Source organism: Lactuca saligna, chromosome 1, assembly GCF_052625555.1.
Source record: "Lactuca saligna cultivar CGN05327 chromosome 1, ASM5262555v1, whole genome shotgun sequence".
Classification (NCBI taxonomy): Eukaryota; Viridiplantae; Streptophyta; class Magnoliopsida; order Asterales; family Asteraceae; genus Lactuca; species Lactuca saligna.
In genome coordinates, this window is record NC_136417.1 from 86,076,340 (window position 1) to 86,148,428 (window position 72,089).

At 35.0% G+C, this 72,089-nt stretch overlaps 1 protein-coding gene and 2 pseudogenes across 1 annotated transcript; all 3 read left to right on the forward strand.

Moving 5' to 3' along the window:
* The first annotated feature begins 701 nt into the window (after positions 1–701).
* LOC145009403 (putative receptor-like protein kinase At5g59700 pseudogene) lies at positions 702–1,364 on the forward strand (annotated as a pseudogene).
* A 21,860-nt stretch (positions 1,365–23,224) lies between these two features.
* Positions 23,225–28,900, forward strand: LOC145009409 (ribonuclease TUDOR 1-like; annotated as a pseudogene).
* Positions 28,901–41,862: 12,962 nt separating this feature from the next.
* Positions 41,863–55,646, forward strand: LOC145040869 (cytochrome P450 Tp9025-like). Its single transcript, XM_078988761.1, has 2 exons — positions 41,863–42,791; positions 54,690–55,646. Exons 1-2 carry the CDS (start codon positions 41,919–41,921, stop codon positions 55,305–55,307), a joined length of 1,491 nt encoding a protein of 496 aa, XP_078844887.1. The 5' UTR covers positions 41,863–41,918; the 3' UTR covers positions 55,308–55,646.
* The last annotated feature ends 16,443 nt before the right edge of the window (positions 55,647–72,089 follow it).

Sequence of the window (72,089 nt, forward strand, 5' to 3'; positions counted from 1 at the left end):
CCGTTGTCCCGAACACGAGTGACCACAAAAACGAGCCACCACGAAACAACGGGGTGGTGTGCACGCCCGTTGTTCGTGGCCAACTCGACCACAAACGTCCTCGTGCTTGGTATACCATTTGGCCTAAGTGTCGATGGAAAAATCACCTCTCTTTTGGTAAATATTTCTAAAAAATAAAATCGTTTGTTATATATTTTTTCTGTTACTAGTATAGTTAAAAACTCATGTTTTGTAAAGTTACTAGTATAGTTAAAAACTCAAGTTTTGTAAATTCAGTGAGAGAATGCATGCAATATAGGCGAATTTGGAAACATGACGATAATTAAATGAAGGACATAATGGTCAATATATTAGTCTCAGTGGACGAAAAAAAAAACTAACGTAATAATCAAAAAAATGTATTAATTATTGTATATAAAAATAAAACACTAATAAAATCAATACAAAGCTAGATACATGGACCTTAGGCGCGGTGATATCTAGTCCACATATAACATATCCATAAAATCAATACGTATACTCGCTCAAAAAGTCAAGCCTTTAACTTCACTGCCCCCTTAAACTTCTTCTTCATAAAACCGACAGCAAGTGACCTTCCGTTAGATATCCTCTAATCTCCTCTGCCCAGAACGGCTACGGTCGGCCAACACCCCGGCTGTTACACTCACATATCCATACCTCATCACCTATATTAAAATAGGATGTCTTCTTCTTGGATAAACCTTGAAAATTATCTAATTCCACTCCATGAGATAAAGCGTGCCACCGAAAGCTTCAGTGAGGAAAGATATATCGGAGGTGGTGGATTTGGTGCTGTCTACAAAGGACAACTCTCTGAACGCTGGCAATGCCGCACAGCTGCTGTCAAGCGGCTAGGTAGGGATAGCTATCAAGGAGAGCGCGAGTTCCACAACGAGCTTGAGATGATATCCAGATTCCACCACGAAAACATCATCTCATTTATTGGTTACTGTGATGAAGGGGTTGAGATGATTATTGTTTATGAATATGCTATGATGGGAAGTCTTGATTATCATCTCCGAGACCCAAATAAGATGAGATGCATAACATGGGTACAACGCCTGAAGATTTGCATAGGGGCGGCAAGAGGACTCGATTACCTTCACTCCGGCCTTGGGGAATATAATAGAGTAATACATAGAGATGTCAAGAGTGCTAACATATTGCTAGATGAAAATATGGTAGCTAAGATTTGTGATTTTGGCTTGTCAAAATTCGGTCCCAGAAATCAGCCAGATACCCAACTCCATACAAAGGTTGCGGGTACCCAGTTTTACTTGGATCCCGCTTACCATGAAAACCGCATCCTCCGGAAAGAAGAGTTTTTTGCAAAAATGGGTTGAAAATAGGAATCTTTTGCAAAAATGGGTTGATTTTTATTTCATTTACAAAAATAGGTTGTTTTTTTTGTATCCTCACTTAAAAATCAACATATTTATATATAATTTTACATTTTGATCCCTTCAACTTTCATAATAACCCTACAACTTATATGTTATATTTATTTTATATCTTTTTTTTGTAAAAGAATTGCTTTTTTTTAGCTTTTTTACAACAAATGTAAATTTTTATATATTAAAAACATATAACCGAAATATGTCCATTATGCTATTGCGATTTACATCATTAGAAAATTTTAATAAACACATTCCAATTGATACCAATATCGAATATATTACATGTTACAAAATTACGAAATTACAAGATAATTAAAGACACAACTACAAAAGAAATTAAACATGAACTAAAAACTAAATTAAACATAAAATTACAAGAATAATAAAAAGTTACATGGTTCACATCACATTGAATCTTGGTTGAGAATTTGAACAATCTCTCCTGTTATGACCAGGTTGATGGCATTGTCCACATTTACGAGGTTCATCACGATGGCGAACATCCATATCGTTACGAAATCAATTTGCATGCCTCCGACCTCGACCGACTACATATTTTGAGTTATCTGCTTGAATACTCCAATCAGCCTCTAACCAATAATCAACATGAGGAAGTGGTGAAAACCCATCATTATATTGTTGCTTATACGTCACAGTTGTGTAAACATGATTGATAATGGAAAAAGGGTTATGCCCTCTAAGACAAAATCGATGGTATCCCAATGGCTTTTTCCATTCCTCTAGATTTGCCATTGCATGAATTATTCCTTGATGTCGGTCTGAAATAACACACAATTGTCTGTCTTGAACAAAAAAAAATTTCTAAACCGATACAAAAACCAACTCCAACTATGTGTATTTTCCTCATCAACAGTGGCATACGAAACTGGTAATATATTATTATTGGCATCTTTTGTAACAACAATAAGCCTTTTACCCTTGTACGAACCTCTCAAATGACAAGCATCAATGGAAATAACAGGTCAACATAGATGAAATGCATTAATTGCAGGTCCAAAAGCCCAAAAAATATACTTAAATGTTGCCACATATGATGAGCCATTTGGATTATGAAACCATTTCACGACGGTATTAGGATTTGAAGTTTGCAAAGTTGCAATGTACTTGGGTAACTCTGCAAAGTTACTTTCCCAAGTTCCATAAATGTTCTCTATGGCTTTTCTCCTACCATGCCATGCCTTCCAATAAGAAACGTCAACATTTAGAATATTTTTAATATCTACTTGTATATGTTTCACTGGATAAGCAATATATTTTTCAATTGAGTGGATGATGTAGAAGGCTATAGTTGCAGAGTTTAGACTTCTGTTGTCATTGCCTCTACAAGATCCAAAACAATTGTGTGCATCCATCCAACGTGTATGATGGTTTTTCTTTTTCATTACACGAACATACCATGCACACTGCAAAGGAGGATTCGTATATGAAGTTACAAACGTAACTGAAAAATTAAAGAAGAAAAGTTGGGATTTCAAATTTGTGAGAACTATGGTTTATGAAAATGATGATGGTAACTAAAATGGTGAATTCAATTTATACATCAGAAAATGAATTAAACGTAAACAAAGTGATAATTATTTTTTTAACTTTACTTACATATTTTCACATGAAAATGATAATTCATACTTTTACTTTTGCATGTGGATAGTGACAATTAATACACCTACTTTTGCATATGGATAGTGACAACTGTGACATCTTCTTTGCAAATAAAAAATGACAATTCAATGGCTTTTGTTTTTTTTCTACAAATAATTTGACATAAAAATTGTATATATATATATATATATATATATATATATATATATATATATATTAGATTAGATTAGAAAGAAATATTTGATATTTAAATAAATTCCGATTATGTAATTTGAATAATAAACTTATATATTATATGTAATAAAGATTAAAATATACACTTTAAAAATTAAAGATATAAAAAGTAAATAATAGATAAGTTACGGGGTTATTATGAGAATTAAAGGGGTCAAAATGTAAAATTATATATTAATACGTTTGATTTGTATGTGGGGCCACAAAAAAAACCATTTTTGCAAATAAAATAAGAATCAACCCATTTTTGCAAAGGGTTCCTATTTTCAACCCATTTTTGCAAAAAACTCCCGGAAAGAATCAGACGTGTACTCGTTTGGTGTGGTACTTTTTTAAATCATGAGTGGAATGCTTGTTTATCGTGAAAGAAGAATTGGAGATGAGCAACAATTTCTAATGAATATGGTCAGACGATACCATCAGAACAACTCAGACATGGTGATTGATCCTCATATAAGAGATCAAATTAAAAGTAGTTCTTTTCATACATTCAAAGAAATCGCATATCAGTGCATTAGTTTCAATTTAATGGAACGACCTACATTTCGCACCGTCATTACGAAGATTGAGGGAGCATTAATTAATCAAGTAAGTCTTTTTATTGTATTATTTAAGTAGGTGTAAAATTAATGTATAAGATGGGTTTATGTAAAAGAAAAAATTAAATATCAAATTTAAACATTTAAAAGTTTGAATTTAAAAGAAAAATTAGAAAAATATTAAATTATTAAAATTAATGTGCTCTTTTTTTTCTTTTTAAAATTAAACACATAATTTAGATAAATAAACAAAAGAAATTAACGCGGTTTTAATTTAAAAATTTTTAAATTAAAAAGAAAATCAATTAATGAAATTTATATTCATTTATTATTATATTTATTATAATTGTTATATTTAAATATTATGTGAAATTTGATAAAAAAAAAAAAAAAAAAAAAAAAAAAAAAAAAAAAAAAAACACACACACAAAAAATAATGTGAAAAAAAATTTAATTGTAAGTAAACACAAAATGATATATGGTCAAATCAATAAGAGTGAGGTGGTAAAAATATTTTTATTTATTAAAATAGATTCTTTTAAGGAAATTTAGTTTTGCTCTGAAGCCAATGTAATTTAGTTAATAAGGCTCTTAAATCTTGAAAATTCAAAAAAAATATATAATTAAAAAAAAATCATCCATTTAAACTCATTATATTTGTAAAAGACAATTTCATTCCAAAAAAAAGAAAAAAAGAAAAAAAAAAAGGTCACTCGCTTTTACATATAAATTGTCAATGTTTTGAAAACTGACTTTTCTTAAAAAATGTTATTTGAACCCAACTTTTCTATAATAAATGTATTAGCATAACACCTCTTTTGTAGTTTTGTCTTTTTCTGCACCTATAGAAATAAAAAAATAAAAGTTTTAAAAAATGAAATATGAAAGAAAGATAGAAAATTAAAAATATGGATGCTGGAATCTAAATCCAAAACCCATAATTTGGTATTTATCGTTATTGTTAAGCACCCTTTTAAAATGAATTTGTAAAAGGAAAAAATGAAAGCCAAGTTGTAAAACATACATATGTATGTAAAAGAATAGTTCGGGGAAAAAAATGTTGGACAAATTTGTATAAAAGAAGTTGCAACCAAATTCTAATGTTGAATTGTTGGGAATGAAATATACATTGTTCAATTAAAAATCGAAGGTGAAGATACGGACGTGACCCAGTGGAACATGCTTTCATTCCAAACAGAAACAACACCTTTCTTCATCAAATGGGGAGCAAATTCACATTTAGAACTTGTAATCAAAGCAGACGATCGTGTTCAAGAACCAAAAAGTGGTGAAATGGTTAGGGTTGTCCCACGACCTTCTGTTCTTAAAAACATGAGCTTGGAGATGATAAAAGAGGTCTTTGCTAAACTTCCAGAAGCTATAAGCCTACTAGCTTTTGGTAGAACAGCAGATGTAATCAGGGTTCGGTATTCTACATTATACAGGAAACTATCCATGAGTGTTCCAGAGCTTAGGAAGCTAATTGATGAGCAGGATAAAAGCAGTGAGTTTCTAGTAGTGTGTATCGGTACAATAACACGAGCAATAACCGAGCGGCTGTAAATACCTTCTTTTTTTCCGGATCATCTCATGCTCCAAAAAATAAGCAATTACCTTGAAATTATATGTGTAATTTATGTTGTTGTTTTTGGTTAAAAATAAAATAAATTGGTATTATGTATTAAAAATAAAAATACGTTATTATTCGGGTTTAAAAATATAAGGATGTTGTTTTGGTTCAAATTAAAGGCACCTTTTTGTTTTTGTTTAACAATACAATACATTACTGTTTAGTTTAACTATAAAATCATTAATGTTTTCGATAAAAAAAAAATATGTATATACTTTGTTTTGGGTTTAAGTTCCTTGGGTTAAAAGTCCAACGAAATTTTCAAACCATTCTTTGGTTTTTTTTAATGGTTTTAGATTGGTTTGAAACTTGAAAGGTTAACTTTGTTGGGCTTTTAAAAATATGTATATATTTCGTTGCGTTTTTTGAATGGTTTGAAAACTTACGTTCTAGACAAAAAGTTAAGTTGGTTGGGCTTTTCATGGAGTTCTTACCATAAAATCAATTCTAAGTTTTCCAAAAAAAAATGTTTCTTTTTCCGCTAAAGTCATTATATATCGGATGAACTTTTAATTTTACTCATTTAGCAGGCTTATAGGTTGGGAATTTATATTTCAACGTCTCTTTTTTGTATAACCAAAGATTTTTAAAAAAGTTGATGATAATGCCGTTCATTTATATTTATTATGAAAACCATTACTCAAAGATATATATGGACCTGCACAATAGTGATTAATTGATGAGCAGGATAAAAGTAGTGAATTTCTAATAGTGTGTATCAGCACAGTAACACAAGAAATAACCGAGTGGCTGTAAATACCTTCTTTTTTTCCGGATCATCTCATGCTCCAAAATATAGGCAATTACCTTGAAATTATATCTGTAATTTATATATTTTGTTTTTGGTTGAAAATAAAATAAATTGCTATTATGTGTTAAAAATAAAAATACGTTATTATTCGGGTTTAAAAATATAAGGATGTTGTTTTGGTTCAAATTAAAGGAATCTTTTTGTTTTTGTTTAAAAATACAATACATTACTGTTTAGTTTAACTATAAAAACATTAATGTTTTCGATAAAAAATATGTATATACTTTGTTTTGGGTTTAAGTTCGTTGGGTTAAACGTCCAACGAAATTTCCAAACCATTCGTTGGGTTTTTTGAATGACTTTAAAATGGTTTGGAAACTTTAAAGGTTAACTTTGTTGGGCTTTTAAAAATATGTATATATTTCGTTGGGTTTTTTTAAATGGTTTGAAAACTTACGTTTTAGATAAAAAGTTAAGTTGGTTGGGCTTTTAATTGAGTTCTTACCATAAAATCCACCAATGTTACAGTCTAATTTTAAGTTTTCCAAAAAAAATGTTTCTTTTTCCACTAAAGTCATTATATATCGGATGACCTTTTAATTTTACTCATTTAGCAGACTTATAGGTTAGGAATTTATATTTTCACGTCTCTTTTTTATATATCCAAAGATTTTTAAAGAAGTTGACGTTAATGCCCTTCATTTATAAATAGTATGAAAACCATTATTCAAAGATATATATAGACCTGCACAATAGTGATTAATTGATAAACATGATAAAAGTAGTGAATTTCTAGTAGTGTCTATCGGCACAATAACACGACCAATAACCGAGTGGCTGTAAATACCTTCTTTTTTTTCCAGATCATCTCATGCTCCAAAAAAATAGGCAATTACCTTGAAATTGTATCTGTAATTTATGTCTTTTGTTTTTGGTTAAAAATAAAATAAATTGTTGTTATGTATTAAAAATAAAAATACGTTATTATTCAGGTTTAAAAATATAAGGATGTTATTTTGGTTCAAATTAAAGGAACCTTTTTGTTTTTGTTTAAAAATAAAATACATTACTCTTTAGTTTAACTATAAAATCATTAATGTTTTCGATAAAAAATACGTATATACTTTGTTTTGCATTTAAGTTCGTTGAGTTAAAAGTCCAACGAAATTTCCAAACCATTCGTTGGGTTTTTTGAATGGCTTTAGACTGGTTTGGAAATTTGAAAGGTTAAGTTTGTTGGGCTTTTAAAAATATGTATATATTTCGTTGGGTTTTTTTAAAGGTTTGAAAACTTACGTTTTAAATAAAAAGTTAAGTTGGTTGGGCTTTTAATGGAGTTCTTTCCATAAAATTCACCAATGTTACAGTCTAATTCTAAGTTTTCCAAAAAAAATGTTTCTTTTTCCGCTGAAGTCATTATATATCGGATGACCTTTTAATTTTACTTATTTAGCAGGGTTATAGGTTGCGAATTTATATTTCCACATCTCTTTTTAATATATCCAAAGATTTTTCAAGAAGTTGACGATAATGCCCTTCATTTATATTTACTATGAAAACCATTATTCAAAGATATATATATGGACCAGCACAATAGTGAGTAATTGATGAGCAGGTTAAAAGTAGTGAATTTCTAGTAGTGTGTATTGGTACAATAACACGAGCAATAACCGAGTGGCTGTAAATACCTTCTTTTTTTCCAGATCATCTCATGCTCCAAACTATAGGCAATTACCTTGAAATTATATCTGTAATTTATATATTTTGTTTTTGGTTGAAAATAAAATAAATTGCTATTATGTATTAAAAATAATAATACGTTATTATTCGGGTTTAAAAATATAAGGATGTTGTTTTGGTTCAAATTAAAGGGACTTTTTTGTTTTTGTTTAAAAATACAATACTTTACTGTTCAGTTTAACTATAAAAGCATTAATGTTTTCAATAAAAAATATGTATATACTTTGTTTTGGGTTTAAGTTCGTTGGGTTAAACGTCCAATGAAATTTCCAAAACATTCGTTGCGTTTTTTGAATAGCTTTAGAATTGTTTGGAAACTTGAAAGGTTAAGTTTGTTGGGCTTTCAAAAATATGTATATATTTCGTAGGGTTTTTTTTGAATGGTTTGAAAACTTACGTTTTAGATAAAAAGTTAAGTTTGTTGGACTTTTAATGGAGTTCTTACCATAAAATTCACCAATGTTACAGTCTAATTCTAAGTTTTCCAAAAAAAAAAGTTTCTTTTTCCGCTAAAGTCATTATATATCTGATCACCTTTTAATTTTACTCATTACCAGGCTTATAGGTTGGGAATTTATATTTCTACGTCTCTTTTTTATATATCCAAAGATTTTTAAAGAAGTTGACGATAATGCCCTTCATTTATATTTAGTATGAAAACCATTATTCAAAGATATATATCGACCTGCACAATAGTGATTAATTGATGAGCAGGATAAAAATAGTGAATTTCTAGTAATGTGTACCGGCACAATAACACGAGCAATAACCGAGTGGCTGTAAATACCTTCTTTTTTTCCAGATCATCTCATGCTCCAAAAAATAGGCAATTACCTTGAAATTATATCTGTAATTTATGTTTTTTGTTTTCGGTTAAAAATAAAATAAATTGTTGTTATGTATTAAAAATAAAAATACGTTATTATTCGGGTTTAAAAATATAAGGTTGTTGTTTTGGTTCAAATTAAAGGCACCTTTTTTATTTTGTTTAAAAACACAATATATTATTGTTTAGTTTAACTATAAAAACATTAATGTTTTCGATAAACAATATGTATATACTTTGTTTTGGGTTTAAGTTTGTTGGGTTAAAAGTCCAACGAAATTTCCAAACCATTCGTTGGGTTTTTTTGAATGGCTTTAGAATGGTTTGGAAACTTGAAAGGTTAAGTTTGTTGGCTTTTAAAAATATGTATATATTTCGTAGGGTTTTTTTGAATGGTTTGAAAACTTACATTTTAGATAAAAAGTTAAGGTGGTTGGGCTTTTAATGGAGTTCTTACCAGAAAACCCACCAATGTTACAGTCTAATTCTAAGTTTTCAAAAAAAAAAAAAATTCTTTTCCCGCGAATGTCATTATATATCAGATGACCTTTTAATTTTACTCATTTAGCAGGCTTATAGGTTGTGAATTTATATTTCCACGTCTCTTTTTTATATATCCAAAGATTTTTAAAGAAGTTGACGTTAATGCCCTTCATTTATATTTAGTATAAAAATCATTATTCAAAGATATATATGGACCTGCACAATAGTGATTAATGGATGAGCAGGATAAAAGTAGTGAATTTCTTATAGTGTGTATCGGCATAATAATGCGAGCAATAACCGAATGGCTGTAAATACGTTCTTTTTTTTTTTTCAGATCATCTCATGCTCCAAAAAATAGGCAATTAAGTTGAAATTATATTTGTAATTTATGTTTTTTGTTTTTGGTTAAAAATAAAATAAATTGTTGTTATGTATTAAAAATAAAAATACGTTATTATTCGGGTTTAAAAATATAAGGATGTTGTTTTGGTTCAAATTAAAGGCACATTTTTGCTTTTGTTTAACAATACAATACATTACTGTTTAGTTTAACTATAAAATCATTAATGTTTTCGATAAAAAAAATATGTATATACTTTGTTTTGGGTTTATGTTTGTTGGGTTAAAAGTCCAACGAAATTTCCAAACCATTCGTTGGGTTTTTTGAATAGCTTTAGAATGGTTTGGAAACTTGAAAGGTTAAGTGTGTTGGCTTTTAAAAATATGTATATATTTCGTTGGGTTTTTTTTGAATGGTTTGAAAACTTACGGTTTAGTTAAAAAGTTAAGTTGGTTGGGTTTTTAATGGACTTCTTACCATAAAATCAACCAATGTTACAGTCTAATTCCAAGTTTTCTAAAAAAAATGTTTCTTTTTCCGCTAAAGTCATTATATATCGGATGACCTTTTAATTTTACTCATTTAGCAGGATTATAGGTTGGGAAATTATATTTCCACGTCTCTTTTTTTATATATCCAAAGATTTTGAAAGAAGTTGACGATAATGCTCTTCATTTATATTTAGTATGAAAACCATTATTCAAAGGTATATATGGACCTGCCCAATAGTGATTAATCGATGAGCAGTATAAAAGTAGTGAATTTCTTGTAGTGTGTGTCGGCACAATAACACCAGCAATAACTGAGTGGCTGTAAATACATTCTTTTTTTTTTCCAAATCATCTCATGCTCCAAAATATAGGCAATTACCTTGAAATTATATCTGTAATTTATGTTTTTTGTTTTTGGTTAAAAATAAGATAAATTGTTGTTATGTATTAAAAATAAAAATACATTATTATTCGGGTTTAAAATTATAAGGATGTTGTTTTGGTTCAAATTAAAGGCACATTTTTGTTTTTATTTAAAAATTCAATACATTATTGTTTAGTTTAACTATAAAATCATTAATGTTTTCGATAAAAAATATGTATATGCTTTGTTTTGGGTTTAAGTTCGTTGGTTTAAAAGTCCAACGAAATTTCCAAACCATTCGTTGGGTTTTTTGAATGTCTTTAGAATGGTTTGCAAACTTGAAAGGATAAGTTTGTTGTGCTTTTAAAAAATATGTATATATTTCGTTGGGTTTTTTGAAAATGATTTCAAAACTTACGTTTTAGATAAAAAGTTAAGTTGGTTGGGCTTTTAATGGAATTGTTACCATAAAATCCACCAATCTTACAGTCTAATTCTAAGTTTTCCAAAAAAAAATGTTTCTTTTTCCGGTAAAGTCATTATATATCGGATTACCTTTTAATTTTACTCATTTAGCTGGCTTATAGGTTGAGAATTTATATTTCCACGTCTCTTTTTAATATATCCAAAGATTTTTAAAGAAGTTGACGATAATGGCCTTCATTTATATTTAGTATGAAAATCATTATTCAAAGATATATATGGACTTGCAAAATAGTGATTAATTGACGAGCAGGATAAAAGTAGTGAATTTTTAGTAGTGTGTATCGGCACAATAACACTAGCAATAACCGAGTGGCTGTAAATATCTTCTCTTTTTTCCTGATCATCTCATGCTCCAAAATATAGCCAATTCCCTTGAAATTATATCTGTAATTTATGTTTTTTGTTTTTGGTTAAAATAAAATAAATTGTTGTTATGTATTAAAAATAAAAATACGTTATTATTCGGGTTTAAAAGTATAAGGATGTTGTTTTGGTTCAAATTAAAGGCACCTTTTTGTTTTTGTTTAAAAATACAATACATTACTGTTTAGTTTAACTATAAAAACATTAATGTTTTCGATAAACAAATATGTATATACTTTGTTTTGGGTTTAAGTTCGTTGGGTTAAAAGTCCAACGAAATTTCCAAACCATTCGTTGGGTTGTTTTGAATGTCTTTAGAATGGTTTGGAAACTTGAAAGGTTAAGTTTGTTGTGCTTTTAAAAAATATGTATATATTTCGTTGGGTTTTTTGAATGATTTGAAAAGCTTACAGTTTAGATAAAAAGTTAAGTTGGTTGGGCTTTTAATGGAGTTCTTGCCATAAAATCCACCAATGTAACAGTCTAATTATAAGTTTTCCAAAAAAAAATGTTTCTTTTTCCGCTAAAGTCATTATATATCGGATCACCTTTTAATTTTACTCATTTAGCAGACTTATAGGTTGGGAATTTATATTTCGACGTCTCTTTTTTGTATAAACAAAGATTTTTAAAAAAGTTGATGATAATGCCGTTCATTTATATTTAGTATGAAAACCATTACTCAAAGATATATGTGGACCTGCACAATAGTGATTAATTGATGAGCAGGATAAAAGTAGTGAATTTCTAATAGTGTGTATCAGCACAGTAACACAAGCAATAACCGAGTGGCTGTAAATACCTTTTTTTTTCCGGATCATCTCATGCTCCAAAATATAGGCAATTACCTTGAAATTATATCTGTAATTTATATATTTTGTTTTTGGTTGAAAATAAAATAAATTGCTATTATGTATTAAAAATAAAAATACGTTATTATTCGGGTTTAAAAATATAAGGATGTTGTTTTGGTTCAAATTAAAGGAACCTTTTTGTTTTTGTTTAAAAATACAATACATTACTGTTTAGTTTAACTATAAAAACATTAATGTTTTCGATAAAAAATATGTATATACTTTGTTTTGGGTTTAAGTTCGTTGGGTTAAACGTCCAACGAAATTTCCAAACCATTCGTTGGGTTTTTTGAATGGCTTCAGAATTGTTTGCAAACTTGAAAGGTTAACTTTGTTGGGCTTTTAAAAATATGTATATATTTCGTAGGGTTTTTTTGAATGGTTTGAAAACTTACGTTTTAGATAAAAAGTTAAGTTTGTTGGGCTTTTAATGGAGTTCATACCATAAAATTCACCAATGTTATAGTCTAATTCTATGTTTTCCAAAAAAAAAATGTTTCTTTTTTGGCTAAAGTAATTATATATCGGATGACAATTTAATTTTACTCATTTAGCAGGCTTATGGGTTGGGAATTTATATTTCCACGTCTCTTTTTTATATATCCAAAGATTTTTAAAGAAGTTGCCGATAATGCCCTTCAATTATATTTAGTATGAAAACCATTATTCAAACATATATATGGACCTGCGCAATAGTGATTAATTGATGAGCAGAATAAAAGTAGTGAGTTTCTAGTAATGTGTATCGGCACAATAACACGAGCAATAACCGAGTGGCTGTAAATACCTTCTTTTTTTCCCGATCATCTCATGCTCCAAAATATAGGCAATTACCTTGAAATTATATCTGTAATTTATGTTTTTTGTTTTTGGTTGAAAATAAAATAAATTGCTGTTATGTATTAAAAATAAAAATAAGTTATTATTCGGGTTTAAAAATAGAAGGATGTTGTTTTGGTTCAAATTAAAGGCACCTTTTTTTTTGTTTAAAAATACAATACATTACTCTTTAGTTTAACTATAAAAACATTAATGTTTTCGATAAACAAATATGTATATACTTTGTTTTGGGTTTAAGTTCGTTGGGTTAAAAGTCCAACGAAATTTCCAAACTATTCGTTGGGTTTTTTTGAATGTCTTTAGAATGGTTTGGAAACTTGAAAGGTTAAGTTTATTGTGCTTTTAAAAAATATGTATATATTTCGTTGGGTTTTTTGAAAATGATTTGAAAACTTACGTTTTAGATAAAAAGTTAAGTTGTTTGGGCTTTTAATGGAATTCTTACCATAAAATCCACCAATGTTACAGCCTAATTCTAAGTTTTCCAAAAAAAAGTTTCTTTTTCCGCTAAAGTCATGATATATCGGATGACCTTTTAATTTTACTCATTTAGCAGGCTTATAGGTTGAGAATTTATATTTGCACGTCTCTTTTTTATATATCCAAAGATTTTTAAAGAAGTTCACGATAATGCCCTTCATTTATATTTAGTATGAAAACCATTATTCAAAGATATATACGGACCTGCACAATAGTGATTAATTGATGAGCAGGATAAAAGTAGTGAATTTCTAATAGTGTGTATCGGCACAGTAACACAAGCAATAACCGAGTGGCTGTAAATACCCTTTTTTTTTTCCGGATCATCTCATGCTCCAAAATATAGGCAATTACCTTGAAATTATATCTGTAATTTATATATTTTGTTTTTGGTTAAAAATAAAATAAATTGCTGTTATGTATTAAAAATAAAAATACGTTATTATTCGGGTTTAAAAATATAAGGATGTTGTTTTGGTTCAAATTAAAGGAACCTTTTTGTTTTTGTTTAAAAATACAATACATTACTGTTTAGTTTAACTATAAAAACATTAATGTTTTCGATAAAAAAATATGTATATACTTTGTTTTGGGTTTAAGTTCGTTGGGTTAAACGTCCAACGAAATTTCCAAACCATTCGTTGGGTTTTTTGAATGGCTTCAGAATTGTTTGCAAACTTGAAAGGTTAACTTTGTTGGGCTTTTAAAAATATGTATATATTTCGTAGGGTTTTTTTGAATGGTTTGAAAACTTACGTTTTAGATAAAAAGTTAAGTTTGTTGGGCTTTTAATGAAGTTCATACCATAAAATTCACCAATGTTATAGTCTAATTCTATGTTTTCCAAAAAAAAATGTTTCTTTTTTGGCTAAAGTAATTATATATCGGATGACAATTTAATTTTACTCATTTAGCAGGCTTATGGGTTGGGAATTTATATTTCCACGTCTCTTTTTTATATATCCAAAGATTTTTAAAGAAGTTGCCGATAATGCCCTTCAATTATATTTAGTATGAAAACCATTATTCAAACATATATATGGACCTGCGCAATAGTGATTAATTGATGAGCAGAATAAAAGTAGTGAGTTTCTAGTAATGTGTATCGGCACAATAACACGAGCAATAACCGAGTGGCTGTAAATACCTTCTTTTTTTCCCGATCATCTCATGCTCCAAAATATAGGCAATTACCTTGAAATTATATCTGTAATTTATGTTTTTTGTTTTTGGTTGAAAATAAAATAAATTGCTGTTATGTATTAAAAATAAAAATAAGTTATTATTCGGGTTTAAAAATAGAAGGATGTTGTTTTGGTTCAAATTAAAGGCACCTTTTTTTTTATTTAAAAATACAATACATTACTCTTTAGTTTAACTATAAAAACATTAATGTTTTCGATAAACAAATATGTATATACTTTGTTTTGGGTTTAAGTTCGTTGGGTTAAAAGTCCAACGAAATTTCCAAACTATTCGTTGGGTTTTTTGAATGTCTTTAGAATGGTTTGGAAACTTGAAAGGTTAAGTTTATTGTGCTTTTAAAAAATATGTATATATTTCGTTGGGTTTTTTGAAAATGATTTGAAAACTTACGTTTTAGATAAAAAGTTAAGTTGTTTGGGCTTTTAATGGAATTCTTACCATAAAATCCACCAATGTTACAGCCTAATTCTAAGTTTTCCAAAAAAAAGTTTCTTTTTCCGCTAAAGTCATGATATATCGGATGACCTTTTAATTTTACTTATTTAGCAGGCTTATAGGTTGAGAATTTATATTTGCACGTCTCTTTTTTATATATCCAAAGATTTTTAAAGAAGTTCACGATAATGCCCTTCATTTATATTTAGTATGAAAACCATTATTCAAAGATATATACGGACCTGCACAATAGTGATTAATTGATGAGCAGGATAAAAGTAGTGAATTTCTAATAGTGTGTATCGGCACAGTAACACAAGCAATAACCGAGTGGCTGTAAATACCCTTTTTTTTTCCGGATCATCTCATGCTCCAAAATATAGGCAATTACCTTGAAATTATATCTGTAATTTATATATTTTGTTTTTGGTTAAAAATAAAATAAATTGCTGTTATGTATTAAAAATAAAAATACGTTATTATTCGGGTTTAAAAATATAAGGACGTTGTTTTGGTTCAAATTAAAGTCACCTTTTTGTTTTTGTTTAAAAATGCAATACGTTACTTTTTAGTTTAACTATAAAAACATTAATGTTTTCGATAAAAAATATGTATATACTTTGTTTTGGGTTTAAGTTCGTTGGGTTAACGTCCAACGAAATTTCCAAACCATTCGTTGCATTTTTTGAATGGCTTTAGAATGGTTTGGAAACTTGAATGGTTAAGTTTGTTGGGCTTTTAAAAATATGTATATATTTCGTAGGGTTTTTTTGAACGGTTTGAAAACTTACATTTTAGATAAAAAGTTAAGTTGGTTGGGCTTTTAATGGAGTTCATACGATAAAATTCACCAATGTTACAGTCTAATTCTAAGTTTTCCAAAACAAAATGTTTCTTTTTCCTCTAAAGTCATTATATATCGGATGACCTCTTAATTTTACTAATTTAGCAGGCTTATAGGTTGGGAATTTATATTTCCACGTCTCTTTTTTATATATCCAAAGATTTTTAAAGAAGTTGACGATAATGCCCTTCAATTATATTTAGTATGAAAACCATTATTCAATATATATATATATATATATATATATATATATATATATATATATATATATATATATATATATATATATATATATAACTGCACAATAGTGATTAATTGATGAGCAGAATAAAAGTAGTGAGTTCCTAGTAATGTGTATCGGCACAATAACACGAGTAATAACCGAGTGGCTGTAAATACCTTCTTTTTTTCCGGATCATCTCGTGCTCCAAAAAATTGGCAATTACCTTGAAATTATATCTGTAATTTATGTTTTTTGTTTTTGGTTAAAAATAAAATAAATTGCTATTATGAATTAAAAATAGCAATACGTTATTATTCGAGTTTAAAAATATAAGGTTGTTGTTTTGGTTCAAATTAAAGACACCTTTTTGTTTTTGTTTAAAAATACAATACATTACAGTTTAGTTTAACTATAAAAACATTAATGTTTTCTATAAAAAATATGTATATACTTTGTTTTGGGTTTAAGTTCATTGGGTTAAAATCCCAACGAAATTTCCTAAACATTCTTTGGGTTTTTTGAATGGCTTTAGAATGGTTTGGAAACCTGAAAGGTTAAGTTTGTTGGGGTTTTAAAAATATGTATCTATTTCGTAGGGTTTTTATTGAATGGTTTGAAAACTTACGTTTTAGATAAAAAGTTAAGTTGGTTGGACTTTTAATGGAGTTCTTACCATAAAATCGACCAATGTTATAGTCTAATTCTAAGTTTTCCAAAAAAAAATGTTTCTTTTTCCGCTAAGGTCATTATATATCGGATGACCTTTTAATTTTACTCATTTAGCAGGCTTATAGGTTGGAAATTTATATTTCCACGTCTCTTTTTTATATATCCAAAGATTTTTAAAGAACTTGACGATAATGCCCTTCATTTATATTTAGTATGAAAACCATTATTCAAAGATATATATGGACCTGCCCAATAGTGATTAACTGATGGGCAGGATAAAAGTAGTGAATTTCTTGTACTGTGTATCGGAACAATAACAAGAGCAATAACCACGTGGCTGTAAATACCTTCTTTTTTTTCCAGATCATCTCATGCTCCAAAAAATAGGCAATTACCTTGAAATTATATCTGTAATTTTTGTTTTTTGTTTTTGGTTAAAAATAAAATAAATTGTTGTTATGTATTAAAAATCAAAATACGTTATTATTCGGGTTTTAAAATATAAGGATGTTGTTTTGGTTCAAATTAAAGGCACCTTTTTGTTTTTGTTTAAAAATACAATATATTACTCTTTAGTTTAACTATAAAATCATTAATGTTTTCGATAATAAAATATATATATACTTTGTTTTGGGTTTAAGTTCGTTTTGTAAAGTCCAACGAAATTTCCAAACCATTCGTTGGGTTTTTTGAGTAGCTTTAGAATGGTTTGGAATCTTGAAAGGTTAAGTTTGTTGGGCTTTTAAAAATATGTATATATTTCGTTGGGTTTTTTATTGAATGGTTTGAAAACTTACGGTTTAGATAAAAAGTTAAGTTGGTTGGGCTTTTAATGGAGTTCTTACCATAAAATCCACCAATGTTACAGTCTAATTCTAAGTTTTCCAAAAAAAATGTATCTTTTTCTGCTAAAGTCATTATATATCGGATGACCTTTTAATTTTACTCATTTAGCAGGATTATAGGTTGGGAATTTATATTTCCACGTCTCTTTTTTATATATCCAAAGATTTTTAATGAAGTTGACGATAATGCCCTTCATTTATATTTAGTATGAAAACCATTATTCAAAGACATATATGGACCTTGCACAATAGTGATTAATTGATGAGCAGGATAAAAGTAGCGAATTTCTAGTAGTGTGTATCGGCACAATAAAACGAGCTATAACCGAGTGGCTGTAAATACCTTCTTCTTTTTTTTTTCAAATTATCTCCTGCTCAAAAATATAGGCAATTACCTTGAAATTATATCTGTAATTTATGTTTTTTGTTTTTGGTTAAAAATAAAATAAATTGTTGTTATGTATTAAAAATAAAAATACGTTAATACTCGGGTTTAAAAATATAAGGATGTTGTTTTTGTTCAAATTAAAGGCACCTTTTTGTTTTTGTTTAAGAATACAATACATTACTATTTAGTTTAACTATAAAAACATTAATGTTTCCCATAAAAAAATATGTATATACTTTGTTTTGGGTTTAAGTTCGTTATGTTAAAAGTCCAACGAAATTTCCAAATCATTCGTTGGGTTTTTTGAATGGCTTTAGAATGGTTTGGAATCTTGAAAGGTTAAGTTTGTTGGGCTTTTAAAAATATGTATATATTTCGTTGGGTTTTTTATTGAATGGTTTGAAAACTTACGGTTTAGATAAAAAGTTAAGTTGGTTGGGCTTTTAATGGAGTTCTTACCGTAAAATCCACCAATGTTACAGTCTAATTCTAAGTTTTCCAAAAAAAATGTATCTTTTTTCGCTAAAGTCATTATATATCGGATGATCTTTTAATTTTACTCATTTAGCAGCTTATAGGTTAGGAATTTATATTTCCACGTCTCTTTTTTATATATCCAAAGATTTTTAATGAAGTTGACGATAATGCCCTCATTTATATTTAGTATGAAAACCATTATTCAAAGATATATATGGACCTGCACAATAGTGATTAATTGATCAGCACGATAAAAGTAGTGAATTTCTAATAGTGTGTATCGGCACAGTAACACGAGCAATAACCGACTGGCTGTAAATACCTTCTTTTCTTTTCCAGATCATCTCATGCTCCAAAAAATAAGCAATTACCTTGAAATTATATTTGTAATTTATGTTTTTTGTTTTGGTTAAAAATAAAATAAATTGTTGTTATGTATTAAAAATAAAAATACAACCACTTGGGTTGTGGTGACTTGGTAAGGCAGGTGGAAGATATGGTGGATAACCTATTGACCGATGTTCAAATCCTGGCAACACTCAGCCCTTGTGGCCATGGAGGTTCGCCTGCAGTGACTCCAGGGCATGAGACAAAGCTTTATGTTTGCAGCGGGGGATTAGTCGGTGCGCGAAAGCTGGCCCGGAAACCTAGTTAGGGAAGTTCCCTTTCCAAAAAAAAAAAAAAAACCGTTATTATTCGGGTTTAAAAATATAAGGATGTTGTTTTGGTTCAAATTAAAGGCACCTTTTTGTTTTTGTTTACAAATACAATACATTACTATTTAGTTTAACTATAAAAACATTAATGTTTTTGATAAAAAATATTATATACTTTGTTTTGGGTTTAAGTTTGTTGGGTTAAAAGTCCAACGAAATTTCCAAAACAATTCGTTGGGTTTTTTGAATGACTTTAGAATGGTTTGGAAACTTGAAAAGTTAAGTTTGTTGGGCTTTTAAAAATATGTATATATTTCGTTGGGTTTTTTGAATGATTTGAAAACTTACGTTTTAGATAAAAAGTTAAGTTGGTTGGGCTTTTAATGGAGTTCTTACCATAAAATCCACCAATATTACAGTCTAATTCTAAGTTTTTCAAAAAAAAAAATGTTTCTTTTTCCGCTAAAGTAATTATATATCGGATGACCTTTTCATTTTACTCATTTAGCAGGCTTATAGGTTGGGAATTGATATTTCCATGTCTCTTTTTTATATATCCCAAGATTTTTAAAGAAGTTAACAATAATGCCCTTCATTTATATCTAGTATGAAAACCATTATTCAAAGATATATATTGACCTTCACAATAGTGATTAATTGACCGCTATCTTCAACGCCAAAATTTGAGAATGAACACCGTCTCACAAAAATGGTGTGACTATTTATGAGTGGCAAACATACTGATTAATATAATAGTGTTAATTTATATACATATAATTTATTTTAAATCAAGATTGAAGGGTTTCAAGACTTCTTCATTGCTGCCATCTCTTCTTATTTCCCATAACTTCAAATGATAATTTTTATATACTTATCCTTTTCTCCGGCGACCTCAACTTTTAATTCTTTTTCTTTTGCGACCCAACTATTAAAGCTTTTACTCTTCTTCTTTTTTAGATGGAAAACTGAAATGGAAACGGGATACTGAAATTTGGATACCGAATCAGCAATTCTAGTCTTCTTATTTCCTTTAAAGACCAATGTAACAACCCGTTATTTCCAATAAAAAAAAAAAAGTTAACCCAAAGTCAATAAAAATCAAACTTGATAAATTAAAAGTCAAAATTATTGAGTTGTTAATTTAATAAGGTTAAATTAACAAAGAAGGTAATAGAAATCCCTTAATATATATTTATAACAGATCACTCAATTCTTTTCCCACCCATTTTGCTCTCGAAATTCATCCAAAAACTCTCTCAATCTTCAAGTGATTTCGCCCAGATCTTCTTATTAACACCTAGAACACCAAGAACATTCATCCAAATCTTTAAACCTTCAAGCAATTATCAACATCCAACCGAAAACTCCATTGTGCAACCGAAAACTCCATTTGTTCAACCAAAAACCCCTTTTCAACACTTCAAATAATTCCAATTAATTTGTATGTATTCCTTAAATAATTAAAGTCTTGTCGAACACTCTAATTATTATTTAATTTAATATTTAACATATTATATAAATTAATATCTCATTAATTTAAATAGGATGTCGAATATAATTGTTTTTAGGATAACGTTATCCGCGCGTATACTAGTCTGAGGATCATTTCTACAGCTCGATATTTAAACAAGAAGGCAAATATGAGGTGAGTTCATACCCTTACATTTTTACTATTTTCAATGTTTTTAGGGGGAGGGGGGAATACAAGTAAAACACAATGACTTTTGTGTTTTTATACAAACGATTTCAAAGAATTTCAAAACCTTTGCAATTGATTCAAAACGAGTATTACATTTCATAGTAAACTATTTATATATTTTAACTCTTTTGTAACATGTCGAGCATAAGGGTATTTTTATGCCATACAATTAAATTGCAAATGTTTTTTAGTACTTATAGAACATTACATTTAAACTATAGTTGGTATAGTTTGTGAGCTACAACACTATTTTACTAAGTACAAGAACATACATTCAAACTATAATAGGTATAGTTCGGGAAACAGTACTCTATTTTACAAATCCAAGAACACTAATCAGAAACAAGTATATAAACTATAGTTGGTATAGTTTATGGAACACTACTCTAATACATTAATTCAATGATACGATATTAAATAATTATTTAAGTATAATTATTTACATTACAAAGTACACCACTACAAGGTAATACATAGAATTTCAAGTACAAAAGGACACTAATACACTACACGTAAACTAGTAAATACATGGTTGTGAGGCTCAACTTCAGTTGTACCCATCGGGGTATAGGTCTAAGTCCTATAAGTTATAGCCTGAGTATCCTGGATAGAGAGTGTGACTTTGTGTATAGATCTATACATGAATGACAATCCCACACCTAAACTGTTAGCTACAGTTAGGCTAGCAGGCCTGGGATAACAGTCGTCATAATATTCCAACGCTTGAAGAACGCCATAGAGGCCACTAGTCAGTTTAGCATGGTTATATGAAACTCACAAAAGTATTAACTAAAACATTTGTTTACGGGATTAACACTACTTCAAGGGTTTTATTTTAAATAATGAAACTACAATACACTACTTACACTACAGTTGGTAGTAATCAGGCAATCATGCAAAGGTTTTCATACCAACACTATTACAGTACACTACTTTACATTACAGCTGGTGTCATCCAGACATTCATACAAAGGTTTTCATACAAATACATTTATATTATACTACTTTCTAGTATTGAGTACACTAATACTGTATTCATTTACAGGGAACCTACATAGCCTATCTATTTACAATACTACATTACATTCACTAACGAAAATATTGGATTTTCTGGAGATACACTATAACATTTTCAAGTTACAAAGACAAGCATTTTCCATCACAAAAACATACTTATGAACTGACCAACTTAAATTTTGATACACCTTCAAAATCACTTGTATTCTTAGGGAATCGGTAATATGGGTAAACCCGCAACTTTTGAGAAGACGGAGCTTTTAGAGTCGCCTCTTTTATAATTTTGTTATACATTTTGATGTCATACAAACTATGTGTCGAACATATGTAAATACTTTACTTACCAATGTAATGGTTGTGCTTGCTTTGATAACTATTATACAATTATTGTGATATTGTACATGACGTCCTCCGCCCCCGAATGTTTCCACCATTCCGGTTTAGGGGTGCGACAGATTGGTATCGGAGCATTGTTTATAGTGAACTAAGTATATAAAACCTTACATGAAATACGACTATAAACACTATGGGGCTGAAACGCTCTGAACTAAAAGTATACTTTTAAAATATAAGTATTTTATAAGAAGTATACAAGTATACATACATACAAAAAACAGTATCACAAGAAGAACAAAACAAAAGTATTTAGAGGTTGGACATTACGATTAAACTTTGATAGTTCTGTAATCATATTTAGGATAAATATAGTCTGGTCAACGATATTTATTTGAGATACGACCAACATGTTTTTGGGAGTGATTGTGGTGTTGCAATAAGTCTAAAACTTCCCAAAGCACTATACAAAGAAAATACTAGAACCGAACATACAAATAAAAAACTATAGGAGTATTTTATAGCACTACAATATTGGAGCCAAACATGTGAAAAAAAAGAACCCTTGCTGAGAGATCTATAATTGCTAAGTGTATACATATAAGTTATATATAAATAAGATTTTATAAACTTGGAATAGGTGATTTAGCTTTACTTCTTGTTACTTTATTGGTTGTGGACTTAGAGTAGGATCAGTTAGTTGAAGGTCTATTAAGTTTTAGTTATATATAATTTATGTATGCCATGTGATTCTAGGGGGATCACGCACAAACCACATTATACAAATTCATTCGAAGTGTTGCTCTAAATTTCATGGCGATTGTTTACTTGTATTAGTAGACTTCCACTATAAATCACTTAATAGAACACTATAACTGTTAGGATAAGATATACCTTGTCCAATATCACTTGACTCATAACTACTATACAGGAATTATCATCATTTTCTCTTAAATCAATATAGAGAAAGATGCCTCGAAAGAAGTCCAACAGAAAGAATATCAATCCACCACCGCCACCACCTCCTCAGTATAACCCTGCTGTGTTCCAAGCAGCAGTAACTGTTGCAATTGCAGCAACCATGACACAAATAAACGCGAGTGGCACTAGCGGGGTCGGTAGTGGCGCCCACCCTTCTAATCAGGAAGATAATCATGGACACCCGACAGAGTCTTCATACAAGGATTTCACCAATGCCAACCCTCGATCCTTTGATGGTACTAGAAGTGTCATAGCCTTAACGCGTTGGTTTGAGAAGTCCGAATCAATATTCGATATCTATGTGTGTCATGAGTCTAGCAAATTGAAGTTTGTTGCTTTCATGTTCACAGACAAAGCTCTTACTTGGTGGAACAACCAAGTCAAGTCCTTACTCTCCGACTAACCAATGCTATGAGTTGGTATGATCTGAAAGAACTAATGTTAGCGGAATACTGGCCGAGTGGCAAGATGAAAAAACTAGAGCAAGAGCTCTGGAGTATGAAGATGAAGGGCTCTGATATCGCCGCTTACATCACTAGATTCAGTGACCTGGCTCTTCGGTGTCCCAGGATGGTTACCATGGAGATCAAGAAGATGGAAAGGAACATATGGGGATTGACGCCCCCGACATAAGGAAATGTCCTAGCTGCCCACCCACTTACTTTTGACAGTGCCAAACATCTGGCACAGATGCTGATAGATCATGGAGATTGCCAAGACTCCGTGACAGTTATTCCTGAACAACCCAAGGAGAGTGGCAGTAAAAAAGAAATTCTAGAACAAACGAAAGGGTCAAAGTTCGCAAGAGCCCTCAAAGAAACAGAAAACTGTGGCGGTCCATACTGCTACCATTCCTGCTACTGTTCCCACTAATCAAGCACTTACCAGCCGATATGCTAGAATTCTCCCGAGGTGCGACAAATGCAATTTCCATCACCACGAAACTTGTCGGGAGTTGCAATGAACTAGTTGCAACATGAAGGGGCATATAGTCCATTTATGTAAGACACCTACACAACCTAATGGTCGGACCCCCGTAGCTAGAATAGGCCAGGCCAGCTATGGGTGTGGTGAAACCGGGAACTAAAAGAGGAATTTACCTAAGGCAAGAGCAGCTGGCAAAACAGGGAGAGTGCAAGCCACGGTCCATGAGGAGGAAGTAGCAGATCCCACCGTAGTCAGACGTACGTTATTCATCGCCAACTCTGTTGCATGCATTCTCTTTGATTGTGGTGCGGAGAGGAGTTTTGTTAGTCATAAATTCAAACATTTACTAAAATGAAATTCCCAACCACTAAACGAAACATTCACTATCCAAATGGCTAACGGGAAGAAAGAGAGCACTAACAGCTTATTCATAGGTTGTACCCTAACTCGAATTGACTATTCCTTTCCAATTTGACCTTATGCCAGTCTCCATAAAAACCTTCGATGTCATCATCAACATGGATTGGTTAAGTCCGCATCGTGTTGAAATCCTTTGTTAAAAAAATCCATACACCTCAATCTACCAAATGGCGAAGCCCTCGTTATCTGTGGCAACAAACTCAGTATGAACCTTCGCATCATTTCGTGCATTAAAGGCCAAGTCGAGAGCTGTCACACATTCCAAGCTCATTTGGTTAATGAAATACAAGAAGTTAAAGACCTCGAGAGCATCCCCAAAATCTGCAACTTTCCTGATATCTTCCCCGAAGATCTTCGAGGAGACCCCCCCCCCCCCCCTAAACGCCAAGTCGAGTTCCGAATCAATTTGATTCCAGGAGCTACCCTTGTAGCCAAATGCTCGTATCGTCTAGCACCAACAGAGATGCAGGAATTACCCAGCCAACTAAACGAACTGCTCAGTAAGGGATTCATCAAACCAAGCTCCTCACCCTGGGGAGCACCGGTCTTGTTCGTGAAGAAACAGGATGGGTCTTTCCGAATGTGCATAAACTACCGTGAACTAAACAAGCTCACCATTAAGAATCGCTACCCTCTATCCAGAATAGACGATTTGTTCGACCAACTCCAAGGAGTGAGCTACTTTTCAAAGATAGACCTGAGATCAAGTCCAAGAGAATGATATTCCCAAGACAGTATTCCGAATTTGTTACGGTCACTACGAGTTTGTAGTGATACCCTTCGGTCTGAAAAATACACCCGCTGTGTTCATGGACTTAATGAATCGGTTGTGTTGTCCTTTTCTAGACAAATTTGTGATAGTATTCATAGATGATATACTTATCTATTCACGAAGCAAGGAAGAACATAGTCGGCAGTTGAGACAAGTTCTAGAAACATTACGGGCAAGGAAGCTGTACTCAAAATCCTCTAAGTGTGATTTTCCTCCAACGACCTTAGGGGTATTTTCCATCGGCGACCTCGGGCTCATGTGACCTCGTCGGAGGCTGCTCAAATTTCCACACCCTAGCCCGGCTAAGATATGCTTTGGTTTTTCTCTCTTCCTAATGTTTTCATTCTTCTATTTCTTTAATTTCTCCTCTATTCATAACTTTGATTTCAATTTTGGATCCTCTCATCTTCTCCCGTGTAAAACCCGAACTGAAAAATTATGCAAGTTTCAATGACGATTTCCTCCTCATTCCACGATCCTCACTTCTACTCTCTAAGGATCTTAGGTATGCTTTGTTCCTTCTCCCTTATTTTAATTCTTCTTGATTTATTTCATAAGTGCGATATCCTTCCCCATACTTTTCTGATTCTCGATCCCATTCTGATACATTGTTAGCAGCCACACATAGCACCTCACACATATACTCACATTTAATATTTTGAGCATAAATTCGAGAATATGTTATGGTCCTATGAATTTTTTGTGTGTTTATCTTATCCAGGGTTTGAACTTTTTGTATTATGCTAAATTACATCTATCTTGATATACTTGACATGAACAGAGTGGAGAGAGGAATACAAATGGCAGATGGTACTCAGTTTTATCAATTGCAACAAGCAGTGGGCTTGCTTCCACAAAGCCTTTGAAATTAGGAAACATGCTTTCAACTGGGAAACGTTATGAATCAACAATATCTTACTTTCAAACACCCGATCCACCTATGGAGAAGTATAAATATCATGAAAGGTGTGTTAAATGGACACCATATGTATTACCTTTTTTTATAACACAAAGTTGAGTATCATCATGAATCATGATGCTCATGTTTATGCTGCATGTATCTCATTCAAGAAAACTTGCACAAAAACTATTTCTACTTGCAAGGATGGTCATCTTGTGGGTCATGAGAGGAGCAAAGAGGTACATACATACCTACATACATACATGCATACATACAATGACTATTATACATATTTAGCATCTTTGCTTTATTATATATTTGAGTACATAAGAAAAGTTCCTAAACGCGTAAGGCCAGTCATGGTAGGTACTGCTCTCACATGATGATGATATTATATGGTAAGCAATCAAATTTATTCTTTAGTAATAAGTGTTTTTATCTTAATAATCTTAAACACTCAATACCAAATTACTCTGCAGGTAATTTACTAAACATATTGATGTAAGGCTCAACAAAGTGCAAAAATATTATATGGTAAGCAATCAAATTCATTCTTTAGTAATAAGTCTTTTTAACCTACTCATCTTAAACACTCATTCTTTAGTAATAATGAAGGTTGATTTTGATGATTACTTCAAACTTTTTTATCCTACGCCTTCAAGAACAAGCCAGATAACAAGGAGTTGGTTTATGGGATAGGGTTAGTTAGTAATTACTGTTCTTCATACATGTTGTTACTTTTTATTAACTTTTCTAATAAATAATAACTAATGCTACAGATGGAGTTTGAATTTCACAGTTGTACCCACGTCTCTTGCAACAGCTCTGGATATCAACTTCAGTAATGCATCCCTTGTTTTCATCTCTGTTACATTTGACACCATGGTTGGTCAACTCTCACCTTTCATATTAGTCAAAGTTACCTTTTTTGTTAAATTTAAATCTTTTTCTTTGTTTGCAGTGGAAATCCGCATCTCCTATATTATTTACTTCAATTTAGGGTTCTCTTATTTTTGAACAAGTTCTTATTTTAGGCATTATTTTAATAGTATCTGTTGTGATTTACTGTGTAGGTTGGAGACTTCAAGTGTCAAACTTTTAGGCATTATTTTAATAATATCTATCGGGGTTTTATTAACAGGTATAATAAATAATAATCCATTGTACAAGTTCGTATTATGTTTTGTAGATTGCTTATATATATATATATATATATATATATATATATATATATATATATATATATATATATATATATATATATATATATATATATATATATATATATATATATATATATACTTTTGCAGTTGCAAAAGAGACTCCATTTGAATTTTGGGGTTTTATATTTATCATGCTTGTTGTTGTTATGTCTGGTTTTCATTGGAGCATGACACAGATCCTTCTTCAGGTATTTTAATTTGCAAAAAAATAGTTTCTGAAATATTTATCTCCTACCTTTTTTCTATAAATTTGTACTAATATTATATTTTGTCTTTCTGGTTTTCGTTGTATTGTTGCATGTTGATGATGTGTCATTTTGTTGTTGGCTTTTACTCACCGGGTGCTGTGGAGGGAGCAATCAGGAACTTTCCTCAATCTGCGATTGGCGATCCCAACAATCTTGATGCCATGGGCCTCTTAGCCATGGAAGCCACTGTAGAAAAAGTTCGTGATGGAAGTTCACTTCGTGTTTATTTGCTTCCAGATTTTCAGATTGTCCAAGTATTTGTTGCTAAAATCTAGGTACCACATGCATCCTTTTCTGCAGATATCTTTTTAAATTATAAATATCTATTTAACGATATATTTGTATTTAATTAAAGTTTATTTTATAAAATTACATATTTTCATTATTAATCAATTTAATTATATATTTAATTCTAATTTATCTAATTGTTTACTAGGCACCATCAATGGGGAGAAGTACAACACGAGAACCTACAATACCAATTGAGGTCCCATCCGAAGAGACAAATGGAGAAAATAATAATTCAGAATCACGTAGGCCCTTAACATCAACCGAAAGAATCTTAGCCTCATCAGGCTTCAATGAAGTGTCCCCTGGTCCTTATGGGAGGGAAGCTAAACATTTTACCGAGATCCGTGTTCAAAACAGAGATGTGAGTAATATCTTATTTTCTCTATTTCTTGCAATTTCCCCTTATTAAGTTGACATAAAAGACATTGAATTTGATTATTTCAATGTTTATTATTGAACATGTATGGATTGTTCTTGAGGGCGTTGACAAGTTTAGCAATCTGATTGGTTCTTTATATTACTCTGATGGAGAATCAGCAAAGGATCTGGCAATGGAGCTTATTAAAATCGTATGTTATGTTTTAAAATGACAACCTACTTTCTTACAACTTTTTTTATAAAATATTGTTTTTTTAATTAGGGATATGCAAAATATGTTGAGTGGAGTGCGTGTATTATGGAAGATGAAGCCAGGAGGAAGTTAAAAGCTGCAAACCTTCTAGCAAAGAAGACTAAGTTGAGGCTTTGGACAAACTATGTTCCTGCAACTACTAATTCCAAGGCCATATCAGATAACTTCACTAGAAAGGTTTGTCTTTAAACTATCTCATTGTTGTTGCTAATGATTCACTACCATTCGGGAGTCCAGCTGCTGAAAGAAGAGTCAATCTCTCAAGTATCAGATGCCCCAAATTGGGAGGTATGTTAGGTTTTATGTTTAGTAAATTTAATTTCTTTTTATATTTTTTCATTTACAATTTCAATTGATTAAAATTTTTTAAATGAATAGACATTTCGTATTCAACATCATTTCTAGAATACTTTCCACATAAACCATAAGTTCTTGTATGTAGCTTGTATATTCATTACAAATTTATAAAAATTCCTTATAAACCTCAAGTTAAAAGAAGATTTATCTTATCCTTTTTTTCAGTTTGGCATTTTTCTAGTGAATGTCGTGTTTGCGTTTCTGGTTCTATACCAGGATATGAGGTATATAACTATATATTTATTAAATGCACACAAGCACTTGGAGCAAAAATAAATGAAGAATATGGAGATACTATTCCATCTAAGCCTGAGACTGGTCACTGAATTGCCTCCCCCAAGAGCAGCCTGAGACTGAAGAATTGAATTGAGTTTGTATTCAATATCTTGAAATGTTTCATTTTCATGAGCATGTGATCTGGGAAGTCAGTCTCTTCTTCATCAAATTCTAGATTTTCAAATGTCTCTCCAAAACCTTCGGACTCATGTTCAGTTTCCATGAAAGAAGAATCTTGAATTGGTGAAGTGGTGGTACATGGATCAGTGGATTGTGAAGAAAAAAGAGATGTGATTGGTTGCTTGATGATGTTTTCAAAGGTAGGAGAATCAATTGTGGATGTAGAAGGAATCACAAGTGTGAGCTGTGGAGGTAAAGAAATAATATTATCTGGGGTAACATCCGAAGGTTTACCTTTGTCTCCAGTGTGCGAAGCATCCTCACCCATTGTGACATTTGCATCCATATCAGATATGTTTACAAAAATGTCAGAAGTTCATGCCTCCACAAAAACTATCTTGGCAACCGAAACTTCGGGTGGTATTACAACAGTTGATGCAATATGAGAAGAATCTTTCTGAAGATCAGTTTCCGGTGTTCTGGAATTATTTCATTTTCATCAGTAGTAGACTATGATGAAATAATCACCCTACTCTTCTTCTTCTTATTCGATATGTGTTTAGCCATATCAGTTGCTCTTCTCTTCTTAGAAGATGGTGAAGCAGGGGCAGGAATATCACGAAAGATAACTCCTTGATGCGAAACTTGTGGTTTGCGAACAACATTCGTTAAAGCTGATCGCCTCTTATGTTTTGACATCATCTTAACTCTTCAAAAAAAAACACCAGTCTTCGAAAGAATGATTTCCTTTTGATTCGATGGTGTATCAACAACAACTTCTGGTTGGATTGGCTCGGCTTCTGTAGTTGGTAATTTCTTCGGACTCTTTGTGGATTTAGATTTTTTCACAGATTTCTCAGAAGATTCAGCAGCAACCTTCTTTGAACATTTAGTCTTCTTTTCTTCTTCTATAGCCAAAAGAACCACGGTTTCAACAGAAGTATCGATGGTTTGTAAGTAAGTGATTAGAACTGTGTTGGTGGGATCAACTCTTTTCAGCATAGCATCAGGAATGCGAGAAACAATTGGAAGTTCATCAGTATCATCAGTTGCATCCTTCAGAGAACTATAAACATGAAAGACATACTTTTCTTCATCTGTCGGAACCAAAATCCCTTCCTTCTCATAAAAATATTTCAAAATCAAACTCTAATATCGAGCACACAAAATGCCATGAAGAGCATTCGTGTTCTCTATACTCTTCAAGAACTCCTTCCATAATTGAGTAGAATAATCAACCTGAAGATCATAGTATAAACCTGCGACCATCGCATAAACTTCCGTCCTCCTCTTGTCCAACCCAACAGTTCTTCCAGTTAAACATCTGAGAAAAATGCCGAATAGAAAATTCCAAACACTCGGAAGTCCTAACTTCATGAAATCACTTATCTTTGCCAACTGGGGTTGATGACCCATTTCATTGAACATGTGAACAATTTTTGGCAATGTAAAAGTGACGTATAGCGGAGAATTTGGTATATCAAAAATTTGAAAGAAAAGTTTCTTTGATAGTATAACCTTCTTATCAGTCACAAGATTAAACAAAACTGCATCCAAAGCTTTAGAATAAGTAGCTGTTGATGCAGCTTGAGACAGCCATGAAAGAGGAACAAAGAATGAGTTGAACATGGATTTTGATAATACAGAGCTTTAGAATAAGTAGCTATCATTTGATGTATGTGTTCACTATATAGATATAGATTGTAGAGAGAATTTTGGGTGGGGATTCTCCCTATCCATGAGTTTTGTTCATGTATCATGTTGTATCTCTCTATCTATCAATTACAATTTACTAACATATTATGTTCTTCATTTATTCATCAGATTATCTTTCTGATATTATTATTCCACACCAATCCAATCAATAAAATGGAAACCTACAACCAAAACATCAAATAAAGCACTAAAATTCAAAAAAAACTCTTAGATCCGAAGACAAAAATACCAAAAAGCAAGGACTTTGCGACTTACAAGGGTCCAGAAGGTGAATGAGGGTTGAGATCTTCTAGAATCAAGCTTCACTGCCATGTGTTTAGAGAATACAACACTCAAAAGCCAAAAAACATAACATAAAAATGGATGAGAGGAGAGAGTAGAAACTCGATCTATGCAAAGGGAGGAGGCTGAAAAATAACCTAAAATATGGAACAATGCCTTTAAATACGAAGCAAAACCCTAATTTTGTGGGTTTGGGTTGCACAGCTCACCACATCGTGGTAACAAGATTCCCATATTCCATTCCAACTTCAAACAATCATAACATCTTCGTTTCAATTCCATTTTTAGTGACATTTATATGCACGCAAATGTATTAAGAAGCACCACAATTCTAACTAATTACTTTTGACTAAATGAATACATAACTTATTCCGTTAATATATGCAAAGAAAATAAAATATCACCTTTTCCCATTGTAACATCCCGAAATTTAGGTACAACCATTTAAACCTTCTTCTTTACCAAGTTGTCAAGTTTAGCCCTTGATAGGAAAATGTTGCAAATGAATACGGTGGGAGTACCGAAGTGTACGTTGCGCGTACTCATGCGCTTAAATTAGATGCAAACTCAATTTGGTACGCGGGGCATACCAAAGTTACGTTGGGCGTAACTGGCTCAGATGCAAAACCCTAAATGAGACTTGAGGGCTATAAAAGGAATGATAAGGCCCTTACCCCAGCCACCATATTGCAGTGAGTGAAACCCTAAGAGAGCAAAAACCCGTTATAAGCTTGTGTATGTGTTCTTAAGCTTGAAAATACCATTTTGTGTTGGTGAATGAGAAGAGAAGGCCATTGTGGGAGCTAGAAATTGGAGGACAATCTTAGATCCGACTTCTATAGAGGTTGGAGCTTCATTTGGAGGTAAAAAGCTCAAAGCTTTCCTTTCCATTGTTGATTTGTGCTTTATGGAACCATTTTTAGGTTTTCTGGTTCCAAGGTGGATACTTTATGAGCAAAGGGTCTCCATAAGCTTAGATTTGCCCTTTTCCGGTGTAATATTTGTTGTAGGTTCATAAAACTCCAATCTTGGACATGAACATTAAGTCATTCATGAGTTATATGCTTAATGAGGAAAGAGGAAAGGTGTATAGAGTGATTGGAGACCTTTACAGCCATGGAAAGGCTTAAAGTTTTCGACTTTGTTGATTAAGCGGCCTTAGAATAGTATGATCTGGAATTTGAGCTTATGTCTTAACCATTTAAGACCAAAAATCAATTAGAGCATGAAACTGGGACTTACGCTCGGCGTAAATCCCAAAACGCACCGCATAAGGGTTTGAGACCCCAATTCTGGATCACCGGAGTACGCCCTGTGTACAAGAGCTGGTACGTGTCGCGTACTGCCCCCTGTTGACTTTCGTTGACTTTTAAGGTTTGGTCAACATTTTGAAATTTGGACTATTGAAGGGGTAAAATGGTCTTTTCCCCCTTCTGAGAGATTATAGAAAGGGTCTAGTCTAGTTTTTGAGAATCATGGTTAATTAGAAGTAAAATACTTTATGTGATTAGGCGGAGGCTTGATCAGAATTTCGAGTTCGAGAGTTTCCGAGATTTCCCGAGGTGAGTCTTCTAAATATACGTTACCTAGAGTGGTAATTAGAGTTATGTGATAGATTATCTTTTATGCTTTTTGTATGATGTGATTTCTATGTGATTTGTGCTATGTATGATTCAGAGTTTACAAAGTTAGGACCGGAAGGTCCACAAACTTAGGACCAGAGGGTCCACAAAGTTATGGGACTGGAGGGTCCCACTGAGACACTTTGACTAGAGGGTCATACAGAGTTACAGCCTCGAGTGGATAATATGTGTTTTATGTGGTATTTTGGGGAACTCACTAAGCATTTATGCTTACAGTGTTATGTGTTATGTGTTTCAGGTACTAGCGAGGATCGCAGGAAGGCGCCGGTATGATCCATACACACTGACAGAGGATTGTATTTTGTGATCTTGGGATATGTTTTATTATGATGACATCATTTGAACATGAGATTTGAGAATATTAAATCAGTTTTCTGTTGTTTGAAAAATGAAAAATTGTTGTAACTTTTCACGTCGTTACAAGTTGATATCAAAGCCTTGGTTTGAGGGATTCGGATGCACTTCCGGGCATGTTTGAACTCAAACTGAAGATTTGAGAATGTTTTTCATAAAAAGGAACAAATTTTCTAAAGATTAAAAGACTTTGAGAAAAGCAGAAAGAAGCAGTGTGTACGATCAGCCAGCTCCCGAACGGTGATTTCCCAAAATACCTTTACATTATGTGCTATGAGATATTATTTGATATGTTATGAATGCTAGAGTAGGCTAGGTATTCATATCTAGGACTAGAGTGGCCTGATTTGCGATGCCTTAGCCTAGGAGGTTATTGCTAATATGAGATACTTTGAGAGCGATTAGGTAGCAGTGAGGAGCCTATGAGTGGCCTAATGGAAATTAGCCTGTGTGTAGCAAGATATAGAGTACGTGTGATCCGGGATCCTAGGAGGAGGACTTGGGGTGAAAGTTGATGCGTTGCGAAAGGTAGTATAGGGCCCGCACTATTGGAAACACCGGATCAGTGAGCAGCCCAAGTAAGAGTCCTTATGGTACTAAGGAACAAGTAGGGTTGAGTGATTTAGTGAGAGGATACTCAAGCGGGTCTCTGATTTTTTTTGTGTGTGTTGTGTTTTAGAGACATCATGGTGAGTATGCGCCACACTCCAGAGAGCATCGGTGTCAGCGATGAGGAGATTCGTAGGATGATTCATGAGGAGGTGGTTGTGGCCATCCATGTTGAGATACCGGAGATGTTTAGGTCTATCAAGACCATGTTGATTGAGACCTTTGATGAGCGGTACGCTGCTCTTACTGATGATGTTGTTGATGATGCCACCGCGGCCGTCGCTACTGCCAGACCACAAGGGGTGACTCGTTGCTGTACCGAGAGTTCATGTCCAGAGCATCTGAGGGTATGGTTCGTGATGTCGGATTTCACTGCTGCAGAGCTTACCGCGTTGACCTGAGAGAGGTCCATCGCTATGTTTCATGATGAGTACGCTCCCTCGGTGGAAAGGGAATGGTTGGCCCAGGAGTTCTTGACCCTCAAGAAGAGTACTCAGTCTGTTACTACGATTACCAGGATGTTTCACAAGAAGGCGATGTTTTGCCCTGAGCATGTATCTTCTGAGCAGGCACGCATGAGTCGGTATATGAGCATACTGAGGAGGGACATCCGAGAGCTTGTGGTGAACTTGACATACCAGACATTTGCCGAGCTCCAGGCGAAAGCTCGGAAAAGGGATATCGAGCTCGAGACTCAGGCCAGGGAAGAGGCGGAGTCTCAAGGGAGAGATCGGTGACCGACTCAGTCCCAGCTAGCAGCCAGGCGGGCAAAGCTCACCGATTCGAGACAAGGGAACCAAAGGGGGCGCACTTGTGTTAAGTGCGGAAAGAGTATGAGGGGATTTTTCAAGCAGGTTCTTCCTAGAAATGTGGCAAGGAGGGGCACATGGCTAAGGATTACCCTAAGAGATTTGCAGTTTGCTTTCACTACAACCAGACCGACCACCGGAAGGCCAAGTGTCCACAGCTGCAGGGGTCAGTGCAGAGAGCACCACAGGGATCCGCCCCTGCTTCCATACGAGCTACCGATATTTGGCCAGCGAAGGCTTGTTGGAGAGCCTTCCAGTTGACAGCAGAGGAGGTATGTGCAGTGCCCGATGTTGTGAATGGTATGTATTCCTTCATTTACTTATGATGAGTTAAGATATTGTGCTTATATTATGATATGCGTATGTACTTTTCTTGTGAATTTTTTACCTGCTTTGGTGTTATTTGACTTAGGTGCGAGTCGATCTTTCGTGTCATTAGCGTTTAGTCAGCACATCAATATCCGACGAGAGGCGTTGAGTCGACCTCCGAGTTTCTATAGCTGACGAGTGAGCGGTGTATACTACTAATTTGATTCGAGGATGTATACTCGAGATATTTAGGGTTAAGTTTCTAATAGATCTGGTCCTGATCGCGATGGGGGACGTTTGTGTCATTGTGGGCATGGTGGTTGAGCCGATTCGGAGCCGTTATAGACTGCGAGAGCCAGGTGATGATGATAGGAGACCCTAGTGGGGGAGTAATTACAGTGTATGGCGAGGGTACTCGACCAGGGCAGCTTTTTGTTCGGCTTCCAGAGCGAGATAGAGTTTACAGCAGGGCTGTAAAGGATTCATAGCCTATGTGATGGACACACGAGTGGTTGTAGAGAGGCCGAGTTCGGTTGATGATGTTCTGATAGTGCGTGAGTTCCTAGATGTTTTTCCTGAGGAGTTGTCGGGTGTGCCTCCCGAGAGGCAGGTGGAGTTCCGCATCGATTTAGTTCCGGGATCAACACCTGTCGCTAAGGCGCCTTATCGCCTTGCACTGCCAGAGAAGCAGGAGTTATCCTCACAGCTTCAGGAGCTGCTGGGGAAGGGGTTTGTTCAACTGAGTAGCTCACTGTAGGGAGCGTTGATCCTTCTTGTCAAGAAAAATTATGGTTCACACTGGATGTGCATTGATTACCGGGAGTTAAACAAGTTGATGATCAAGAACCGTTATCCGTTACCAGGGATCAACGATCTATTTGATCAGCTGCAGGGTGCATCATAGTTCTCTAAGATTGACTTGAGGTCCGAATACCATCAGATGAGGGTGCGAGATAAGGATATCCTGAAGACGGTGTTCAAGACTCGTTATGGTAATTACGAGTTCATGGTGATGGCTTTTGGGCTCACCAATGCACCGGCAGCGTTCATGGATCTCATGAATAGAGTATGCAGGCTGATGTTAGATCGATCGGTGATCGTGTTCATCGACGATATACTAGTGTACTCAAGATCCATAAAGTAGCACAAGGAGCATTTGAAAGAGATTCTTAGAGTTTTGAGATCAGAGAGGCTTTACGCCAAATTCTCCAAGTGCGATTTTTGGTTATGATAGGTCCAGTTCTTAGGGCATCTCGTCATCCAGAAGGGGATATTGGTCGATCCGGCCAAGGTTGAGGTTGTGATGAGATGGGAGGTGCCGAGATCCCCCACCGAGATCAGGAGTTTTCTGGGGTTGACCAGCTACTATCGGAGATTTATCAGAGATTTCTCCAAGATTGTCATTCCTCTTACCAGGTTGACCTGGAAGGGCGTAACTTTTAGTTGGGGTCCAGAGCAGCAAGCCTCATTTGAGATACTTCCCAAAAGATTATGTGAAGCCCCAGTATTAGCCCTTCCATAAGGGATGGAGGATTTTGTGGTGTATTTTGACGCATCGATATCAATGTTGGGTGTGGTGCTTATGCAGAGAGGGCACGTGATGGCATATGCATCAAGACAACTGAAGTCTCATGAGATGAGGTATCCCACCCACGATTTAGAGTTGGGGGCGGTGATGTTCGCCCTCAAGATTTGGCGTCATTATATTGTATGGGTTTCGATGTACCATATACACAGACCACAAGAGTTTGAAGTACTTGATGGATCAACCCAACTTGACCATGCGTCAGAGGAGATGGTTGGATGTGGTAAAGGCTTATGACTGTGAGATCCTGTACCACCCGGGCAAGGCTAATGTTGTAGCCGATGCCCTGAGTCGCAGGGCGGAGAGTGCCCCAATACGAGACATTTCTATGAGGATGACAGTGATGACTCCGGTGTTGGATACCATACAAGAGGCCCAGACTGAGGTTGTGAGATTGGAGAACTGCAAGAGAGAGCGGGTGATTGGGCAGGTATCTAAGTTCATTACCGATAGTCGAGGGCTTTTGACCTTTCAAGGTCGGATTTGGGTGTCGTTAGCAGGCGGGTCACCTACCATATTGATGGAGGAGGCACACAGATCGAGGTTCTCAATCCATCCTGGGGCCACTAAGATGTATTTAGATCTGAAGAGAGAGTATTGGTTCCCAAGTATGAAGAGTGATGTGGCGTGGTTTGTTGAGATGTGCTTGACCTGTCGCAAGGTTAAGGTCGAGCACCAGCGTCTGCACGGCAAGTTGCAGCCACTTGAGGTTCCCCAATGGAAGTGGGAACAGATTTCTATGGATTTTATCACCAAATTACCGAGGACTGTGAGGGGTGTCGATGCAATTTGGGAGATCATTGACCGGCTGACAAAGAGCGCTCACTTCCTTGCTATAAGTGAGAGCTCCTACGCGGAGAGGCTGGAGGAGATTTATGTAAGGGAGATGGTGTCGAGGCATGGGGTGCCAATCTCGATTTTGTCAGATCAAGACGTACGTTTCACTTCCAGGTTTTGGAAGAAGTTCCATGAGGAGTTGTGTACGAGGTTGCACTTTAGCACTGCTTACCACCTACAGACGGACGGACAGAGTGAGCATACGATTCAAACGCTCGAGGAGATGCTCCGAGCATGTTTATTGGACTTCGAAGGAAGTTGGGACACATACCTACCGCTGGCTGAGTTTTCCTACAACAACAACCACCATTCAAGAATTGGTATGCCTCCCTTTGAGCTTTTGTATGGGAGGAGATGTTGGACTCCCATATGCTGGGGAGAGGTAGGGCAGCGAGTGATGGGTAGCACTGAGATAGTGCTTCAGACGACCGAGCAGATACAACAAGTCAGGTAGAGATTGCTGACAGCTCAGAGTCGCCAGAAGATTTATGCAGATAGGCGACGATCCGAGCTTGAGTTTCAAGTTGGAGACTTCGTACTCCTGAAGGTATCCCCTTGGAAAGGAGTGATCCGATTCAGGAAGAGGGGCAAGTTGGGCCCCCGATACATTGGTCCATTAAGAGTGACCGTGAGGGTGGGCATGGTGGCGTATCTTTTAGAGCTACCCGCGGAGTTGAGCTAGATACATGATACCTTCCACGTGTCTCAGTTGATGAAGTGTATAGCCGATGAGACGACAGTAGTGCCGCTGGAGGATATTTAGATAGATGCGAACCTGAATTACGTTGAGAGGTCAGACACAATTGTGTATCGGAGGATCAAGGTTCTGAGGAATAAGGAGGTGCCCCTGGTTCAGGTCCAGTGACAACATCGGAGAGGGTCCGAGATGACCTGGGAGCCGGAGTCGTAGATGCAGGAGTAGCACCCGGAGTTGTTTTCGGCATGAGACTTCAAGGGTGAAGTCTGGTTCTAGTAAGGGAGAAATGTAACATCCCGAAATTTAGGTACAACCATTTAACCCTTCTCTTTTTCCAAGTTATCAAGTTTAGCCCTTGAGTGGATAACGTTACAAGTGAGTACGTTGGGCGTACCGAAGTGTAAGTCGCACGTACTCATGCACTTAAACTAGATGCGGAATCAATTTGGTATGCGGGGCGTACCAAAGTTACGCTGGGCGTAACCGGCTCAGATGCAAAACCCTAAATGAGACTTGAAGGCTATAAAAGGAATGATAAGGCCCTTACCCCAGCCACCATATTGCAGTAAGTGAAACCCTAAGAGAGCAAAAACCTGTTATAAGCTTGTGTGTGTGTTCTTAAGCTTGAAAGTGCCATTTTGTGTTGGTGAAGGAGAAGAGAAGGCCATTGTAGTAGCTAGAAGTTGGAGGAAAAGCTTAGATCCGAGTTCTACAGAGGTTGGAGCTTCATTTGGAGGTAAAAATCTCAAAGCTTTCCTTGCCATTGTTGATTTGTGCTTTATGGACCCATTTTTAGGGTTTTTGGTTCCAAGGTGGAGACTTTATGAGCAAAGGGTCTCCATAAGCTTAGATCTGCCCTTTTCCGGTGTAATATGTGTTGTAGGTTCATAAAAATCCAATCTTGGACATGAACATTAAGCCATGCATGAGTTATAGGCTTAATGAGGAAATAAGAAAGGTGTTTAGAGTGATTAGAGACCTTTACAGCCATGCAAAGGCTTAAAGGTATCGACTTTATGGATTAAGTGGCCTTAGAATAGTCAGATCTGGAATTTGAGCTAATGTCTTAACCGTTTAAGACTAAAAATCAATAAGAGCATGAAACTGGGACTTACACTCGGCGTAAATCCTAGAACGCACCGCGTAAGGGTTTGAGACCCTGATTTTGGATCGTCGGAGTACACTCCGCATACAAGAGCTGCTACGCGCCGCATACTGCCCCCTGTTGACTTTCGTTGACTTTAAGGGTTTGGTCAACATTTGGAGATTTGGACTATTGAACGGGTAAAATGGTCTTTCCCCTTCTGAGAGATTATAGAAAGGGTCTAGTCTAGTTTTTGAGAATCATGGTTAATTAGAGGTAAAATACTTTATGTGATTAGGCAGAGGCTTGATCAGAATTTCGAGTTCGAGACTTTCCGAGATTTCCTCAGGTGAGTCTTCTCGTTATACGTTACCTAGAGTGGTAATTAGAGTTATGTGACAGAGTATCTTGTATGCTTTTTGTATGATGTGATTTCTATGTGATTTTTGCTATGAATGATTCAGAGTTTAAAAAGTTAGGACCAGAAGGTTCACAGAGTTAGGACCAGAGGTTCCATAGAGTTATGGGACTGGAGGGTCCCACTGAGACACATTGACCAGAGGGTCATACAGAGTTATAGCCTCGAGTGGCTAATGTGTGTTGTATTTGGTATTTTGGGGAACTTACTAAACATTTATGCTTACAATGTTATGTGTTATGTGTTTCAGGTACTAGCGAGGATCGTAGGAAGGTGGTGACATGATCCATACACACTGACAGAGGATTGTATTTTGTGATATTGGGATATGTTTTATTATGATGACATCAGTTAAACATGAGATTTAAGAATGTTAAATGAGTTTTATGTTGTTTGAAAAATGAAAATTGTTTTAAATTTTCACGTCGGTACACCCATTCTACCCTTGTGGCTCTGAAGCACAGATCAAGGGCTTAAATCACTTAACCAACGCTATTAATATTGAATAAGGTCTAAAATTTATTCCCTTGAAAGCCCAAAATCTTTACTCAATCAAATTACGGTCCGTTATCCTGAAATTAGAAACATTATGAAATTAGATGTTCAAGAATGCTAAACATCAAATGGAAACTTTCCACTAGAAATCGCAAGATTAGAAGCTATGACATTTCAATAGTATGAATAGAAACAAATTGGTGAAACAAGGTTGAAAGAAAAGCAAGCCAGAGAGCCAGGGAAGAATATTTACTGAGATGCTTCGTTTCTAGCAATGCTTCCTACAACTTAGTTGAGTGGTGATGCTTCCTTCGCATTGGTCGCATGTGTCTTCTTCCTTTCTAGTTGTCATATAGGTGTAACTGAAGAATATTTGAAAGTAAAACATGTCATAGAAAAGGGAATAATACATACCGAAGTTGCTTCCTCGCTTATCGTTCTTCTTTCGCCTGAGATAGTTGAGTTGTGATGCTCCCTTCGACTTGATTGTCAATGTGACTTTCTGATTTTAGTTTGAGTATAAATGAATAAAGGCAAATGAATTGGTCTTTAACGTAGGAATAAAAACCACTTTTCGTTTCTATAAATTTTCATCTAATTAATAAATATTATTTTTCAAAAAAAAATCATTAGAAAATAGAAAAATTAAATATGTAGCAACAACATTTTGTTTCTATAAAATTTTCATCACTTTTAGGAGAGAGGAAATTTTTGGCTTGTCATCCTCCTTAATAAATAAAAATAATTTATCACTTTTCAATTTTTTATTAGTTTTGACACTTGTTATTTTATAGTATTTTTGAAATAAATATTATTCACTTGTTAATTTCTGGTTTGTTTAATATACTTTTATATATATATATATATATATATATATATATATATATATATATATATATATATAATATTAACTATAATATATATGATATTAAATTGTAATGAATATGTTTTTTTTTCTTATTTTAAAATTTACTTTAAAAAATATTTATTATTTACACTTTAATGTTTAACTTTTTTTTTAAATAATCTCATATAATATACAATTTTTACACCTAATATTCTAATAAAACATCATATAAACAGAATTTCATGCTTACCATATTGCAACAAAAAAAATCGTTCCTAAACCTTGTACCAAATGAAAAATACCTAAAATCCTGTCGGAACTAATTTTTGTTTCTATAGGATGGATCTGCAATAATCAGTTTTTGTTCATATAAACTCGTTGTCACATGTGACTATTGTACGTCGTCATCCGATGTCATGAGTGTCCTTATTTTTATTGCCGGTGGCAAGCTACCAAACTGCAAGAGACAGACTAAATTCATTATTTTATTTTATTTTATTACATTACCATTATATCTTTTGGACCTTAGTAGAAAATATTACTGGATGATGATAAATAAAATATTAACGTAGATGGAACTTAGACTTTTGGACCTTAGTAGAAAATATTACTGGATGATGATAGATAAAATATTAACGTATATGGAAATTAAAAGTGCGTAAACATATAGCTTATACTTGTTAATAAACCAACCATTCTCATTTCTTTAATGATATCATATATTAATTAATGAAAATATCAAATAACAAATAAAATGAGAACCCAATATTACATAAATACACAAATATTTATAGCTAGTATCGAGTTCATTATTCACTGCAAGGCTTCAACAATGAACACAGAACTAGTTTTTATTTCTTTGATTGTTTCCTCTCTCATCTTCTTCCTCTACTTTGTGTTCAAACGCTCAAAATCATTAAACCTACCACCAGGGCCACAAAAGCTACCTCTGATCGGAAACGTACACCAAATAGCAGGAACACTCCCACATCGCGCTTTTCGAGACTTAGCACGAAAACATGGCCCCATTATGCATATCCAACTCGGTCAAATTTCAGCAGTTATTATTTCATCACCTCGATTAGCCCAAGAAGTACTCAAAACCAATGATATTGCTCTTGCAGATCGCCCCACCACTTTTGGGAGTGAGCTTGTGCTTTATGGGAACACCGATATAGCTCTCGCCCCATATGGTGAGTACTGGAGACAAATGAAAAAGATCGCATCATTGGAACTCCTTAGTGCCAAAAAAGTTCGATCTTTCAGTCGAATAAGAGAGCAAGAACTTGATGGGTTCATTGAGTTTCTCCGATTATCATCAGGGAAACCGATAAACATACACAAAACCATCACCGAACTCATCAATAATGTTGTTTGCATGGCTTCCTTTGGAAAAAATTGTAAACAGCAACATGCTCTACTAGAGTTCTTGGATGAGTTTGCAAGAGTAAATAGTGGGTTTCATTTGGCGGATCTGTTTCCTGATTTTAAGTTTCTTTATGTGGTTTCTGGATTGAGATCGAAGTTAATGAAGCTCCATAAGACTCTTGACAAGATCTTCGATGATATTTGGGAGGAGCATGAAGGTAGAAAAAGAGATGGTGGGGATCAGGATGAAGATCTTCTTGAAGTGCTTCTTAGAATCAAAGATGAAGGAGGTCTTGAGTTCCCCATCACGAACAACAACATCAAAGCAATTTTTGTGGTAAGTTCTTCACAATCTATATAGTATGTTCAAATTTTTAGTATCGTATTTGAATTTAGAATTTCAGTTTTAAGATTTTTCTTGTTAAAATTTTGTTGGTGATAGTATAACCAGACGTTTATCTTCCTTTATTGGGATCTGAACTTAAAAAATATTTATACTTTTCACACGATTAGCTAAAATATCTTTTACAATAAGTTATTTAAAATCCACTTGGAACTTGCGAATCTGGCATTGGGAAGTGTATTTTCATGTTTAAAAAATATTTTTATATAGTGTATCCTTGATTATTTGATTATATCACTTCGTCTAAGATACAAATTTAAAATCATTGATTTTTTCTTCCATTTATATCCATATTAGTTTTCATCCCACTCATTTTGAAAGTGTATGAATAACTCTTAGTCTTTATTTTCAACGGGTGCTATTATACCTACTCACACTTATATAAATTATCAAATCATTGAAATACATATATTATCTACACAAAAGAATTATTCTACTCAAAAAAGAAATACACAAAACAATTTGAAAAATACATATAGAACACAATCACTTTGGAGGTACATGAATGACAACCAGGAAAACTAGTTGGTATCTAAATCCAAAGTACAAATCTATAATCCGCCATCCGAAAAAGCATTAAGACTACAATTTATTTGGGGTAATTCTATGTTTACTTCTAAATTTTTTCCTCAACCCATTTGTGAGTGGAATAATCTGTAACCCGTAATTTAACAATTTATGTAAAAGAGATACTTATAATTGCACTCTTTATTTGTTATCGTAATTATAAGAGTGTTTATAATTTACTACGCCACCGTTAACAGACATAGTTGACGTGGAAATTAAGTATTTCAAAATCAAATTGAAATTAAGCAGGCCAAAATTGACTTTTCTCATATTGGAATCCCACATGGTGTTGACGTGCTCCTATAGGAGTAGTTGTGCTAGTCAACATTCCTTTTTTATATTAGTGACACGATATTCCTCTATATTTTTGGAAGGCCAAATCAGATTAAAATTAAGTATTTTTAGGTGAATTTTGTTGAACTGTACAATTCTATAAAACATAAATAGTTGTATATAGAAAAAATTTAGGGTGATGCTAATAAGACATCCCTTAGACACCCTATAATCATTTTTATAAAAAGTCAACCTATAATCAACTTCTTGTAATCATCTTTTTCGGAAAACAGTGCAATTTCAACCAATAAAAATATTTCAAACATTAATTAGGGTTGTCTAAATGGTAAAATAGGATGTCTTATTACCCAACCCCAAAATTTATTATCTATAAATCATTTCCCATAGTATTAACTGATTGGTTACATTAACATAATTAAAGGCAACAAGTCAACAACTTTAGCTCTCGAGTGTCGCACAGATTTTAGTCAAATATTAAAATAATAATAATTTAATTTACATTTTACTATACAAGAAAAAAAGGAATTAATGACGACAAAAGTTGTAGATAAAAGCAATAAGGACAACAGGTCACAAGTAAAAGGTCACTTGTACTGTTTTGTTGCTATTACTCCAAATATCGCCAGTAAAGATATTTATCGCCGCTGGTGCTCTTGTCATCGATAATACCTTGTGTTGATGTTAATGCTCTTATCTCCGGTAATTCCTTTTGTCACCGCTAATTGTGTTACCGGTAGTAACATTTTTCATTTTTAATTTTGTTTTTTCATCTAAATCAACGATTTTTGGTGATAAAAAACTGATACCTAATGATATTAATGCAGAAAAAAATTATATAATGACATCCGAATAGGTACCAAATAGTCTTGTAATTTATTTCATACAAAAATAAACAGCCAAAGTTTTATAATTCTAACAAGTACCAAAATGTCATAACAAGTCTAACATACAAAACACAAACTAATTATACGACGAACCATCATCACCGTTCCTGTCGTTTCCTTCTTGATCTTTCCTCAATTGAAAAGATGCACAATGTTCCTCCATATAGGCCGTATCGTTGAATATTGCCCGAAGATTTTGCAACTACACAATAAATAACACCCTATATAAATTTATAAGTTAAATTGTCAAACATAAACAAAAACCACCAAAGTACATTGCCATTTCTTATACTTAAATACAAGAAATATCTAAAGTACATTGCTATTCATTGCACTAGGAACAAAAGCAGATCTACAAAATCAACATGCATTTATTGATACCAAAGTACATTGTTATTTTTAAACTAGGGGAAAAAACCAAAATACATTTCTATTTCTTGCACTTAAAACATAAACATAATTACAAATACAATTACCAAATCAACATGCATTTATTGCACATTATATAGATATATGAGACTTTGAAATTAAATAATCTACTTTTTTGTATTAAAGAACCTTAAACACAAGAAATACTAAAAGTACATTGATATTTTTTGCACTTAGGACAAAAAACAATTACCAAAGCTTTTAGCAAATAATCACCACAAACCAAAATTACCAAATGAACATGCATTTATTGAAATTAAAGAATATTGTTTTACATGTGATGGTTGTGGTGGTGGCTGTGATGGCTCTACAATCGGCAGGATAGCAAAAGGTTTTCAGCCGATACCTATGATATAGTCACGTCGTTCACCTAATACTCTCTCGAAATTAGCTCTTTCTTCAGCGGGTGATAACTCTTTTTCACCTTCTTGCCTTTATGTTTGTTCTAAGAGCTCTTCCACTAACCGATTCTGTATTTTCAAAAGTGATTAACAATTAAGTATAAATAACCATTTAATTATATGACAAAATTATAATTAAATAATTTATTATTGTTGTTTCGCCTTGACATTAACAAATACACCATTCTTATCGGTATGAGCCTTGCGGAACGTTTCCACTCTCTTCAGGTTTTGTTTAACATTAAAAATTAGATTATATTTTAAATAAATAATTACATAAATCGTACATTACCTTTTTATAGCAAGTACAGTTATATGAGCTCGATCCTCCACAGTTCACGGTCGATTGTTCACAGACTTTTTTATTTCTTTCTAAAGCAGTTAGGTGTTCATCCCTTTGGAAATACTCAATTGCTTTTCTCCAATAATCAACCTCCATATCGGGGGGGGGGGGGGGGGGGGGGGGCTAATTCTCTTAGGATATCCTCTTAGCCTCCGAGATTCAAAAAATATTATTTTGCATCGGCTTTAAGCTGTCGATAACCTTATAACAAAGCCGCTTCAAAACTATCTAACAACATAGCAGTGTATGGATCCCGGGACATCCGATCAAAATCAAACTTTGTCTACAAAAACAAAAAATGTTAGCCAAGTAAAAGCCAATTATAATTAACCATATATAATATTCTTATATAAATAATTTACCCATAAATGTTATTTTACTGTAACCTTTATTGCGGGGGCAACTTTTTTCCAATTTCTTTTATCAAAAAGGACCATCCGCCACATTATTTTTCAAATTTTGTATGCAAACATGTCATTCGGCTCTCCTACGGGATCATATGTCACATCGCTATTATAGTTCATGTAAATTGGTTTGCCTTTATTGTTTAAGATCACTCTTTCGAGCTTAATGTTTCTCACTTTCCCTCTAACTCTACTGTGTAGCACAACTACAAGTATAGTTAAAAATTATTAGAAACGGTATTTTATAATAACTGAATAAAAATACTAAAAAAAAATTCATAGTAAGACTTACTGTTGAGATTTAGATTAGATGGTTGATCGAACGGTTGAGATTTAACATAACGTGTTAGTGCGTATTCGGTCCCCAAAGAAGAAAACCCTAGAGAGATAAGTCGAAAATTCTATAAGCCTATAGAGATAGTTCTTATTTTTTAACCTATAAAGACATATCAGAGAGGGAGACCGAAAATTAAGAGGAAAAACTAGTCTACGGTTTTATCCCTAACATATTTATAGGGAACAACTTGAACTCTTAAGTTAACAAGTTTTCTAAGGATAATGCATATCTTTTCAAAAGACAAAACTGCAAAATTGGGCCCTAGGGTTTTTGAAAACCTATGGATAGAATCCAAAAAGTTTCAAACTTGCATGAAAGGTCCAAAATCAAGAATTTTCTTTGACTTTGTTCCCTGATACACTCGAAATGTCAAGTTTACCATTTTGAATTCTTTTTTATTTTCTTTATTTATTTTAGTATTTAAATAATTAAAAAGAAATAAAAAAAAATAAAATCGCACCCCATCCCTCTTCATTGGTACCCCCAATTTCTCTTCTCTATCTGACTATATACTTCATTGAAGAAATACTTATACTCACAAATTAAACACATAGTGAATAAAAAACCTAAATTTGCTAACCATAGATCTAATTTGTCAATTTCTAGTGATTCAATACTTAATGACAAATTCTTTGTTCTTTGTCTCTATTAAGTTTTACTTCTTCAACTAGTAAATCTTAGTTATGAACACTTTCCCCTTTAATTGACATACAAGTATTTGGGGGGTGTGTGTTTGTGTCTGCTTTCACTTTCGCTGGAGATGGGAAATACCGAGATATGGGTGGTAATTGTTAATATCTTTGGATTTTGTTTAGTAATAGATACATCAAAAACATGAGATTTGTTTCCTCTACAATTGGGATTTATGTAATTTTGGAGAAGAAAGTGGAGATATGGAGTACCTCAGGTTCAAAATTCATCTAGACATTATTTAGAGCCAACATTTCGAGGAGACTCTTGACCGGAATAAATGGTTGTCGGCTTTAGACAAGGAACCTGTGGGGCTAATTCTCTTAGGATATCCTCATAGCCTCCGAGATTCAAAAAATATTATTTTGCATCGGCTTTAAGCTGTCGATAACCTTATAATAAAGCCGCTTGAAAACTATCTAACAACATAGCAGTGTATGGATCCCGGGACATCCGATCAAAATCAAACTTTGTCTACATAAACAAAAAAGGTTAGCCAAGTAAAAGCCAATTATAATTAACCATATATAATATTCTTATATAAATAATTTACCCATAAATGTTATTTTACTGTAACCTTTATTGCGGGGGCAACTTTTTTCCAATTTCTTTTATCAAAAAGGACCATCCGCCACATTATTTTTCAAATTTTGTATGCAAACATGTCATTCGGCTCTCCTACGGGATCATATGTCACATCGCTATTATAGTTCATGTAAATTGGTTTGCCTTTATTGTTTAAGATCACTCTTTCGAGCTTAATGTTTCTCACTTTCCCTCTAACTCTACTGTGTAGCACAACTACAAGTATAGTTAAAAATTATTAGAAACGGTATTTTATAATAACTGAATAAAAATACTAAAAAAAAATTCATAGTAAGACTTACTGTTGAGATTTAGATTAGATGGTCGATCGAACGGTTGAGATTTAACATAACGTGTTAGTGCGTATTCGGTCCCCAAAGAAGAAAACCCTAGAGAGATAAGTCGAAAATTCTATAAGCCTATAGAGATAGTTCTTATTTTTTAACCTATAAAGACATATCAGAGAGGGAGACCGAAAATTAAGAGGAAAAACTAGTCTACGGTTTTATCCCTAACATATTTATAGGGAACAACTTGAACTCTTAAGTTAACAAGTTTTCTAAGGATAATGCATATCTTTTCAAAAGACAAAACTGCAAAATTGGGCCCTAGGGTTTTTGAAAACCTATGGATAGAATCCAAAAAGTTTCAAACTTGCATGAAAGGTCCAAAATCAAGAATTTTCTTTGACTTTGTTCCCTGATACACTCGAAATGTCAAGTTTACCATTTTGAATTCTTTTTTATTTTCTTTATTTATTTTAGTATTTAAATAATTAAAAAGAAATAAAAAAAAATAAAATCGCACCCCATCCCTCTTCATTGGTACCCCCAATTTCTCTTCTCTATCTGACTATATACTTCATTGAAGAAATACTTATACTCACAAATTAAACACATAGTGAATAAAAAACCTAAATTTGCTAACCATAGATCTAATTTGTCAATTTCTAGTGATTCAATACTTAATGACAAATTCTTTGTTCTTTGTCTCTATTAAGTTTTACTTCTTCAACTAGTAAATCTTAGTTATGAACACTTTCCCCTTTAATTGACATACAAGTATTTGGGGGGTGTGTGTTTGTGTCTGCTTTCACTTTCGCTGGAGATGGGAAATACCGAGATATGGGTGGTAATTGTTAATATCTTTGGATTTTGTTTATTAATAGATACATCAAAAACATGAGATTTGTTTCCTCTACAATTGGGATTTATGTAATTTTGGAGAAGAAAGTGGAGATATGGAGTACCTCAGGTTCAAAATTCATCTAGACATTATTTAGAGCCAACATTTCGAGGAGACTCTTGACCGGAATAAATGGTTGTCGGCTTTAGACAAGGAACCTGTGGGGCTAATTCTCTTAGGATATCCTCATAGCCTCCGAGATTCAAAAAATATTATTTTGCATCGGCTTTAAGCTGTCGATAACCTTATAATAAAGCCGCTTGAAAACTATCTAACAACATAGCAGTGTATGGATCCCGGGACATCCGATCAAAATCAAACTTTGTCTACATAAACAAAAAAGGTTAGCCAAGTAAAAGCCAATTATAATTAACCATATATAATATTCTTATATAAATAATTTACCCATAAATGTTATTTTACTGTAACCTTTATTGCGGGGGCAACTTTTTTCCAATTTCTTTTATCAAAAAGGGCCATCCGCCACATTATTTTTCAAATTTTGTATGCAAACATGTCATTCGGCTCTCCTACGGGATCATATGTCACATCGCTATTATAGTTCATGTAAATTGGTTTGCCTTTATTGTTTAAGATCACTCTTTCGAGCTTAATGTTTCTCACTTTCCCTCTAACTCTACTGTGTAGCACAACTACAAGTATAGTTAAAAATTATTAGAAACGGTATTTTATAATAACTGAATAAAAATACTAAAAAAAATTCATAGTAAGACTTACTGTTGAGATTTAGATTAGATGGTCGATCGAACGGTTGAGATTTAACATAACGTGTTAGTGCGTATTCGGTCCCCAAAGAAGAAAACCCTAGAGAGATAAGTCGAAAATTCTATAAGCCTATAGAGATAGTTCTTATTTTTTAACCTATAAAGACATATCAGAGAGGGAGACCGAAAATTAAGAGGAAAAACTAGTCTACGGTTTTATCCCTAACATATTTATAGGGAACAACTTGAACTCTTAAGTTAACAAGTTTTCTAAGGATAATGCATATCTTTTCAAAAGACAAAACTGCAAAATTGGGCCCTAGGGTTTTTGAAAACCTATGGATAGAATCCAAAAAGTTTCAAACTTGCATAAAAGGTCCAAAATCAAGAATTTTCTTTGACTTTGTTCCCTGATACACTCGAAATGTCAAGTTTACCATTTTGAATTCTTTTTTATTTTCTTTATTTATTTTAGTATTTAAATAATTAAAAAGAAATAAAAAAAATAAAATCGCACCCCATCCCTCTTCATTGGTACCCCCAATTTCTCTTCTCTATCTGACTATATACTTCATTGAAGAAATACTTATACTCACAAATTAAACACATAGTGAATAAAAAACCTAAATTTGCTAACCATAGATCTAATTTGTCAATTTCTGGTGATTCAATACTTAATGACAAATTCTTTGTTCTTTGTCTCTATTAAGTTTTACTTCTTCAACTAGTAAATCTTAGTTATGTACACTTTCCCCTTTAATTGACATACAAGTATTTGGGGGTGTGTGTGTGTGTCTGCTTTCACTTTCGTCGGAAATGGGAAATACCGAGATATGGGTGGTAATTGTTAATATCTTTGGATTTTGTTTAGTAATAGATACATCAAAAACATGAGATTTGTTTCCTCTACAATTGGGATTTATGTAATTTTGGATAAGAAAGTGGAGATATGGAGTACCTCAGGTTCAAAATTCATCTAGACATTATTTAGAACCAACATTTCGAGGAGACTCTTGACCGGAATAAATGGTTGTCGGCTTTAGACAAGGAACCTGTGAGTTCTGAATGGAATACGGCGGCTAGAAACAAAGAATAAGAAGGGAGTGGGAACAGGGGTGTTGATAAGTTGAGTTGTAATGATGTAACGACCCAAAACTCATGGGTAAACATTTCATTTTTAATATAGCTAAAACATTGATACCATTTATTTCAAACATTTGAAATCATCATTAAGTAAAACATTTATCATAATTTATTCCAAAATCATTCATTGCGGAAATCATAGGTGTGTGCACTGCGATCAATCCAAGCCCTTATTTTCCAAACCGTAAGCACAAAGCTTAGTGAGTTCCGCAGAGCATACCCCACATACAATCCACATAACACATATCATATTAGGTATAAAAGCTATCTCTACCAGATACCACATATCATATTAGCTATAAAAGTTATCTCTACAACATACCACATATCATATTATCTATGAAAGCTACCTCTACCACATAAGCCATGCATACAGACATAGAATGATGACGTGGGCTCCACCCAAGGTCTTACTCCAGGATGCCATAGGCTCCCCCATGTGGTCTTACACCTAAGTGCCATGGGCTCCCTCACATGGTCTGACATCCAAGTGCCATGGGCTCCTCCTATGGTCTTTCATGCAAGTATCGCAAAGACAATTAGCATATCACACATCACATAAACAACTAATATACCACATATCACATAAACAATGCATATAAACATATAAGGATGTCGTGGGCTCCTCCCAGGGTCATACTCCAGAATGCTATGGGCTCCCCTGCATGGTCTTACACCCATGTAACATAGGCTCCTCCCATGGTCTTTACCTGGAAAGTCATGGGCTCCCCTACATGGACTGACATCCAAGTGTCATGGGCTCCCCCACATAGTCTTCCATCCAAGTGTCATGGGCTCCCCCATGGTCTTTCATGCAAATATTACATAAACAAATAGCATAGCATATAGCAGCTAACCAACCAACTGGCATACCATATATCACTGCATCCACTAGTGTATTACATATCATAAAAGGGGCCGGCCTTGGAGCCTTCGACCCATTGGTATGGTGAGGAGACTCACGTGGCACTGCTGAAGTCCAGTGGATGTGACTCCAGCTACTGGTTGATAGATTCCCGAAGTGCCAACATCAAACAATACACAATTAATAATTGGGTTTTAAAGCCAAAGGTCCAACTCACACTCCAAAGACCCAATATTCAAGTAATGGACCAAAGCCCAACATATAGCCTAATTTTCCAAATTAGGCCCAACCTTTCATATGGGCCTTATCTTAAGGCCCAACCACTTATTATGGTCCAAATACTTGGCATTCCAATGGTCCAATATCTTATAATCATAAAGGCCCAATTATGGCCCACCTATGGCCCAATTTTCCAAATTATGCCCAAGTCCTTCACATGGGCCTTATCCTAAAGTCCATCTAAATATTTTAGTCCATTTACTTGTTCTTGGATAGCCCATCAATAACCCAATTACCAAATCCCAAAAGAAAGGCTTAACTCAAGGCCCAAGTGAAATTAGGGTTTTCACATGCAATGACGATTAGGGTTAAGTGTTTCTTACATAACTCATTAAGGACTTAATCCATTAAGTTAAATATCGCCTTAGGTTAATTGCAGATTATTATTAATTAATATTTTAGGTTTGTTAAATAATACCCGTGCGTGTCCCGGCCAACCCCAAAATTAAGGTTTCATGGCATTAGGGTTTTCCAAACCCTAATTAGGGTTTCCAACCTAATACTAGCCCATTAGTCACATGTTTGGGCTTCTATGTCAATTAGGGCTTCATTGGGCCCATTCTGTCCAAGCATTCAAAACGACTCAAAACGCAAATGAGGCGTACCGCCACCCAACACGGTGGCTGGTGGTGGTTATAAGTTTTGTATTATTATTCCGTCCGATTACAATTTACAACACAATCCAAATAACACACAAACACACTAATAAAAACACACACACACACACACACTAATAAAGAAAAATGCACATATCCACCCTTATGGTGGTCAGCGGTAGTATATGGTGGTAGCCACCACCTCACGGTGGTGGTGGTGGCTTTTACAGCAAAATCCAGCCAAACAATAGATTCAACATAATACATCAACACATACACACACAGCTAAATTCATGGTAGAACACGCACACAACCACCTTCCACGGTGGCTGGTAGCGACGCAAAGTGGCAGCAGATGGTGGCCAGCAGCAACAACTTCATTATCGGTAGCAGCCACTATGGCCGGCTACGTGGTGGTTCTCCACGACTTCCATTTGACAGGACCCACTCACACACACAATCACATAACAAACCACGAACCCGATCACCATGCCACGACGGTATGTGGCAGACGAAGGGCGTCAGTGGTGTTGAGAAACCTCCAAACGGCATCGGTGATGTAGTCTTAGGGAGAGAAATGAGGGGAGGAGGAGGTGGTTCAAACCCACCGAGTACAGCAGCAGCAGCGGCGGAGAGGCGCCTGCTCGAGTCCCTATCGGCAACTCCGTCTTTAACAGCATGGCAGTAAGCTTTGTTGGCATCCATGAAAGGAGGTGGCGGCGAAGGACGGAGGGAAATCCACGAGCAAATGGCGACAACAACGCATGTAGCTTCGCTTTCCTGGCGTTAGGGTGGACACGAGGTGGTCACTCTGGTGATTTCCAATTTCGCTAGAAGAGGTGGCGACGGTTGAAGATGAGAGGGAGGTATAAGTGTGGCGGCTGCATCTAGTTATTAGGGTTAGGGTTTTCGATGAGTCTATGAAACAGTTAATACCTGCTCATTCAAACTTCTCCCTATAATGACACCTTTAGTCCCTCCCCATAAACATCTTTGCAAACCAAGGCCCATAATTTACTTTTCATACCCCTGTTGCCACAGTTCTTTTCATTGTAAGTCCGAAAGTTATCAAACAACCCCTAAGCCTGCAAAATCTCTTCAAATTAAGTCCAATGCTTACCAAAAAATCTTTACAAAACACATCATGAAATTATACTTTGACCCTTAAAAGTCTAAAATATATCATTTGGCTCCCCGAAACCAACTCTCCGTTAAATATTATTGATTTTAGGGCCATTATAAAATAATATAAATTATAAATTTACATCATGGGTCCCCGAGTTTATTATTTATTTAATTAGTTTTAAACTGAATGTTACAAATGACGATTCTGGGAAGACGGTGATAAATAGGTACCATTTTACAGATGAGTTACAAGTTTTTTGAATTTGGGAATCATCTTCTTGAGATTTAGGGGGCAAAAGAAGAGACTGGGTGTGGGGAGACGGTAGGTGGAGAGAGAGAGAGAGAGAGAGAGAGAGAGAGAGAGAGAGAAAGAGAGATAGATAGATAGATAGACGTATAGATAGATACATAGATAGACAGATAAATAGAGAAAGGGAGAGAGAAAGTAGACCCTATTCTTTTATTTTTATTTTAATTAATAAATTATTAAAGGAAATATAAAAAATACAAAAATGAAATAAAGAGGGAAGATTGTTATTTCAGGTTTTCCAAGGATCAAAACCACGAGAATTTCTTAAATCTAGGGCCAAAAACATAGAAAATTCTTAATTTTAGATCTTCCATGTATTTCGACAACTTTTTGGATTCTATCTACATTTTTTGCAAAACCATAAGGACCAATTTTGTAGTTTTGTTTTTTAAAACCTGCTATAATGTAGAATATCCTTCTAGAATTTTATCATTAATCTCTTGGAATTAATTATTATTCAAAATTAAAACCTTTTGATTAAATATCAAATTAATTTTTAATTAATTTATTAATACATAATAAATGAACAACTTATTTTCTTCATTTCCTTATTAATTTGTGTTATTATTAATTGTGTAATAAGGCCAAAAAAAAAAAAAACCATGTTATTGTTTGGAAATATTACCAATTGTAATTGAAAATATACAAACTTGTTTCTACATTACTGTAGGACATCTTTGCTGGAGGCACTGATACATCTTCCATAACAATTGGTTGGGCTATGACAGAAATTATACGACACCCGAATGTGATAGAGAAGTTACAGGCTGAAATAAGAGAAGCTTTCAAGGGGAAGGGTAAAATCAAGGAGTCAGACCTACATGGTTTGACCTATTTGCAGTCAGTAATCAAGGAAACTCTACGGCTTCACCCCCCAATCCCTTTATTACTCCCACGTGTATGTAGGGAGCAATGTAAAATTGATGGATACGATATACCAGTTAAAATGAAAGTCTTTGTCAATGGATGGGCTTGCTCTACTGATCCTGAATACTGGGAAGACGCAGAGAGCTTCAAGCCAGAAAGATTTGAAAATACTTCAGTTGACTTCATGGGAACGAATTATCACTTTATCCCGTTTGGATCTGGGAGGAGAATGTGCCCAGGAATAACGTTTGGTATGGTATCTGTGGAGCTTCTCCTTGCCCAAATGCTTTTCTATTTCGACTGGAAACTGCCTGAGGGATTAAATCCTACGGATATTGATATGTCAGAGACCGAAGGATCATTAGTAGCAAAAAAGGTTCACTTACATTTGATTCCTACCTCTTATGCTCCTGACAGGTGACTAAATTGTAAGGTTTTGAAATACAGAAGGTAGTGTGAGTTGATTGAGTAGACTTTCAATTTCTTTCCCTCAAATGAAATAAATGAACGGAGCATTTAACTTTTTGTTTTGAAACATAATTACATAAAGTATTTGCTTAAAGTTATCACGGGTAAAACTGTGGTTACTTTGTTTCTCTTCTATGTTTTCTTTAGCTTTCATGTAAATTAAGAGTTACTAATGTTATTTTAAAGTTTTTTGAGTCCTGTTGTTTTTGTTTATGTGAACCATGCATGTAAAACCTTGATGTCAAGCCTTATGCTCATGTTGTTTATTGCATCTTTATGGTTTTTTCTTTTCTCTTTTATTATTATAATTTTTATTATTATTGGGGGTATTACTTTTATTATTTGAACGACATCAATAATAAAAATAAAATAAATGATCACACGAAAGAATTTTGTGTATTTATTAACTGTCAAATGATTCAAATCTTTGAATCTTACAATTATTGTATACATTTTTGTAAATGAACATCCAACATGTGATAGAAATCAGTACATTATTTGAGACATTTTGCGGACCAAAACATAGCACAGAACATGTCATCGAACCTTTTAAGGTTACACAGTGAATGATTACATCGAACCTGTTTGCAATGAGAAAACGGTGTCCGACATAATAATCCAACGTTCAGTTGCTTCAAAATCCAATCTTAATTATCTCAGTGAATGATTTATGATATTGAAATAGTTTGTATAAATCAATGTGTATTCTCCTTGGTGCTTTCATAACTCGTTTTATTAATCCGAATTAATTGTACACCAATAATATAATCAAAAGAACGTGTATTCTCATAGTCATAACTTTTAGCTCAAAGAACATCTTCTATGCATGTGACGTATGGATAAAATTTATTTAAAATTTCATTCATAGGCGTATTTCAATTATACAATTATGAGTTGAAGTATGAGTTATACATTTATTCCTATTGCTTAAAGTATGAGTTATGTGTTGCTTGTTCATGGTTCAAGAAAGAGTGTAACATTGACGGCTCTCAACCTGGATGTGAAAACTAGCAAATTTGAGTCGGATCGAGTCTAAATAGTAACCACGTACAAGAGAATTCACAATGAAAAACTGGTTACAATAGATCCTAGAAGAGTCATGTTTGTATAATTACATGTATACCTTAAAATTCATATTCATAATATACACTTGATAGTCAACATGAATTATCAAGATGTTCGAAATCTCAAATTTGCATTTAAGGTGTTTAAGTTGGACCGAGAAGCCTTAAGCCAAGAAGCCTTGCCAACGAGAACATCCACCATTTCGGACCGAAAACCTCGCAACAAGAGTTCTCGACTTGAACCGAGAACCTTAATTAGTTCTCAGCCTCTAGGACCGAAATCCTTCTTTGATCTCAGTGACACAAGGAAACCGAAAACCCTAGCCTCGGAAATGGGATCTCGGTTGGGTGGGGAATCTGAAATGTTGACCAAAGTGATTTGACACCTCACATTTACATCTTTTTAACCACCATACCTCCATACTAAGCATGCAAATACCCCCCAAGTGTCTATGCAAGGCATGCAAATAACCAACAAATAACAAGAAAAGCATCTCCTCCATCTCCATTTAAACCCTCGGCCGAAGAGGCATTCTTCACTTCTAAATAATCAATTTTCTTTCACTCTTTATCTCTTTCTCTAAAAAAACGAGCCAATGTCTCCAAGAACTCCCCTTCTTCAAGTGATTCTCTGGTTTTTGGGTAAGTATTACGTAATACCCTAGTGTTTTATACAAATTTTTTTTATAGTTTCCTCACACACATTATCATGTGTTAAATCTTTAGGATACTAACATCTCCAAGAAAGTTCTTCATCTCCATCTCAGATCCTAGGCTTTCAAACTATCAAAAAACTCCACTCAAGGTGAGTTCATACCCCTATTTTTCGAGATTTTTATGTTTTTTTTTTTTTTGGGGGGGGGGGGGGGGATACAAGTTAAAAATTTGTTTGTTATACACATATTTCCATGATTTGTCTAAATGTAGAATTTCAATTCATTACGTGTACAAGTATCCTCATCATTAGTCATTTTACAAATATTTCTGATATTTGCTTTAAGACTGCCAAACTACAAAAATAAAAATACTATATGAATTGATGGTTGTAAAACTACATGATTTTAGAATTTGTTTCCATAAAAAGGTATTTTTTGTAAGAAAAAGGTATATTTTGTGGTCTTATACAAATTTTGGTGGGTTACAACTCAAAAGTGTTATGTTTCACCATATATGTTAAGCACAAGGTGACGACTTTATATTTGTCTAATAGAACAAACAAAACCGAATAAACTATAATGGGTATAGTTGGTAGTCATATTACTATATTATCGGTTGTACTATTAAGTGGTTATTTAAAGACATAATTATTTTATTTACAAGAAAAAAGGGTTTTCAGAACACGTAAATTGACTGATATAACTTTGTGAGACAGTTAGCTTTACGGTACCCACCAGAATACACGTTAAAGTCCTAATTTATAACCAGAGTCTCTTGTAAGGAGAACATGACACTTGTGTATAGATCTATACGGGATTGACAACCCCACACCTAAACTGTTAGCTACAGTTGACAGGTCTGGGATGACAAATGTCATAACAACTCCAACGCCCGAAGCACGTCATCCAGGCCACTAGTCATATTAGTATGGTTATAATAATTCACATAGAATATTAATACACATTTGATTTACGGGGTAACATTACAAGTATTCTTATATAAAGATAAAACTCCATTGCATCATTACACAATACAATGTTACTTGCATTTCTAGTCTTATTACATTAAGATTTACAACTCATTTTTAAGAAAATATTGGATTTTCTGGAAGTGTATACTATCATTTTCATGAAACATTTAAAACCCTTTTTCATATAAAATGCTTATGAACTCACCAAATTAAATTTTGATGCTTTTCAAAATCACTTGTATTCTCAGGAGCTTAGTAACATGTAATCAGAAGAATTTTGGAAGGGTGGAATGTCGTCACATCATTTCCTTGATTTTTGCCACGTGCATCTGATGTCATGTAAACAATATTTGAAAACAATATAAACTTATTAAACATTTAATATAATGTTTGTGATTCTATGTTTCATTTATATTCAATTATTATGATACTGTACATGAAGTCATCCACCCTCGGACGTTTCCGCTGTTCCGGTTCGGGGGTGTGACAGATTGATATCATAGCATTAAATATAGTGAATCAAGTATATAAAACCAACTAAAATATACAACTATAAATACAATGGGGCTAGAACCCTCTGACTAAAAGTATGCTTTTAAAAATAAATGTATAATAATATTTTCATAAAAGTATGCATGCATGCATACTAGGAACAGTGTCATAATAAGAATCATATAGAAGTATTTAGAGGAGTTAGACACTACGATTAAGCCTAGATAGTTATGTAATCATATCTCGGAAAAATATAGCCTGATCAACTATATTTATGTAAGATATGACCAACATGTGTTTAGGAATGGTCGTGGTGTTTAAGGAACCTAAAACTTACCAACCCTAAGACTGTAGAATCAAACATAAAAATTTAAAATATCATAGGAGTATTTTAGAGTATTACAAAAATCATACATTTAAGTCTTTATCATATTTCTCACATCTCTATTCTCGCACAGACATCATGGTAGGATTCCACCTACTTGGAGATCCCTAATTCCCTTACCAGGGAAATAGTGGATGGATCGAAGAAGATCCCGAGGAGGATCCTGGGGAACTAACGGAGGAGGAACCCAAATAGGATCTCGAATAGGATCCAGAGGTGGAGGAAGAGGAAGAGGAAGAGAAGGAATCGGATACGGAGTCCGAAGTCATAAATCCTCCTTATGTGGCTCGGGTCCCTGCACATCATTTAGGCTACAATAGACCCACGCCCCGATGGGCGGAAGACTTCGAGAGGTGGAGCCGGCAACAGCGCCAACGTTCTCCATATGGGATGGAGTGAGATTACTATAACCTCCACCACAGGGCTCCGACTGACAGGGTCCTTCCCATTATGGTTCAACGGATTTCACACCTTGGGGACCATACTAGAGTGGCGGCGAACCAAATTGTGGAGCCAGGGGCTGCTACTGAGGCTGCTAATGTCCGAGACCGATTGATGGAGAGGGACTATCCCAGCACATGTCACTTCATTGACAGCCTCCATGAGGACCTTACCACCGCTTGATCAGAAGTGAGGGAGTACTAGGAGAGGCACGCGGATCTCGAGGAAAGGGTGATTGCAGAAGAGCACCGATTAGCAGAGATACAGGGCGCCTCGACTTCATCTCAGGGACTGCAGGAGACTACCCGTTGTGAGTAGGGCGTATCTAACTCACATCTTTATGTATTTACGAGTAAGCATTGGTGCTACTCTTTTATGTACACCTTTTTTAAGGTCAATTATCACAAAAAAACTATGTACTAGCACTATGTTGTTAATGAAATGAATATATGTTTTATTTCTTTTGAATGTTGTTAATTATTATGCAATTGTTTACTTTTGTAGTAAAAATCTATCATAAATGGCTTATAAATTTCTATAACAACTTTATGCATATACAAAACAAGGCATTCTTTTAGGGTAATGCCTGAACCTTAACCCTTCCCAAAACTTATCATAATTCCACCTTCATACTTTATGGCAGAAATATGCCACAAAAGAAGTCAAACAGGCGCAAGAATAACACACCGAAAGCTCCACCAATGCTACCACCGCCATCTCCTCCACAAATGGACTCTGTAGTGTTTCAGGTTGCAGTAACAGCTGTTGTGGCCCAAATCAGCAGCAACAACAATAAAGTTGGAAACAGAACCAATAGTTCCAATCAAAGTGAGAATAAAGGGCACCAGCAAATGTGCTCATAAAATGAGTTTATGAATTGAAAACGTAGGACGTACCATGGTGATGGCGGGGTCATTACCCTGACAGGGTGGTTCGAGAAAACTGAGTCCATCTTCGAGATCTGAGCCTGCCCTAATGAATTCAAGGTCAAGTATGATTCGTGTACATTTGCTGACTCAGCTTTGTCATGGTGGAATGCCCACGTTAAAACTTTGACTCTAACTATTGCCAACTATATGAGTTGGGAGGACTTGAAAACAATGATGCTCGAGGAATATTATCCAAGGAGTGAGATGCAGAAGCTTGAAAGGTTCGGATGTTGCCGCTTACACTTCTCGGTTCAATGAATTAGCGACTCTATGCCCGAGAATGGTCACTCCGGAGGTCAAGAAAGTGGAGCGCTACATTTGAGGGCTATCCCCTCAGATCCAGGGAATGGTCATCTCAGCGAATCCGAGCACCTTCGACAGTGCCAAGCGTCTGGCACAAAATCTTGTCGACCAGGGGATCCGGCAAAGCATCATGACCCTTGCGCATGAACAGCCGGATTGGAATGACAACAAGAGGAAGTTTTGTAACAAAAAGAAGGGTCAACCCTCTCAAGACACAACCAAGAAGCAACAAACTGTGGCTCTCTATGCTGTCATGTAACGACCCAAAAATCAGAGATAAAATTTCATTTTTATTATAGCTAAAACAATGATACCATTTATTTCAAACATGGCAAATCCTCATTAAGTAAACCATTTATCAGAGTTCGTCCCAAAATCATTCATTGCAGAATCATTGGTGTGTGCACTGCGATCAATCCGAGCCCTCCTTTTCCAAATTGATGATACCTGAAACCAAAACTGTAAATCGTAAGCACGAAGCTTAGTGAGTCCCCCACAGCATACCCCATATACAATCCACATAACACATATCGTAATAGCTGTAATAGTTATATCTACTGCATAATACATAGCAAGTGGCTATAAAAGCTACCTCTACCACATGTCACGTATCATTTAGCTATAAAAGCTATCTCTACCATTATCACATATCAATCAGCTATAAAAGCTACTCCTACCATATATCACAAATCAAATAGCTATAAAAGTTCTCTCTAACATTAACACAAATCCATTAGCTATACAAGCTATCTCTACCGTTACCACAAGGTCTATCTCTACCATTAGCCACAAGGCTATCTCTACCATCAGCCATAAAGGTTGTCTCTACCATTAGCCAAAAGGCTATCTCTACCGTTTTCCAGAAGGCTATCTCTACCGTATATCATGCATACATACATATCATACACCTCTACATAGCAAGTATACCAACTATCATAAAATGGGACGACCTGGGTGCCTTAGACCCATTGGTATGGTGAGAAGACTCACCTCTCAAAGACTGAACTGGAAAACTAAAGTAAGATGTATCCCACGCTGCTCCTCCCCAGATGCCCATAATCTTCAGGTGGTTAACTTCGCACAAACCTATAAATACCCTCAGGTCAACCCTGGTCAAAGTCTATGTCTATAAGCAAAGTTAACAATCCATATTGACCATGACTCGGCGAGTACAATTAGCCACTTGTCGGGTTCCTTGCTTAACTCGTCAACTCACCGAGTCACCCGAGAGACTCGTCAAGTTCCTTGATGTTCACGAACGTAAACTCCCAACTAAATGTTGGAATAGTGTCTAAGGTTGGAACTATATTAGGCAAGTATTTGACCCGATTATGCATGGTCCTTTTGGGTTGCCTTCACCATAGCAACTTGATAGGATGATTTATTGAGAGAGAGTAAATATTATTAGTATATTATGAGAATAATATATAGTTATTTGATTAATATAAGTCATAGATTAATTAGTATTAATTTGGTGACTTAAGGAGATTAATTAAATAAGAGGGTATAAACTGTCAATTGTTGATAGTTAAGCTTTAGACTATAAATCCTTATAGATATACAAGGGATGGATTCTAGAAGCTAGGATAGCTTCAAAATCGTCCATGACTTATCTAAGGAAAGGATTTGGATAGCCTTAAGAGAAGATTATCCAATTAGGGTTTAGACTGTAACCCTTAAGGAGTCTACAAGTATAAATAGACCCCATGGCTAAGGGAAATCGGTACCTCACCTAAAGTAAGAGAACTCTGGCTGATTTCCTCCCCTTTCCTCTCTCCTAAATCATCTTCCTTGCTATTGGTGTTTGTAAGCCATTAGAGGAGTGACAATTGTGACTCTAGAAGCTCCAAGACAACAAGATCAACAAGGAATTCAAAGGTATGATTCTAGATCTGTTTCAACATTGTTATTACACCTAAATAGTCATTAGAAGTCTTGGATTCAAAGCATGTTTGATTAGAAAGCCTAGATCCAAGCATTAGGGTTTTGCATGCGCACATAGGAAAGTTCTTATGGCTAAAACCCATCAGTGGTATCAGAGCCTGGTTTGGTTTTCATTGAATTGTTACTTGATTTTATGAAACTAAACTGAAAAAATTCCCTTTTCATGTTTCTGATTCATGGACTCGGCGAGTTCCAAAGTGGACTCGGCGAGTAGGCCTGACTCGGCGAGTGCCTTTGTGTACTCGGCGAGTCCGAGCGTCAGGATTAGCCAAAAACGGGATTTTTTCATGTTTATCTTATGGAAACTTACCTTAATCATATTAGATCAACCCTAATCCGATTTTGTGATATATATGACTATATTTTTGATCTAATTGAAGATAATTATCAATTAATAAAATATTTGATTTCCTTATATGATAATTATTAATCAAATATAGATAATTATGTGATTAGATTATTTGTTATTTGATCCTTTATGTTTTAAATGTTTAAAACTAGTCCTCAAGTGTTGAAATTTATGTTTTGTGATTAAAAGTTTAATTTAGACAATTTAAATTTCAAACCCTAGAATTTTACAAGTTTAAAATACAAGTTTAAAAGTTTAATTTAGACAATTTAAATTTCAAACCCTATACTAATATAATATTACAAGATTAATATATATATATATATATATATATATATATATATATATATATATATATATATATATGTATGTATGTATGTATGTATGTATGTATGTATGTATAACTTAAATGCTAGTCTTACCGTTAGTAGGCCTCATTCACGAAGCCGGTCTATAAGGTGGGTATAAGGTTGCGGCCTATAAAATGACGCTTAATGGGTGTACACTCACACCCACCGCTCGCTTGATTGGTGGAGGGTCGTTAGCCGAACGGGTAGGATAGGGCAACCTCATCCTCTCATTAAAAGTATAATAAGAAATATAAAGTAACTACATGTTTTATTAAAATTCCCAATCTTAGTTACTTTAGGAAAAGTGAATTGATGCAATCCCATGAAATTACACTTTGCATCTTGCTAAGAAGTTAGTGGAGCGTGTATGGTTTACCAGCACACTAATTGGTTCTAAGTGAAGGTGGCAAAGGGTGATTCATTGTTTATCATAGTTCGATGGAGCGTGCGTGGTTTACCAGCACATCGAATAGGTGATCGTTACAATGAAGGCACCATGTTAATTTGCATGGTAATTCACACCCGCTTTGTGATCCTCGGTATCGCAATCACAAACAAGAGGGGCATATCGAGATTTAAACATGCCATTGAAAAGTTTCAATGAATCTCATCCGAACCTAGGAATTCTCAATACATTTAGGACTTAAAGTTATGTTTTTCATGGTGGAGAATTAGTGAATCGTCATTCACTTACCTTCAAATTGTTTGCATATTAGATCACGTCATCCCTTTTCTAATGTGTAAACATTGTTGTTGGATCCTAGCCCTAATTCTTCTTGTTGGGTGATAATTAGGGATTCATATTCTAATTTATCGTTGTCTATTAGGGGTGCAAATGAGCCAAGCTACTCGCGAGCTACTCGGGATCGGATCGTTAAAAGCTCGACTCGAAATCGATTTTAAACGAGCCCGAGCCAAGCTCGAGCTTAATATTAAGCTCGTTTATTAAACGAGCTCGAGCTCGAGCCTATGTCATTAAGCTCGATTAGGCTCGCGAGCCTAAACGAGCCTTTACATAATATAATTTATTATTATTTATATATATTAAAATAAAAATATATTAGAGGAATTACGGATTTAGGGTATTAGTAAACGAGCTTCTTAACGAGCTCGAGCCGAGCTTAAGCTTATTTAGGCACGTCAGATAAAAAACGAGTCGATATCGAGCCCGAGCCGAGCTTGGATAATTCTTTACGAGCTCGAGCCGAGCTTAGTACAAGAAAGCTCGAATCGAGCCGAGCTCGAGCTCGAGCCTCATATAACTTAAATGAGCCCGAGCCGAGCCTGGCCAGGCTCGGGCTCAGCTCGGCTCGTTTGCACCCCTAGTTGTCATTTCTATTTGTAGATGTCGAACACTAACAATGCTGCTGCGAGTTCTTTCACCTTGATGAGCCTTTGTCAAAAGGTCACCTTTGATGGAATGAACTTTAGCGAATGGATAAGATACATTCGTACGATTGCTCGCTATGAGGATAAGGAGTATGTCCTCGATGAGAAGCTCGAGAAAATCAACCCCGAAATCGCTACTCCCGCCGAAATCACCGCTTTCGAAACTCACGAGCGTGATGCAACGAAAGTACATTGCATCATGATCGTGACTATGAACTCCGAATTCCAAAAGTCCTACGAGGACATGTATCCGTACGAAATGCATCAAGACTTATTGGAGCGATACCATCAAAACGCGAGACAAGAGCGTTATGAGATTTTCACGAACATGATTTCGCAAGTTAAATGTTGACTTTGGGGAAGACTTGGCGATCGACATGGTGCTTCACGCTTTGCCTCCGAGCTACAATCAATTTAGGATGACCTATCACATGAACAAAGAAGAGGTCACCCTAAGCAAACTCCAAGGTCTCTTGAGGGTCGCTGAGAGCAACTTCAAGGACAAGTCTGTTGCACCAACTCCCAATCCGCCCACTGCTCCTGTCTTGGCAATTGGACAAGGAAAAGGAAAGAAGAGGAAGGCTTCTTCAAAGAACCATCGCAAGGTGAAAGCTCGAGATGGTGCCTCCTCTAGTGGGACCAAAGTTGATCCCGCTAAGCCCTGCTCTAATCCGAAGGAGGCAGAGTGCCACCACTGCCACAAGATAGGACATTGGAAGAGAAGCTGCCCGGAGTACCTGCAAGCCATCAAGGAAGGAAAGATCAAGCCATCTTTCGCAGGTATATATAAAATTAAATCTAATGATTCCCACAATACTTCTTGGGTTCTTGATACCGGTTGTGGTTATCACATTTGTTCTAATGTGCAGGGACTAAGAAGAAGTAGAGACGTGGAGCATGGAAGAATAAATCTAATCATGGGGAATAGAAGATCGTCGCCTGTGACCAAGATTGGAGTGTATTCTTTAGTGCTTAGGAATAGTTTGTCTTTAGATTTGAACAATTGTTGCTATTTTCCAGAAATGGCTAGAAACATCATTTCTTTTCATGGTTTGTTTAGACAAGGTTTTAGATTTTCTTTTAATAATGAGAATGGTTCTATTTTAGCTTATCTAAATGGTGTGTTTTACTTTGAAGCTATACCATGTAATGGAATTTATGAAACTGTTATGATTGTTGATAACTTAGGAAATGATTTTTTGTACTTGGATTCTTCCAATAGTATGGATAAAGCATCCTTATGGCATTGTCGTCTTGGACATGTCAACAAGAAACGCATAACCCAACTCCAAAAGGATGGAGTGTTGGAGTCATTCGACCTTAGGGAAGATGACACATGCGAGTCTTGTTTACTTGGAAAGATGACTAACACACCCTTCGCTGGTACGTGCGAAAGGGGTGAAGGTCTATTAGACCTCATACATACCGATGTGTGTGGACCGTTTAGATCTACCACGAAGGATGGTAACCACTTCTACGTGACTTTCACCGATGACTATAGTAGATATGGGTATATCTACTTAATCAAGCAAAAGTCAGAAACTTTTGAAAAGTTCAAAGACTTTAAGAATGAAGTGGAGAATCAATTGGGTAGGAAGATCAAGATGCTTCGATCCGATCGAGGAGGAGAGTACCTAAGTCTTGAATTCCATGATTATCTCAAGGAGTGTGGAATAGTTTCACAATTGACGCCACCTAGGACACCACAATTGAATGGTGTGGCAGAAAGGCGTAATCGAACCTTGTTGGACATGGTTCGCTCTATGATGAGTCGTGATTTGCTATCTATCTCTTTTTGGGGGTATGCCTTAGAGACTGCCGCCTATATCCTTAACCGAGTCCCTACTAAGAAGGTTGCCAAAACACCTCACGAGATGTGGACGGGGAAAGCTCCTTCGTTGACACATATCAAAGTTTGGGGTTGCGAGGCTTTCGTAAGACGAGATACTCACGACAAGCTCGAACCTCGTAGTGAGCGATGTATCTTCATCGGCTACCCGCAGAAATCCTTTGGATATCTCTTCTATAGACCAAAGGACAATGTTGTCTTTGTTGCGAGGAGAGGAGTTTTCCGAGAGCGAGAACTCATAGGCCAAGGAGATAGTGGGAGGCAAATCGATCTTGAAGAGATTCAAGAGTCGATAGATGAAGGAACCTCAACCGCTGGCACTCAACCTGAGGAGGAAACTCCGGTTGAACCGATTGACATATCATTACCTCTTAGACGTTCCGAGAGAGTTAGGCTTCAACCCCAGTTATATGGTTTTCATATTACTACCGAAGGGGACACGTATATTAGGGATAGTACACTAATAAACCTTGATGAACCTAATAACTATAAGGAAGCCATGGCAGGCCCGGAGACTGCAAAATGGAAAGAGGCAATGGATAGCAAGATCCAATCCATGTATGATAACCAAGTTTGGAATTTGGTTGATAATGTACCTGGACGTAAGACCGTTGGGTGCAAATGGATCTTCAAGAAGAAGACCGACGTGGATGGAAAAGTACACACGTTTAAAGCGCGACTAGTTGCGAAGGGCTTTACTCAAACTCCCGGAGTTGACTATGAAGAGACCTTCTCACCAGTTGCGAAGATAAAATCTATTAGAGTGATGCTAGCTATTGCTGCATTTCATGATTATGAGATTTGGCAAATGGATGTCAAAACCGCTTTCCTTAACGGGAAGTTGGCTGAGGATGTTTACATGGCTCAGCCAGAAGGGTTTGTGGATCCGAAGCATCCGAATAGAGTGTGTAAGCTTGAGAAGTCCATTTATGGACTTAAGCAAGCATCTCGCAGATGGAATCTTTGCTTCAATGAGAAAGTCAAAGAGTTTGGATTTGTACGAAGCGAAGATGAGTCGTTTGTATATGTCAAAGCCAATGGGAGTGTAGTTAGCTTTCTCGTTCTATATGTCGATGACATATTACTCATAGGAAACGACATCCCAACTCTGCAGGAAGTTAAGTCCTGGCTCGGGAAGTGCTTCGCTATGAAGGACCTCGGAGAGGCTTCCTACATTTTGAGAATAAGGATAGTAAAAGAAAGAAGTAAGAGACTAATAGGACTTAGTCAGAACACTTACTTAGAGAAGGTACTAAAACGTTTTAGTATGGAGAACTCGAAGAAGGGAGAATTACCGATACAAAGCAATGCGAAGTTGAGTAAGACTCAAAGTCCGAGTACCGAAGCCGAGATAGCTGAAATGAGCCGAGTACCATACATTTCCGTAGTTGGCTCAATCATGTACGCTATGACTTGTACTCGCCCTGATGTAGCCTTTGCTTTGAGCATGGTTAGTAGATATCAAGGGAATCCTGGCAGAGCCCATTGGGTTGCGGTGAAGAATATCCTTAAGTACCTTTAGAGGACGACAGAATGGTTCTTAGTCCTTGGAGGGAGTGATGACTTGAAGGTGTGATGGTATAGTGATGCCAGTTTTCAGACCGACAGGGACAACTACCGTTCGCAGTCGGGCTGGGTCTTTACCTTGAATGGAGGAGCAGTAACTTGGAAGAGTTCCAAGCAGGAAACCGTAGCTGATTCAACGTGCGAATCAGAGTACATCACAGTAAGCGAAGCGTCAAAGGAGGCAATATGGCTAAAGAACTTCATTGGAGATCTTGGAGTTGTACCTGCCATAAAGGAGCCCATAGAGATTTTCTGTGATAACGAAGGAGCGGTTGCCTTGACCAAGGAACCGAGAGATCATGGTAGATCACGACATATTGACAGAAAATATCACTTTATTAGACATCGTGTAGAAGAAGGACAACTCGTAGTGAAGAGAATATCATCGGAAGATAACCCAGCAGATCCGCTTACGAAGGAACTGAGTAGCATTAAGCATTTGCAGCATGCTAGGAGTATTGGGCTGAAGGATGATATTAGTATAGATTAGATAGTATTAGAAACGTGTAATAGATAAATGTAATTAACATTTGATGATTAAATAAGGGAGTTTTATTTATAAGTAATGTTACTATCTTATGTTAATTGTTTAACTATTGTTTCACTTTGCATGTTTTGACTTCCAGAATGATTGAGTTTATTAAGAATAATCGAATTGTTCAAATAGTCCACAATCGTTCATATGTCGGAAGTAGATATGAATGAAGATTTTCATGAATAGGTGTGTAGAGTGTCTAAATGGTGTTAGACATAGCAAAAGATTGTTGCAACGTTCATGAGTGCTTATGAACTAGGTTTGAGCATTGGAACAAACCCGCGCTTGCTGGAATCGCCTTATGGAATGTGATAGTAAATGGGTCATCGCAAGATGATAATATCATATAGTCTTAAAACCTAGATATATGGTTTGTTATTGGCTAATTGATGGTACATTGATAATACGAAAACGCATTGGTAACTCGATGTTATAAAACACATTGTTGTGTGTAGTTGGTTAATGAATAAGTAAATGCATATAAGTCGAAGTTTATCTGTAACTTTTATCCTAAGAAGGAAAAAGTGATATCTCGGCCGCTCGATGATTTGATTTGACTTATGTGCCGGGCCCGGTCAGAACTGAATTGATGTGTTCGATTAAGTTCTATGTCAAATAAATAGGAGATCGAGAAACCAAATGCTAGACTAACTATTCCATAGTATTGTCAGCATGATATCTAACAGAGGACTGTACGATCCCTTATCTAAAGGACAAGATTGATAAGATCAGAGTTTGACAGCGTTTTTGAGAGCTACGATTGCAAATCGGAATGTACCTGCGCATATAGTTACTAGACTTATCTAAGTGGGAGACTGTTGGAATAGTGTCTAAGGCTGGAACTATATTAGGCAAGTATTTGACCCGATTGTGCATGGTCCTTTTGGGTTGCCTTCACCATAGCAACTTGATAGGATGATTTATTGAGAGAGAGTAAATATTATTAGTATATTATGAGAATAATATAGAGTTATTTGATTAATATAAGTCATAGATTAATTAGTATTAATTTGGTGACTTAAGGAGATTAATTAAATAAGAGGGTATAAACTGTCAATTGTTTGATAGTTAAGCTTTAGACTATAAATCCTTATAGATATACAAGGGACGGATTCTAGAAGCTAGGATAGCTTCAAAATCGTCCATGACTTATCTAAGGAAAGGATTTGGATAGCCTTAAGAGAAGATTATCCAATTAGGGTTTAGACTGTAACCCTTAAGGAGTCTACAAGTATAAATAGACCCCATGGCTAAGGGAAATCGGTACCTCACCTAAAGTAAGAGAACTCTGGCCGATTTCCACCCCTCTCCTCTCTCCTAAATCATCTTCCTTGCTATTGGTGTTTGTAAGCCATTAGAGGAGTGACAATTGTGACTCTAGAAGCTCCAAGACAACAATATCAACAAGGCATTCAAAGGTACGATTCTAGATCTGTTTCAACATTGTTATTACACCTAAATAGTCATTAGAAGTCTTGGATTCAAAGCATGTTTGATTAGAAAGCCTAGATCCAAGCATTAGGGTTTTGCATGCGCACATAGGAAAGTTCTTATGGCTAAAACCCATCACTAAACACCCTTGACCATGAACCCTTGGTCGTGAATGAGAAAACCCTCCTGACTCGCCGAGTTACAAGATCGACTCAACGAGTTCCCACGTATTCGGTTCTTTCCAGTGGGATTTAAGGTCCCAAACTTTAGATCCATATTCTCCTACTGATAATACCACGTAAAGTTGCCAACTTTACGTTCATACTAAGTCTCATAATGCCAAAACCACATCAACAAGCTTCTTACAACTCCCTAATACATAATTAAGAATTAGGGTGCACCAAGGAGACAACTTCATGAAATTTGGGACCTAAGAAGATCCAGATCTGGAACCATATCCTTGTGATAGGTCCAGATCTAAACATAGATCCATTTCCTCAAGGATGTCCATAATCTTCCAAAAGAAATCTAAGAGCTTTAAGCTTTAAGGTAACAGATTAATACCTCAATATGGTGCCCAACACGAAATAGAAACTCGATCTAGTTCTCCTCCCTTGGTACTTCCTCCTCAAGCTTGAAATCCTCTCCAAAATCCCAAAGACAAGTTCCCAAATGCTCTCTCTCTCTTCACAAACAGAAGGTTTGCGTCCGAGAAAAGCTTCTAGGGTGTAAAATGGAAGGCTATGAGGCAGCTAATGATGTTTATATAAGGGCATAACCCCAAAATTAGGGTTTTCTCCCTACAACATTAACTTGCCGACTCAGGCCTTCCGACTCGCCGAGTCGGTCTCGATCTGCGACCGCGATTAAATGCCTCCACTCGACGAGTTGGACTTCCAACTCGCCGAGTCCATGCACCACAACCCTAAAAATTCAACCAAACCAATAATACCTAGATCAGATGTTACAAGTCTCCCCCTATAGCACCTGGTTCTTGGTACGTATTCTGTTATTAAATCTTTAGTTATTTTTGCATTTTTAGCCTTGGACTCGGCGAGTCGAAGGACTGACTCACCGAGTAGAAGCGGGATGAGATGCAGAGTTTAAGTTGCGGACTTGACGAGTTGGGTCCCGGACTCAGTGAGTAGCCGCTGTCTGGAAAAAAACCCTAATCCAGGGGTTTGCACCCTATTTAAACGACCTTATGCAACCTCCATTCCCCCTTTATGCTCCCAAACACTTCTCATAGCAAACCCTATCCATTTTTGAGAAAATCCAAGGCTTTTAAGTGATTCTTGTGAGTTTTGACCTCAAGGAAGAAGGAAGAGCATAGAAGGATCAAGAGGAGATTGAAGGATTCGAGTTTGGTTCACCATTTGCAGTCTACAGAAGGTATAAAGTCTGAACCTTGCTCATTCATTTGTTAGATCCCTCTTTGCGGTGATTTAGGGCTTTTATAAGCCATTTTTGGTGGCCAACCATGGTTGGGGGTTTGAGCTTCTGAATCATGTCATTATTGGAGTCACAAGATAGATTTGGGTTGCTTTTGCACACAAGGAAGGCTCCATGCGACAAAAGAACCATTTTAGAGCCTTTTGAGCTTAAAGTCCCATGCAAGCACGTAAAGGTTGTAACTGTACGTGCTAGATCGATTGTAGAAGCATAGATCTACATTTTGATCAAGTGTTGTACATCAGAAAGCGAAGATTCAGTGAGTGGTTGTGACCAACTCGGCGAGTCCGTTCATGGTCTCAGCGAGTCCTAGGTTCTGTCCCATATTAGTTGAGGGTCATAAGGACCCAGTTGCATGTGGAAATGTTTTAAGGGGGTCCCGGGGAGTGACCTAACGTTCTGGACTAAGCCATTGTTCTGGAAATTCATGGGACTCGGCGAGTGCATGAACAGACTCGACGAGTCCAAGGCAATCTTCTTAAGGATGAAGATGAACTCGACGAGTTGTTCATACAACTCGGCGAGTCAAGGACAGGACCTGTGTATCAGTTGATGATGAACTCGACAAGTTGTTCATACAACTCGACGAGTCGGATGAGGATTCAGTTGATGATAATTTAGAAGGAAAA

Bases quoted from the DNA above. Each gene is read 5' to 3' on its own strand.
- LOC145040869 (XM_078988761.1), top strand. From the start codon at position 41,919: ATGAACACAGAACTAGTTTTTATTTCTTTGATTGTTTCCTCTCTCATC. The intron at 42,792-54,689 runs GTAAGTTCTTCA...ACATTACTGTAG, and splicing joins ACATCAAAGCAATTTTTGTG to GACATCTTTGCTGGAGGCAC.